At 34.6% G+C, this 72,089-nt stretch overlaps 1 protein-coding gene across 1 annotated transcript; it reads left to right on the top strand.

Moving 5' to 3' along the window:
* Positions 1-33,182: 33,182 nt before the first annotated feature.
* Positions 33,183-34,920, top strand: LOC149146017 (uncharacterized). The gene is made up of 3 exons (XM_089452628.1): positions 33,183-33,545; positions 33,969-34,361; positions 34,831-34,920. Exons 1-3 carry the CDS (start codon positions 33,183-33,185, stop codon positions 34,918-34,920), a joined length of 846 nt encoding a protein of 281 aa, XP_089308754.1.
* Positions 34,921-72,089: the final 37,169 nt, after the last annotated feature.

Genomic DNA, 72,089 nt, shown 5'->3' with positions numbered 1-72,089 from the left:
AGTATTCATCTTCTGAAAGATACTTTTCCATACTTTTGATAACTTCAAAAGATTTCTCATCCTCTGCAAAATCCTCCTTTGTTAGTGACCAATCATTAGATGTCCTTTCTCCCAAGGTTAAATCCTTTGCATAGGTTTCTTCCTTCTTAACATCTTTCCGTAGATGTCCTTCCTTTTTACTGACTATTTGAACAGCTTCCATGGTTATTTCCACTGTGCCTATCATCATGGTGAACTGATGATCCTTTACTATGTTTTTAGCTAACATAGTCTCTTCTTCAAGTTTGACTTTAATCTCTTGTTGTTTACCTTCTCCAAGAGCTATCCTTGTCTCACCATCTACATTAATATTCTCTTGCATTTGTTTTGCATCAACAAACAAACTATCATTCTTAAAAACATAAGACCCTGCGGTCCCACTTGATGTTTCAGCGATCATATCTCCTTGTTGTTCCAAGTTCTCTTTATGACTCATAAATTCTTTGATGGTCTCCTCTTCAATATCCTCAAGCCCTTCACTTGGTTGCTCAATATCTTTCCCCAACTGTATATGAGACCTATCTATCTCATCTTCTTCTAGAATAGAATTTATATTCTGCTTTTCTTCTTCCTCGTTTATGACAATATCAACAAATTGTCCTTATTTACATGTTTCACCTGCAAATATACACAAATTGTCAGATTTAAAACCATGTAACCTTTTGGCCTCACTTGAAGTTTCAATCTTCAAGTTTTCATTTCCTCCCAGAACTTCACCCTATTCTATTTCACAAATAGAAACTTCCATTTCCATTTCCAATTCAACTTCTCTGAGTTTTTCCATCAGTGACCTTACTTTCCTCTGTTGTAGCCTTCTGTGCAACTTATGCCACTTCATTGGCTTCGTCCTCAAGACCCAACCTTTTCTTTGGCTCTCCTCAAGTATTCTCCTTAATGCATTGAGTTGTTCTTTTAACTATGCAATTTCCTTGTCAATTTTCCCTTGATTCATCCTCTTTCCATTTTCCTTGGCATCCTCTTTCTTCATCTTTCTTCTACTGTGGTCTTCCTCAGAACCTCTGCTATGACTATCAGTAGCCATCTTCTTCTTCTTTATCTTCATAATCTCCTTACTCACTTACTATGAGATGCATTAAAGCCTTTGCAACAGCAAGTCCTCCTTTTTACAACTTACCTCACCAAGCTTTCCTCTCTACTTGGTCTTTTGGCAAGCACTTGGTTCTCTATCTTTGGAACCTCCTTTAAGCACTTCTTTTTGCTCCTTCTAAGCTTCAACTCATCTTCACTTCTCAATAACACAATTGTCCTCTTGTATTTGAATCAAAATGAAATACTTGGTTCTAACCACCTCTTCTTACACTTAGAATGTCTTACCATCTTCCTTCATTACCTTCGCAATTCTACCTGCATCCTTTGTGAAATTTCCTTTTATGATCTGCAACAATACCTTTACATCAACAAGTCTCCTTCTTGCTACATATGCCTTACTAAGCTTCTCTCCTCTGAGCTCAATCTCTTAGCATTTCTCTCTGGTTCTTTCCTCTGGAACCAATTAAGCACTCCTTGCTCTAGATGTTGCAACCTTCTCACCTTCTTTTGTTATTATCTATGCATCAATGTATAAACACACATTCTCCAATCAAACCAAAACAGAACATATCACCTCACCTTCAAGATATCTGCATGATCTTGTTCCACCATTCCACATTTACCTTGAATGGATTGTCCTATATTTCTTACAACTGCAAGTTCTGCTACACATCACCTCTGTGTGCCTACTTTTTGTCAGATTAGAATCTGATCCTTCCTTGCCTGCATAAACATCTTAAAACATAACTTTGTTCTCAATTCTTTCACATAGAATCTATTTGTTCTGTTTTAACACCAATTGTTCTAATTACAATTCTGCTCTGATAGGAAAATTACGCAGGGTTACCCACACTTACACCAACTATATTCATGTCAAATGCATAAATCCTGTCTATCCTAGGAATTTTAACTCTCTAAGGAGTCAAATCCTCAATTCTTAATGAACAGTTTAAGGCCCCTTCATTAACTTCATTATGTGGAAACATGTTATTTGACTACACATAGTCTTACCCTTCATTAACCTTTAAGCAAAACTTAATTCAACCTTATTAACCTTGATTAATCCTTAAGCCTCGCATAATAACCATACCCACTCTTAACTTTGGTTAATGCGGACTTAACCCATAAACCTACAACTGCGCATTATTTCTATTATACCCCTTTTTAATAGAAATACACATAAACTTACCTTTCTACCAATCGACGCTTTGCAGAGTTACCGAGGCCTACCTTTATCACGTTCACTTTCAACTGTAGATTTCAACCCCATGATCTATCTGTTGATATCTATTCTCGATCAATCAAACTTGCGTGACAATCCTCCGTCCTTGATCTACACTCAATGGATCCAACGATCCACGACGATTTTAGGTGAGTCATAAGCACTGATAATAACCACACGATATAGCGGTTTTCTCTCTCCACCGTCGTGCTATGTGTCAATTGCTTAATGGAATCGGGTGACTCCCTCCTATTACCACTTACCACTTATTCTCAACCCGAAAAACCATTTTCGCTTATAAAACCCACCATTCTCTTTGACTAACGCCCGAGCTATTTAGCGCCCGATGACCATAGATATTCTATCATCGATGGCTGCGATGGATTCTCCCAGTTCTTAAATTATTCTCCGTCGTTCATTTCTTGATTCCCTTCTACGCGATTTAATCATGATCCTTCATTACCTTCGTCCTTGTCCGTTGATATCCAAGATCCAATGGTTCCTGTGAATCGATGACTTGCCTCTTCATTTGTTCCTTTACTTTGACATTACTTCTTTTCTTCAGTGTTTACTTTGTGGTTTTTGGTTTCTTCAATGGTTCCCATCCTTCCACTTCCTCTGCTAAACTCACTCCTAAGCTTGATCTCTACGAATTCTCACATCGTAGTCTCTCCAGAGCTTCACTCTGATCCTTCAACTAGATTCAAATACCCACTATGATTCCTCTGAATCATTCTCCTCCTCTTTGTATTTCTACAGAACTCTGCCTGCAACTTCTGTTACAGAATACACAACTTACACGTAATTCAATTATTAAATACTCGTTTCACACACTTACATAGTTATGGAATAAACCTCTATATATATATATATATATATATATATATATATATATATATATATATATATATATATATATATATATATATATATATATATATATATATAAGTATAAACAATTGATTACATATCGAGACTCTTTGTCTCTCAAGCCTGACGTTCAGTATCAGTTGCCTCCTCTTCCTACACTCTACCCATAGGCTTACATTTATACCACAAAGGTTTTGTTAAACTAATTCTGGTTCAAATCCTTAATCTATTGAACTAACTCCTAAATGTCCTCTATGTCCACCTCTAACTCTAGTTAATCTCTAAGAACTCGCCCTAGTTCCTCGAATCATGAAACTACCTTAAGAGTTATAATTGACTTGTAACTCTCTTATCATTATTAACCACTCATGTTCTCCTTCATTCGAGAGCATTTACAAACATCCTCACAACATCTAATTAATTCCTATCCTACTCACTCAAAAGTCTAAATATTACATTAATTCAGCACTTAGGAATCCAGCTTCCTTAAAACACATGACCCCCCTATGTGTACTAAAATACAATGATTTTCTCTTGGTTGAATGCTCCTGAATCACGCAGTTAATACCATCATGGTCAAAACTATAGGTCAACTGATGGGAGTCATAGATTCATCATATGAATCTTGATTAAGGTAATATTTGTGCAATTGAAAATACCTTAATGTATAAAATAGTGTTGGAGAGACAAGACCTTTGATTTAAAATTTTCACGCCCAAAAATTATTGTCTAATGCCCAAAATATAGAAGAAAAGTTTTAGTGCCTTAAATGATTATAATATAACTTCCTTGTAAAATAGACATTATAGTTAGTAGCTCGAAATATTCCACACAGAAGGTAACAAAATTTTTAATAATTTGTAAAGTAATTCATTTCAAACCAAAAACCTTGCTAAACATCATGGAAAATTTTAGGGGCTAATGTTCGCCCAGTGGGCTAATTTTCCATGATTTTTCCACAAAAAAGATTCGCCAATTTCCAATTTTATAAAAGACGATTCGCCCAAATTTTAGAATATAAAATTATTTAACCTTAAAAATCGCCAACATTATATAGAGACTATATATAAAATAATTATAAATTTGAATAATTTTACAAATATATCAATAAACATTTATAATTTGCATATTAGGGATTAGTGAGATTCGCCAATGTTTTAAACTTCAAAAAAATTTTCCATCCTTAAAATTTTCCTTGCTAAACATAAATACATAACCTATTTTTAGGGCTAAGTCTACATAGCTCTGAAAAATTGCCATTATAAATATTGCGTCATTGCATATAACATTAACCCATTTTGAATTAAAAACCGATTAACACATCAAATTTTCATCTATTTATATAACAAGTCTATTTAACCCTGAACACTTGCAATCATAAATATTAAACCAATGCATATAATTGTGACTCATTTTGGTTTTTATTCATGATGTGGGAGTTGAGGGAGTAGGGGGAGAGTGATGAACCCTAGTCATTTGGCCCCCCTAGCTTGTGCCTCAGTGCACTTCCTTTGATGGGGTTTTCTCTGTTATGCACCTCCACAAACAACTCTTTGGTTCAAGCTCTATTTTGGCATGGTTGGATGTTTGTGGTGTTCATTTCGTGCATGTTGTGGTTCCCCAGGTTCTACTCTTTGCCCGGGATAAGTCCCCTCTTATTTCTCTAGGTTGTGTCATTTCTCTCTTCTTACTACCGCTATCTTTGCCTTTGTTTCGAATTGCCTATGTGGCCAATTTCATAAGAGGATGTCACGGTTTTCTTGTGGCAATTTTTTAGCCTAATTTTATTGTTAATGGTTCTAGCCTATTTTTTATGGAACGCTAGTTTGTTTTGTTTGGTATTGCGAGTTATCTTTGGTTCTTGTTGTAGGTCTTTCGCCATCTTTTTTGTTGGGGATTGACGGACACCTTTTTCCTTTCTCAATTCCCTCTTTCGTGGAGGTTATGCTGGCCGATCTTGCACCATTTATCTTAAAATTTTTGATGTTGGGGTTTATTGACCTGTTATTGAAATGTTTGGATGCCCGTGGTTGGTATTTTTATCCTACTCCTTTTGGGGCTTCTTCGGTGGGTCTATGTGACTCATCTGTTGTTTTTAAAACTTCTATGGCCTAGGTGATAGGCCTAAAATTTGTACATTTTATAAGGCCCACTTGGTCTTTTGTAGTTGCTTAAAACATTTATTTAACTCCTTTACTTGCACATTATTCATTTAATTCATAATATTAATGTGCCCTTAAGAATTTTATTTATCCTTGCTTATAATGTGCCTAATATTATTATTTTCAGAGAATATTGAGTCAACTCTAAAAAATTAGCAGAATAAGATAATCTAGGGACTTGTTCCCTCCCAATGAATGAATGGAATATTATGAAGATATTAAGCACATTTTGGAGCGCCATTGACTGAGAAAATGTAAATGGCATGTTCCCCATGAAATAGGATCTTGAGCTTGGCTGGCTTAAAGAGGACCTATCCTCCTTGGAATTTTGAATTCAATCAGGGAACTAGATCCATAATTTTAGGGAATTGGAGGGAAATAGTCCCCATATTCAAGGAGGCTTCCCATCACGTCTTTATGAATAAATAAAGTGACCTAGAATCACAATAGGGGGGTGAAATTAGTGGAGAATATATTAGGAGTAGAAGGATAATTTGTCTACTATTTTGTTATGTACTATTTTGACAATGAATGAAAGCCAACTTATTTTCACTCTGATCCATATTTAGAGGGTTGAGTCCTCTTGGGTTAGGGCCCAAACCTGAGGCTCTAGTATCTTCCTTTTGTGCATTTTATTCATGCATCATCTTTCTTATATCTATCTAGAATTATTTCCTTTCCTTTATAACATAATTCACCTATAAGAAAGGTGTTTTTGTAGGTTTGTTAGTCACCTCTCTTGTGAGAAGTTTGGTTGTAGATATTGTGCTTTCAACCCAAAACTATAGATAATTTATTTTTTCGAATAGTTATATTTTGAATTAGTTTCCTTCTTCCTCTATGTTTTCTGCAAACAAATGATTTGTTTGGTAGTATTTCCAAGAATCAAAAGAAAACCATATCTTATGTGTAGGTTAGGGTATGGGTTTGCAGGGTTGAAAATCATCATTTACACTTGCGATACGATCACCAAAACTTCCCTTCTTTCTCCAACAACCTCTTCAAGCATATCGTTTACAAAGATCACTTTCCATATTTGTTAGAGGTTACCATGTGCATCACTCCTTGTGGATGGTGGGATCCTGAGGAAAATTGGGGTTGGGAAGGGCTTCATACACTCTTCCCCTACTTTATCCTTCCACATATATCCTTCAAGCCACCTTCTAAGCCCACATATGTCTCATGGATATGATCCTATAGAAAAATAGGACAATATCATAGCAGTTTGTCCCGATCATGTAGCACTACGAAAAAATCCTTCAATTGCATTCCTATTTTCCTCACAACACTCATTAATACCCTAGGCACTCCATAATGATCACAGTACCATAAAAATGAATAGAATTGATTCATATACCTTGTAGAAACATTGCTTTGGTTAATAAACTAGATAGATAGTCATTCCTAGCAATCCTGTAGCAAAACATTAGCAATTTTCGATTATTTTTTAGCGCATGTTAATAGGGCTCTTTTGAGTTGATTCCACTTGTATTTAGTCATAAAATAATTATACTTAATAAAACAAATTATCCCATAGAATTTCATTTGATCAAGTTATGCTTTTTATAACTTAACTAGCTCACTAGTTCTAGAATTTCTGGTTTTTAGAGTAGTAGTTTTGTGCTATTTTTTAGCACATGTTAACAAGGGTATTTTTCAGTTATTCCACTTGGAATGTTGTCCTAGAAAATCCTGATTAATAATAAAAAAATTCCCATATCATTTTCATTTGATTTTCTTGGGCATTCAATAAGTTATCTCTAGGATTAGTAGTTTTGTAGTAGCTTGTTTTCAAGATCTTCCTTGCCCAAATTCACTCCAAATTCATCGAAGGAGTAGATTTATGGCCTCTGAATTCTCTAAGAACACTTTGGTTGAGTTTAGAATTGGTTACAATTCCATTTAGTTCTTACATTACTTTCTTCTTGAGTTGATTGCTGCAATTAATCTAGATTTCCTTTCCACAATTTACTTTATGAAAAGTGTGATTTCCTTCTTTAAAGCATAATATAGGGCTCCCTTAATGCCATTTCATTTCCAGAAAGATAGATTAGATTTTCTTAGTTTTCATTATGCTTTAAATTTTTGCAAATATAATATATTTCTTTTCTGCCATTTATTTTCCAGCAAAAGTATAATATGTTTGATTATTGTTATTTACCTTTTGCAACTTAGGATTTGTGACTTACCTAGACATTTTCTCTTTCGAAGTTGTTTCATTGTGTTCTTTTGGTTGAATCAAAGGGATTCAGACTAGGAAGAGGAATGTGTCCATTGCACATACAATGTTGACCCCTCTTAAGTTTGTAAGAACCCAGATTTGATAATTTAAGATAGTAGCCTTGGGACTTGGAGCATTCTTATTGTAACACTCAGGCACATCACTAGGGTTTTCAGTTTTGGTATGAATGTAGTGCATTAATCCTTTCCTTCGTGGGTGAAAGTTTCCTAAAATGTGTTTGCACATATACAAAATGTAATTTTCTTCTTCAAATATTCATAATTGTTACCCATTTAGGAAATATATATAAAATTGCATCGAGAGACACTCTATAGCCTAGTATGGAGTACATGCCAAGCATAAATATTTAACATGAAAATGTTTAAAATTTAACATTTAAAAAATTTAATAGGGTTGATTTGTTGGTGTAATTGTTTAACATCTAACATTAACATTTAACATTTATATGTAGACTAAATTTAAAAACCATTCAAACTATAACAAAAAGTTAAAGTTAAAGTCAATTAGTTGTATTTTGATTATGTTATTAACTTTTGAATACATTTTGCTACCATACAATGCGCCAATACCATGATTTATCAATACCACATGCCCAAAAACTATAACTTATTTCAGAACCAAAATATTCTATAACAATATGACATGACTCTTAACCATGGGTATTCATCCCTAGTTTACCATGGACATTATTAAGATGTAAATAGACTTTCTTACAATACCATGGGTCAATATTATGGCTTATCAATACCACTTACCCAAAAAACATAAATTATTTTACAATAAATGTTTTTTTATAGATATTTTATTTTAATTTGATATATATATATATATATATATATATATATATATATATATATATATATATATATATATATATATATATATATATATATATATATATCCAAAAGGAAAAATGTTATCATTGCTTTTGAGATATATCTAAACCCTCTATCCTCGCTATTACTAAAACAATTCCCATATAATTAAATCAAGGTTTCAATAAAATTAAAAATGACAATACTTTTATATATAAATATGTGAAAGATATATAATATGAATATTAATAAGAATCAACATAGATCCATCTTAACTAAGGATCCAAGCATTGAGGGAAAAAAATTTGACTAACAATAATATTGGAAAAATAGTGCATGATTTTTTAAGTTGTTTATTATTGTATTTTCGTTAACATGTTTGATCCATAATATAGGTTTAATCTTTTACAACTAATTGCGTTTTTTTTAGTTGAGATACTTTCTTAGACAAAATATCATGGAATCAAATTTAAGAGAGAGAGAGGGTAGGGAGAGTGAGTGGGGTGGAGAGACATATGGAGGGAGATAGTGACAAAGTTGGAGGGAAAAGAAGGAGATGTAAACAAAGGGTGAGTGATGTAGGGGGAGAGAGAGGGAGGAAAGAGAAAAGACAGAGAGATTGAGGTGGAGAAAGAAAGGAATTGATATGGGAGAGATGGTTAGAGAGTGGGGGAGAGATGAGGGGGGAGAGAGAAAAATAGAGGGGAGAGACAAGAATAGTAGGGGGAGATAGAGATAAGGAGACAGAGAGATGGAGGGCACAGAGAGAAGGGAGGAGGGAGGAAGATAGTGACATAGTTAGAGAGAGAGAGAGAGAGAGAGAGAGAGAGAGGAGGGGGTATGAGTCAGAGGAAGGTGTGAGTGAATGAAAAAGAGAAGAAGGAAGAGAGAGAGGACTCAATAGAGAGAAGGAGAGAGAGAGAGAAGGAGAGGGAGAGAGATAGAGTTGGAGGGGGAGAGAAAAGGATGAAAGAAGAAAGAAATAGGGGGAGAAAGGTGGAGAGAGAGAGTGATGGAATGATAAGGGATAGGTGGAGAGAGAGTGAGGAAGAGAGGAGAATAGGAGGGAAGAGGGAGAGGAGAGGGAGAGAAGGGGAAGTGAGAGAGAGGGAGAGAGATAGATAAATATGCAGAGAGATTGTGTATGTTTTCGGGGTGATATAGAGAGAGGGAATAAGAAAGAGACACATAGATACAAATACGGATATCATATAGTATTATATAACCAACCTTGATCCATCTTAACCTCGGATCTATCGAGCATCGGGAGTGATAAAATATTTCAAGGTGCAAACATTTCGTAAATTTTTTCACTCAAATAAGAGGTTTGCACCTCTAGAGATTTCATGCCTCTCGGTGCTTGATAGATTCAGGATTAACATCGATGGATGTTGGTTGTATAGCAATTAAATTTTACCTAATTTTATGACAAGTCTATATAATATTTAAAAGATAAGTTTATAAATATTTCATTATTATCTATATTAAATTTGTATTATTTAATTACTATTAATTTTTTTAATTTTTTTTTTTTAATTTTCCATAAAATTAATTAAAAATATTCATAGCTTTATGAAGATTATATATAAATATTTTTATTTATATAAGAACTAGTCCAACTATCACAAAAATTGCCTGAAATCATATTCCATTCTTTTTTTAGTACCTAACCATAGCAAGGGGAGGATACTTTTCTTGATTGAGAATGAAAATAAATCTTTTTCTATGTCATGCTATGTCCTTCAAGGTCCACAAGACCCACCAAAATATAGGTTTAGTGGTGGAAATAGCTATTTAATCTCTTATAATACACATGCTAAGAATAATAACTATTAAATTATTCTTCATTATCTTCATATTTACTTAAATTATAATATTAATCTCCGATACGGGTGTCATTCCCTGAGACATGTTCGACGCATGGAAATTGAAGGGCCATATACGCGAGATGGTGAGGAGGAAAAATAATTTTACTTCCCATTACGTAAGGAGCAAGGTGAAAGGTTTGTGAGGCACATGAGATTTCATTTGTCCTTTGCGAGAAGGTTTGTTGGTTAGGTAAGGCTATTAATAGTGAATATTGGGGCTATTGTAGGTTATATTGGGCTAGTAATGTGGATGCTAGTAGACTTTGGTCTGAGCGGTTGTAGTTTCGATAGGTTCTTGTACCCTTTGGTAGCCTTGGAGTGGTGGCGAAAATGACATCGTAACGTACTCCACTGTGAATGGACAACAAAGCATTCAAGTTTGAGTACCTATGCCCAGTTCATCGCCTTTGTCAGTGGGTTGTGGGTAATTTTCATGGTAAGTTGGCTAGACTTGGTTTCCATTCTTACGGTGCTTGGTGAATATTTCTTTGAGTATTCTCTACGGTTGGGTTCATTCCTAGGTCTTTTGTCTACAACGACGTTTTCAGTTATCCTCCTCTCTCAAGTTCTTTCCTCATCTTCTGAAATCCATGCATGTTGGGGTATAATATCTTAGGTTTGAGAGAGGAAAACTTCTAGAAGTAGAGGTAGCGGGACATTGGGTTCGATTTCTTTGAGCATGGCCAGAAGCCTTGCTGAAACTTTGTTCCATTGGGTAGCTATGATTTGGTCTCTCAGGTCATCGAGGGGTATGGTGATATTTTCTCCATATTTTAATTAGTTCTAGTTAGGCTCTCAGAGCACTCCACTCTGGGCTGAAGTTAGTCCACTCGGGACTCTTCTTCCAGGTGTTTCCCCTGACAATGAACAAGAATATTCATTGGTTTGGCTGACACAGAATTTATTTGTGACCAAGGTTATCTCCCTTTTCACTGGTGTGTTATGGCTTATATTTTTGAGCAGGAGGCTCCTGCTAGTTGATTTGTGTATGGTGTTAGACTTACTTTGCCCATGATTTGTGGGGATGTTCTGAAGAGCACAATAGGTCTCGCCTTAGGGGTGTCTTCCGTGACATTCACCATGTGACCTATACCATGATGTTCTCACTACCACCCCCTACGAATGACTTACTTGTCCAATTGAAGTGGCTCAGGCAATGATTTTTAGGTGGCACTAGGGGATAAGGTTGTTGCAACATCCAAGCAGGGAGGGCGTGTCGCTAGTGGTGGAAATAGGGCATCGTCTAGTGCTCAATGTGGCATAGGAGGTGTGGCTCCATGTAGGGTGGACGTATAGTTCCCAATGGTAGGAATGGGAATGTGGATCATGCTCATGGAGCAGGTGTGTAGGGTGAGAGTAGCAGGTAGGGGGATGTAGTTCTTCCAAGGTGTAGAGTTGTTGGCCAACAAAACTGCTCTGCTCCTCAACGTGATTTTCTTCAATCATTTCTAGATTATCCGGAAGCATATGATACAACTGGAAAGGAAGATCAAGAGTATGTCATGGCCATGTTAAACTAGCTGCACTACTTTCAATTCCATATCAAAGAAAGGATTGGTGTGGTTTTGCGAGGGAAAAAATTGTTAGCAGAGAAGATCAAGAAGCTAGAAACGTGGCTTGCTCACTTTTAGCAACATGTTAGTTGTTCATACTGCCCCCCTTCCCCTCCAGGGATAGGGCCGGAGAATCCAATGTCCATCACTTCAGATGATGGAGTATGGTCATGGGTGTCCTTCTAGTTTTTTTTTCTTTTGGTGTTTTTGGCATGTCTATCTTTGGACTTCTAGTCAGGTTCTCCTACTACTTTTTGTAATATGGTGATCATTTTCGTCAAAAAACCTAGTCAAGGTGAGAGCACTTGCATTTTGATAACTAAGTTTTATTTTTTGTATTAATGAATAGATACTCGACTTAGAAAAAAAATTATAATATTAAAAGAAGTGAACCAAATTTAGAGAATATGAGCGTATCGCACACTCTTTTCATAAAACATCATATATTTTTTATTTGATCACAAGCATGGAACATCCCTTTAAATTTTAATATAATATTTTCATCAAGTTTTAGGTTTCATTATGTGTTTAGAATTTTTCATTAGATTACTTGAATAGTAAAAATAATTTATTTTAAATTGAATCTATCATTTTGTATTTAGAATTTATCATTAGATTGGGAAATATTATTGTTTTTTAATTGAATCTATTGTATATTAAGTTTTTTATATACATCATTCAAAATTAAATGATAACAAATAAACTTACATAATTTGATCTCTATCAATATTTAATAAATTTTCCTTTAAAATTAGTTTACACGTTATTATTGGATATGGTAAAATTAAATATATATTTTTACTTTTACACCAATAGTTGTGTGTTTTGGAATGGGGATTTCATAATTTGTATTTGATTATCAATAATTATTATGTGGATGGTAGATATTTAACCTCCACCAAATATACTACAATTTTCTTAGTAGTACTAGCAATTAGAGGTTGAAATTTATGTTAAAAGTAATTATGCCCTCTCTACCCTTTTAATTAAATTGATTAATTAAAAAAAAAATCATATGAATATGTATCACATGAACATGAGTTATTGTTTTTTCACTTGAGTAAGCCATGGTATTGTGACAACTCCTATTTACATGTGTTATCGGGAAATATAGTGTCCACTCGAAGCTACTAGTCCCACTAAGACTGGTAGCTATCTTTGAAACGAACAAACTAAGACTAATTTCAATTTCCATTATGAGAAGTAGATAAGAGGGGAACAAAAGACACCAACCTCAGTATTGTGCTTGGTTCATTGCCTGGTTCCTCTCCTTTCTAACAGATCCTTGCCGCTTTTCCTTCGCCTATCCAGCTTCAAAGAGCACCTGTGGAATCAAAGCAACATAATATTATCAAAGAACAAAGATCTACAATCATAAACAATATAGGACTAGATATATATTGACCACACAAATGCATATATCATCAAACATACAAGAATGTGGAGGAAAAATTGAATAGCTTTATTAATATCAAGAACAACGAAGAGGATTACAACCAATTGTTCTGACCCAGTGTCATCCTCCCAGCATGAAAGCCATTTTTCACCTCATGAAAAGCTTAGATCACCCAAAACTATGATATTCCACCAAGAAACCAACAGCACTTCCTTACAAGATACAAATTCCAGCCTTTGGATCTCTGGGATGAGGGATCCATATATAGATGATTGCAGGGGGGTGATTCAGCTTCTAGGATTTTTATTAGTGTCCTCTCTTTGATATTTCTTGATTCCACTTGGAGATTAATGATCTCTTACTCATCCCTGGGTGAATTCAGAGAGGAAAGTGTCATAGGAGAAGTTTCTGGAAGATTCCATGACAGTCCACCTTGAAAACTGTCTCTGCCATTTGTCTACTCTCACCCATCACACCCTTCAGAAGGGCTTTCGAGTATGCATTGCACCCTTTACACTGGGCAGGTGAGATGCATCGCACCATCTGTAGTGGGAAGTCTGTATGGTCAAGTTTAGACCAGTTCTAAGTAGTTTTCTGTGGAGAACTTCTGGGAGATGATGTAATCAACCAACCTTGTTCTTTTAGGGTGTGAGGCAACACTTTTAGGGGCTTAGGAACCCTTGATTTATGGACATGTATGATTGGGGTTGCAGTGCCCAAAAATGTCTATAACAGTTACCCCCTAAATCATGAGGTCGTTAATCTTTTGATGTTGGGTGAAATGCTTTATGATGAGTATCCAAAGTTTTTTCAAGTTGGAAGGTGACCTGTAATAAGATATAATACAATACATTATCTTCATAATATTTTTCATGATCTAGCTAAGGCAGGCATTCCCATTCTCAACTTTATAAATTCATTTCCATGTACATAAGACAGACAACCGTCTGTATGGTAGACTGATGATTCTGATAGAGCCGTCATCCTTTGATTCAGATGATCATCTGTGCAACAATGATGTACATTTGATGTCTTTATTTTCCTAAGTATATTGCAGCCCAGATGGATGAAACTAGATTCAGGGTCTTCAAACTCGTCCAATCTTCACTCGGACTACAAGTTGATCCATGTGAAAGATGTTCTGGAGTCGAACATGGAGAGACATTGCCTAATTACCAGCCAATGATGTAAGTTGTTAACAAGCGCGAGAGGAATCACCGATAATGATGATGACCCTCAAGGTACTACAGTATAATTCACCTAGTGTGAAAAAGGGACTTGGCATTGAACACCACGCAAAATATTTCGGTTGAAGGCCATTGATGTAAACTTATCGCCGAAAGTGGCAAACTTTCCATTGAGGCATGCAGGCTTCAAAATATTAAAAGGGTTGTTCCTAAGTCGGCTTCTTGGATAATGAGCTGATGTCGAAAAGAATTGACCCGTCGTAGGAAGGCCTTAATGAATCCCACATCTACCACATGGAATGGATAAATTATTTTTTGAGGTGAAAATGATGTGATGATACAGGGTTTAGGGTGGCGGTCATGAAAGAATGGAGCGTGAATGTATTGCAACGGATGAGACACAGGTGAATTATTTGAGCGACTTCTCTTGAACATACCGGCGACTCTGACATAGATTGGTAGTGTTAACCCCAAATATGGATGGTGTGATGGACCAATGGTGATATGACCGGTGAACAGAATAACCCAACCCGACTCGGATGTGGAGTGAAAGTGTCATGTTCAAGAGATACTTGCTACCAATAAAGTTTCTTCAATTTTTCCCCAGTCATTGCTGACCAGTACCTCTTTATTTTTATCAAGCCTGAGGAGGATAACATATGCTTGTTCTATAATCTACCCTTTGGGAAAACCCGTTTCTATGTTTTAACGAGCCTACTGACAGTGAAACTTGTTCTTGTCTGTATGGACAAGTTTGTCGCTATTTGGTTTTAACTAGTTTAATGATAAAGATAACTCAGTCCTTCTCAATTTTAGAGAGCCTGAAAGGGACGTAAAGGAAACTCCAATAATCCTTTTTCGTCATATAATCCCTTAAGTCTGAAAAAGTATAAAATAATACGGAAGGGATAAATTTTCAGTAATTTTAATGAGCCAAACAAAACAAGCGCTCGATATTTTTGTGTAATAATCCCTCAGGTACAAAAAAATTAAAATCTAGAGGAGGTATAGCACTTCCGGTAGCTTTAACGAGCTGGAGAGGCCAATTTCTTAGCAATATTTTCATATTTTACAAGTCAGATGAAAAGAGCTTAAAGGAGACTCGTCTTTTGAGGAACGAGTGGTAATTTCAGCTAGCAGCTAATTCCAACTAAGGTTTGGAATTTTCCAATCATGGTAGTGTCACAAGGATGGCTAACATGATCACTCTTCACAGATGTTCGTCAAAAGGGGTAAGCAATTAAATGGAGGTGAATGATCAGCTAAAACAGAGTGGAGGTGATGGTAAGAACACGACCAGGGCTCAAAAAGATGATGATAATGCATTTACAATGGTTATTTACCAGAAATTGGTTCATTTTTTAATGAGCTTAAACTCTGGGGGAGCGTTTGGTCATTGCTAAGTTTTAATTTTTAATGAGCTTGAACTTTGCAAAAAAAATTGCTTGTGATAATGGTCATTGGCTACTTGATTTTACCACTAACTATTTTGTTCTTTCAATGGTTGTACTGCCTATTTAGTTGCTTCATCAAACCGATTAGAAATGAATTATATGTTTGAAAAATGAGTTAAAACACTAATATTTTACTCGAATTACAAGAAAATTAATTTAAAAGTGGTTTTTACCCCCCATTTACCATTTCATTTGAACTTTGGTTTGTTGGAGCTCTAGAGGTGCTTCTGCCCCTTGATTTTCACCAACTGATTCCGAGAGATTCTATGCATGATTCTCGGCACCTACTAGACTAGGTAGGAGCTAAACCTGAGCTCTTCAGTTGCATTCCTTCCTTTTTGAATTTTGAGCATGTTTCCCTATTTTTTTGAGCCCCTGGGGTTTGAAAAATTCACCCTGACTCCATCGCACCCTTTCTATATTGAAAGGTGCGATGCATACTAGTTTGGCCATTGGCCAGTCAATATGCATCTCACCTAGTACACTGCTGGGGTGCAATGGGTGCGAGAAGGGAAACTTTTGCACTGTTTTCTCATGGAATTTTGTTTATTTATTGCCAAATCAGGATCCTGACTCTTCTCTTGCTTGTTTTGCAGACGTTCATCGGAGAAAAATGGTTGTTACATGGCGAGAACGCGAGCATGAAGAATAGGACATGGTTTATTTACATGATCTGGTTACGGTAACTACACTGTGGAACTGTGGCCTGTTCAAGTTTTTCCGCATCTCTAGCATAAGGCAAAAAATCAACTTGTTGCAATATCTTCTCGATGCATGGGATCCTACCGACCAGGTGTTTTAGATGAGAGGCAAATCTATCCCCTTGACTGTCGTGGACATCTATTTTTTGACTGGTTTATTGAGGTATGGTGCCCCTCTTTCATTATCAGGTTCCACCCGTGGGGGCGAATCCATGAGAGATTATATTCGTCAATATTGTAGACAGGGATCTCAGTTGAGTAGGGACGGAAAGATCAACATCTGAGATGTCACTGACCGGTCCTTGAGGACCATTCTATTTAGTTTTTCTAGACTGGCTAGTAGTGCGGCTCTTCACATGGCTAACAGGTCCTATATGTAGTACGCCTTGGAATGCCTTGAACGAAACGTGTTCAACTGGTGTGACGTATTACTCCCTATGATGAAAGATCAACTGACCAAGGTAAAAAGTGGAAAATCCAAGAACTTTGGCTATGGTTCTATTTTGACCGCTTTCACCTTGGAAAGGATCCCACTAATGCAGCCGTAGTACATTTCACTTGGCTTACCTCCACCAACTGAGCTACGGATGTAGAGATGGGTCGACCTTATGGCCCGACATGTTGGTCAGTCCCAGGTTTCCTTTTCTGATACCCTCTTCGAGTGGTTCAACTGTCTGGAGATGGTTTTTTCTGAGTACCCATATGCTGGTATGGATTTCCGGGGTGACCTAGATTTGGTGCTGCCAGCTGGTGAGCAGTGGGGTGCTATCGGTAAATTCTCTGACCATATCTTTGTTTATTGTTTTTTATAATGTTCTCGTGCTTTCTTCTATCAAGACTAATCAAAACTCATGTGTTGATGCATATATTGGACCAGTTCGGCCAGCAATACGTCTGAGAGCACAGGCTTCCATTCCAGCAGGAAAGGCTATGGGGAGGGCTATCCTTCACGACCTTGATGTGGCCAAGACTCTTTCAGCGTTGCAGGATCAGGTCGAGGGCCTCACTCTTGGCATTCCAGATGTGAGGACCGATGAGCTACCTCTGAGGTTGCAGCGACATACTACTGGCGTGCCGAGTCGATGGACTAGGCTTTTACGCATGATTGCATAGGCGGTGACTTGTTATCACTAGCATCATTAGACTAGGGTTCCCCCCAGCATTTTGAGTTTTGGGTCATTTGACCGATTTTGTCTTCATTACAGAACATTATGTATAAACCATAAACAATTATATATATATTTTTGATTTTTGGAGCTTTATTTTGGTTGAGTTATGTGAACTTGATGAAAATATTCATGAAATTCTTCTTTCATGAATGCTGCAAATGTCTATCTAACACATAATTTTCCAATGAGTGTATCAATGTGTTTAAGTTTCTCGAAATATGCTGATATTGAATAGAATCAAACTGCCTTTCCAAAATCTTGACCCTTAGGAACATGCGATAGATAGCTAGATTATGTAGGGAGTAGATACTACTGAGTTGTAGGATGACGAGTTGTGAGTCTAGCCTGACAACGAGTCGGCGTATGCCATGCGTAATGGCATCAGAGAGGAGCTCTATCAATGCACTGTATTCATCAATATTGTTCGTTGACCGACCAATACACACCCCTCGGAAGCTCACTAACTCGCCGCTTGGATCGAAGATGGCCCAGGTCGCAGAGGATAGGTTCCACGAACTATGACTCGTTCCATTAGCATATCCAAAAAATGATTCCAATAGGTCTGAAATATACAACAAACGTAAAAGCGGATCACTTAACCAAAACAATTACCCTTAGCAAAAACAAAAATGTAACAAAAGAATAGGAGTTACTATCTTGAGTCAAGCATAGTAACGCTTAAGGTATAATGCATTGCAGGGTTGTGCTAGTGGAATCCCATCATAATCCACTAACTTGTAGGTTCCTTTTGCTAACACACACTTAGCAATATAGGGGCCCATCCATAAAGACTTGAATTTGCTTGCTCCCAATTTATCGGACTCCTGTTCGTAATGTAAGACTAGGTCACCTTCTGAGAAGACACACGGTTTGACATTCTTGTCGAACTACACCTTGACTTGTTTCTTATGGGCTTTGTTAGCCAAAGCGGCATCACGAACGGTTTCATCCAATTGGATTAGTTCCAAGAAATGAGCCTCCTCTTCTGATGTTTCAGGAAGAAGGTTGACCGCGAGTTTGAGGGACGAGATTTCACATTGAACTAGTAAGATTGCTTCCAGGCCATACACCAGTTGAAAGGGTGTAAACCTGCTTGCATTCCTTGCCGATGTCCGGCATGCCCACAAGGCTGAGTACAGGATCATGTGCCAACTCCTTTTATGGACTCCAATCATCCTTTGCAGCATCCACTTCAGGACCTTGTTGATTGCCTCAACTTTTCCATTGGGTTGTGGATAATATGGAGTAGAGTTGTCGTGGGACAACCCTAATTTGGCAGCCAATTCAACCATCACATGTTTGCAAAAATGCGGTCCATCGTCTATGACTATGGCCTGTGGAACACCTAATCTGGAGACTACATGATTGAGAAAGAAGACGGCAGACGTTTTGCCGCTGTTATTTAATGTAGGCATAACCTCGGCCCATTTGGTAAAATAGTCTACTGCGACTATGATATAACCATGCCCCCCGGCCGAGGTGGGGTTACATGTCATGAAATATATGCCCCATTTGGTAAATGGCCCAACATCAACTACTGGTTGCAGAGGTGCAGGTGGTATTCTGGTTTTTCGATCAAAGATTTGACATGCATGGCAACTTCTAACTGCCGTCATGCAATCTTCGAACATTGTTGGCCAGAAGTATCCTGCTCGTAAAATCTTTTGCACCGTAGCGTAACCAGATTGATGCCCCCCACACATGCCTAAATGTGTGAGGTACCTCCTCAGAACTATATCGACACGACGATGGTAAAGTGTATCACTAACGATCATGTAGTTTTTTTCTTGGTATCGAATGCGTCGTTGTTCCGAGCGGGAGGTATTAGACCTATATGTTTGGGTTTTGTAGATAGATGATTATGTCTCCATACCATGGATTGCTTGAATATATTAGAAACAAAGATTCGTCCATGATCACTTCTTCTGATGTTACATCGTTGGACGACGATGGGAGATCGCATAGTAACTCCGCGAAAACCAGGGATTTCTTCGATTTGGATTTTATAAATTCTAGATCAAACTCTTGTAGAATTGCTATCCATTTTGAATATTTTCCCCCCAGCAACTGTCGCAACAATATATAAGTCACGGGGTTGCAATCTGACAAAATGGTAGTTTTGCGAAAGAGGACATAGTGTCAAAATATCTGTATTGCTTGAATAGCTGTGACAGCTAGCTTTTCAATGTAGGAGTACTTGCTTTCTGTATCATTTAAGTTTATACTCAAATAATATATAGGATGTTCAATTCCATTGTCTTCTTGAACTAAAACCATTGCGATGGTCGTATCCGCTACAGCCAGATATAGGTTAAAGTTTTTTTGATAATGAGGAGCGTACATTAATGATGCTTTTATTAGGGATTCCTTTAAAGCATCAAAGAAAGCATGCGTGACTTGATCCCAAATGAAGGTTACTTCTTTTTTCAATAGATGAGTATAACCTTTAGCAAGTTTGGCTTAATTTGGAATGAACCTCCTCAGAAAGTTTGCTTTTCGATGGAGTTTTTGAATCTGAAGAAGATTTGAAGGTGGAGGCAAATCAATGATTTCTTGAACCTTACATGGGTCGAGACGAATCCCATCCTTCGAGACCAAAAAGCCAAGTAAATGACCAGAACCGACACAGAACACACATTTGTGTGGATTGAGTTGTATCTTATAGTGTCGACAGCGTAGAAATATCACTCTCAAATGCTGCGAATGATCGGTCCACTTTCACGAATGAGCTAGAAGATCATCGAGATATGGTTGAATGATGTTTTTGATGTCATGGAAGGCATAATTTATTGCCCTCTGAAATGTTGCCCCTGCGTTCTTTAAACCAAAGGGTAGCTTGCGATATGTAAATGTGCCCCATGGAAAAATAAATGCAGTCTTTGACTGGTCTTGTGGGTGGATATTTATTTGATTATACCCGGAAAATCCATCCATAAATGAAAACATTTCACATCCGGTGCATTCATCAATTATCTGGTCAATGAAGGGTGTAGGGTAGTTGTCTTTCGGACAAGCTTGGATTACTTCCCTATAATCGATGCACACTCTAATCGTTCCTTGTTTTTCATTATAGGAACAGTATTCGATACCCAATCGATTAGAGGAACCGTGTAAATAGAACTAGTATGGAGAAGTTTTTCAACTTCTACCTTGATGGCAGCGGTTTTCTTGGGGTGCACCTGCCATAGCCGTTGTTGTACAGATTTGACATCTGGATACATCTTAATTTCGTGTTCAACTATGCTCGATTCAATGCTTGGAATTTCATCATACGAACAAGCAAAGACATCTACGAACTCATGAAAAAGAGCATGATATATTTCCAATTCTGAAGGAGAACAAGATTTGCTGACATGAATATTCTCTACAACATCTGTTTTGGTTGAGATATTTATGGCGATAGTCTCTTCAATATTGGACAAGTTTTTCTTGGAATCCACCGTGTTTACAGTATTTGATAGAAAATGAAAAACTCAGGGATGATGAGGGTCACTAGGAGTATCTTCTTTGTAATCCAGAAGATGGGAACGATGGTGGTAATCTTCCCATGGTGCCCCGTCAATCATCATTGAATGAACAATTCCTTCGTCTGTATAATGTACTTGCGACCAAGGATATGAAGGGGTAACATATTCCTTAGACCTATCTATCCAAACACTTGATGAGCATTGATTTGGGTTTGCCTCCCATGCCAAAAACATTGATTGCTACAAGATTTCTATTGGGCTTGGAGGCAATACCTGCAGATGATCCATGTTAATATCGCTTTCAGAGATATTTTGAACAAAAGATATCATATTGCAGATTCCCACCGTTGCCACTTCCACCAGATTGATTGCAAGTGGTAGGGAAAAATTCCCCATTAATATAGGGTCTTTTAGTAGGCCTACTTCGATATTTTGAAGAAAATGAGGGCTTTCGTGGATCATCGGAATGCTTCCCGTAACTTGTGAACTGTTGGGGAGAAATATTTGTTGGTTGATGATTGTAATTCCTCCTTGAAAGGGAAATGCAATCTTCCTGAAGTAGGTCGACACAACGGCTACCATAGCATATATCCAGGGCCCTCCCAATAGGATGTTGTAATCTAGGTTTCCGTCAATTACTTCAACATCTACTTCTACTGCTTTTCCCCCTGGTTCGACTTGCAAGTTACTTAAAATCCCATATGGGGTGTATGTTTGTCCATCAAATGCTTTTAATGTTGTCGAGGATCGCGACAAGGGTGGAGATCCTAAAGTTTTCCAACAATTCATCGACATAATACATGTAGATATCCCCTCATCAATAATTGTTCGATGAATAGTTTTATTGAGGGCTTTCACTTGAATAAGGAAAGCTAGTTGAGCTGGTAACTGAGGGTCATATCCTTTGTGGTTAAAGGACAGAAGATTGGAATCTGTTGGGTCAATCCCACCTATCGCTGATAATAAAGCCTGCTTTTGAGAGGGGCAATTTTGTAGTACCTCAAGCGTCGACATAGCGGATGTCGATTGGGATAGATCCTCCACTATATTATAATGACGTGCTGCTCTGGCACGAGGCTTAAATGTCGATTTGTGTACTACTCCCTTTGGCGGCTTTATCGTTAGTTCAGGAATGATGGGTGGCACAACTTCGGTCGAAGTCGTTGTCGAATTACTAGGTTGATCATTGGCCTTGTTATCCGATAGCTGTGGATTCCTGTAATCTTTATTCCTTAATGATATCAAATCATCCTTTTTCTGCTTTGAAACCGACAACATTAGCACATGGGACGTGGAAGCATTGTCACTAGCAACGATATTTGTTCCTGGATTTGGAAACAGATCAGTCAATATCGCCGAGGTTTTTGAAATCTTGAAGAATTTTCTAAGCTCAGCTTTATATGGACACTCTCTTGTCCAATGATCCTCATCGCATATAAGGCATGGACAATCTGGTTTCCTATCTCCAGAAGGGTTTGTAGAAGATTTTTCAGGGGACGAATCCTCCTTTTTCTTCTTCTTCCCTTTCTTTTTCTTCTTGCCTCTTGGTTTCTTGGTTTATTTGCCTTTGTCAATCGATACGACATTTACTTCCGAGGCGAGAAGTTCTTCATTTTCATTTTGACCTGAAACTGTACGGGCCTTCTTCGACTTAGTCTTTACGATTTTCATGCTGGTCGTTCCTATCACGCCGTCCCCGGCATGAGAGTCTTTGTTTGATTTAGGAGAGGGAGGAACGGAAAATTCTGGTCTAGGAGCATCAGGGATTTTATCGTAGAGCGTGACAGACTGAGTATAAATCAAATCTAAATATTGCGCACGGGCAATGACTTGCTATTCAGTGACGACTCTTCCTTTTGCCACATCTTTTGTAATAGAAGGTAACAATGACTTGATAAACCATTTAGCCAACAGCTGATCAAGAACATATGTTTTTACCATTCTACAATGACGTCGCCACTCATGAATATGATCAGATATGTGAGTGGCAGTCGTTTTGTTGAAATTGGTAAGAAGCTTTGTCCCTGTTTCGTACCTTATGGGTAACTGAAAATGGGTTAAAAAGGTTGTGGCTAGGGTACTGAAGTTATCAAAAGAAGCTATAAACAATTTGATATACCATTTTGTTGTCGAACCAGTTCACGTTCGCTGAAAAAGGCGAAGCCCAATCGAATCATCATTTAGAGTGTTAGATGAACACCACAGATGAAAGGTCATCACATGATTCGACGGGTCTTCACCCAAATTTCCATTAAATTTAGGAATATCTGATAGAATTTTATGAGGAATTGTTGGCCACGAAGGGGTGTAAGCGATTGGATCATTTGTTAGCCAATTTAGATCAGGTAACTCTAAAGTTGCCACGAAGGGCAACTGTTGATTCAGGTTCGGTGAAGCATACCTAGGATAAGATGGGATTGCCTGAGCAGTGGGTCTTTGCATGCCAGCATAGTGCATTTGATGCTGATAACTTTGGCAAGGTTGATGGGCATAACCATTATGAAATGGTTGATGTTGACCATTTTGAATATACGGCTGCCCATTACTTGCAAAGACTTGGTGCTCAGATCCTTGGTAGACTTGTTGGAATTGTGGTTGTTGATATTGCACCAGCCATGGTTATGAGACCATGTGCTGTTGTCCAATACTGGCTCTTTGACCAAGATGAGGGGTAATGGTACCCGTTTGAGACTGGGTCACTCCGGTTAAGGAGCCACTAATCGATGATTATGGTGGCGTTGTAAGGACAAGGGGCTATTGGATTGCAACCCTGAGAGACTTGAGGTTGGCATACAACAGGTAACGCTTGTACTTGCGAAACCATCACAATAGCTGGTGTAGTGGGGATATTTGACATAGGCAAACTTTTTTGCATTGAGTATACAACTCTTGGTTGTTGAGGTATTATTGGAATCCAACCAATGGATGTAATTCTAGCATAACCTGAATTTTGTTGCGAACTCCTGTATGTTTGACCTCCCAAAGGAGACAATGAAAGGGCATATTTCCCCCCATACAGCGATAATATAGTGCTTAAGGGAATGATTTGCCTTTGAGGACCAGACTGCCCAAATTGGCACTGTGAGGGATCAATTTGCTGAGACTGAACATAAGAGATTCCAGATATTATTCTGAATGAACAAATGGGAAGAGACCATACCATTGAAACAACCCCTGGATGGATTCCATCCAGCGATTGAGAGCTAGTTGTGATAGATGGTATGCTGACGAACATTGTCGGAGTGGCAGTAGGAAGTTCTGCCACTGTTGTGCCAAATGACATAGTCCTAGATGTCAACGGTTCTTCAGACATATCTAGTCTATCCAAAAGATTTCCTACCGAGTCTACAAGAACTTCCGATAATGGTAGACTAATTTTTGATGAAGAAGGATATAGAGTGATCCCAACTCTAAAATGTGATGGAGTACTAGATGGTGGATCCTCCACAATCTCTTCTATAGAAATCAAACCAGGTGGAAGAGGTAGACCATCAGGTCCATAAAATATGTATGGTGCAGAAGAAGGTATAGATTCTGCAGCGACAGATGTTTGGGGAATAACACCTTCCGAATCAGCTGTAGATGGAGCCGGTTCAGGTATACTAGGATCAGTTCTACTATCCTCTAGTGGTTGCAAAACTTCTTCTGTAAAGGTAGGGGTACCAGAAATGTTTGGAGTAACTGGAGTCTCCGAGGGTGTTAGAACACTTGTTCCAACCAGACTAGGGGACTTTGAACCGATTGAATGAGTTCGCTTTGTCCGAAATAGTTTTGATTATGGAGACAAAGACAGTTGACTCGTAAGTCTCCGCGAACGACGGGGCTTTAATTGACTTTCCTCCACGATTGCGGATTACTCAATCAACTAAAAATAAAAGGGGAAAATGTTTCTGAATTAAACGAATTTTAGATGCTTTGACACAACTTGTTTTTCCAATTTTTAAGAGTCGAGAAAAAACAAAAGATGACTATAGTCACCTTCGATTTTTAATGAGCCTGAAGTGACAAGTGCTCAGATGGACTGTTTCCTTTAAGGATTCAAAAAAGGAATGAAAGAGAATATTCTGGAAATCTAGACAGAGGGATTATTAAAACCAATCGCAAAACTACAGAATAATTTTTACTATACGGCAGTCAATCTTCCCGAATGATGTGTTCAATGCATTGCGATTGATAGGACGGTAGACATGGCTTCTTATGGATAAAGAATATAGCCTATTGTGGTCTCCAAATATATACTCGACGGTACGTGGGAGCACAAGTCCATACTGGCACTTGTCGTCTCAAAGAGGAGGAATCATCCAACCAACAGTGAAAGCGAGAGTTACCAGGCTTTAGGACACATAGAATACGTCTTTAGCTTAGACTTCTAGATGTGGTGCGTTAGGTTCCAAATCGTTTTTATGTTCATTGAATTTATTTTACAGTTGATCTTTCTTAAGAAATTTTCCTTTCAGTTTCACCGCGTGATGTAGATATACAATTCCTAAAATGCAATCTAAGATGATAAACAATCGTTTAATCTTCTTTTTGCAATGAAAATCCTAGCTACGAAAGAAAGATAGATGATATTCTTTCAACATAGAGCAGAGAGAACACACTATATGCCCCATCCTAAATCAAACCAACAAGTAGTCTACATGAAAATGTACATGCATGTATTTGTTTTCAGCTTTCTTAATGTGTGAATGACAAGAAGAATGCCAAGTACAAATCTGAATTATGTTTTCAAAGCGACAGTACTAACAAATTTCTCTTCAAAAATGAAAGAAAGATAATGACGACACTTTTCTATTTTGAATTGAAAATTACTTTCGACACTTGAAAAACTACTAATTCAAATCAAATACAAGAGCAACTGTATAATCAACCATCAAGAACAATGGAATTTTTTTCTTTGACTAAAAACGACACTTGCGACACTTTCAAATCGAAAGATGATAGTTTGATTATGCTACTTCTTTATAAAAGAGAACTGAAAATAGCGCACAATACATAAAAAAATTCATAGTTCTTTGCACAATGGAGGTGGAATGATGGAAAGGAAGGGAGTTTCCACAGTGGTATACTGATCACAGACAACAAAACTCCTGAATAAAGCTGAAGAGAGTGAACACAGAAACCAAAATCTGAGAGTAGAAGAGGTCTTGTCTGATCAGCGCACCTGCAACATAGGGAAGGTGTGATGCATCGCACCTACTGCACACGGGATGTGCGATGCATCTAGATTCCCAAGAGGAGAAGGTGCGATGGGCCAGGGAGGAGACTTCAACTCGGTTTCATGTCACAGTTTGTAGCCCAGTTCAGGGATTTAGGTCGAGCAAGTGATTTTCAATAAATATAAATCATAGGGGTTGATCTAATGAGGTTACTAGAGCCACCACTAGGGCAATTAGAAGGTTTGCAAAATCGATTGTTTAGTTTATAAACAAAACCTAGAGATAGACTGAAGCAACATTGATCTACTTTGTACTTGCATAGTGAATGCACTTCGAAGGCTAGCTGGCTTGACTTCAGGCTCTGTCTGTAAGTTTATAAAACAAACAAATATAGACAAGCAAACAATCTATTTTCCCCCCTGTGGAGTTTCCATTTTGTTATCGGGAAATCTAGTGTCCACTCGGAGCTGCTAGTCCCACTAAGATTGGTAGCTATCTTAGAAACAAACAAACTAAAACTACTTTAGCTTTCCTTTATGAGAAGTATATAAGAGGGGAACAAAAGACACCAACCTCAATCTTGTGCTTGGTTCCTTGCCTGCTTCCTCTCCTTTCTAACAGATCCTTGCCGCTTTGCCTTCGTCTACCCAGCTTCCAAGAGCACCTATGGAATCAAAGTAGCATAATACTATCGAAGAACAGGGATCTACAATCATAAACAATATAGGACCAGATATATATTGACCACACAAATGCATATATCATCAAGCATACAAGAATTTGGAGGAAAACTTCAATAGCTTTATTAATATCAAGAACAACAAAGAGGACTACAACCAATTGTTTTGACCCAACATCATCCTCCCAGTACGAAAGCCCTTCTTCACCTCATGAAAGGCTTAGATCACCCAACACTATGATATTCCACCAAGAAGCCAATAGCACTTCCTTACAAGGTACAAAATTCTAGCCTCTGGATCTTTGGAATGAGGGATCCATATATAAATGATTGCAGGGGGGTGAGTCAGCTTCTGGGATTTTGATTAGTGTCCTCTCTCTGATAGTTCTTGATTCCACATGGAGATTGATGATCTCTTACTCATCCCTGGGCAAATTCAGAGAGGCACGTGTCAGAGGAGAAGTTTCTGGAAGATTCCATGACGATCCACCTTGCAAACTGTCTATGCCATTTTTCTACTCTTGCCCATCGCACCCTACAGAAGGGATTTCCAGTATGCATCGCACCCTTTACACTGGATAGGTGAGATGAATCACACCCTCTACACTGGGCAGTGTGTATGGTCCAATTTTGACCAGTTCTGAGCAGTTTTCTGTAGAGAACTTCTGGGAGATGATGTAATCAATCGACCTTATTCTTTTAGGGTGTGAAGCAACACTTTTAGGGGCTTAAGAGCCCTTGGTTTATGGACATGTATGATTGGGTTTGCAGTGCCCAAAAATGTTTATAACAACAGGTTTAGAATCTCCATGATAAAGTTGGGGACAAACTTTATGATAAAAAATAGTGTTACCTATTTTTTTACATGTATATATGATTAACTCATATATTAGTTATTTTTATAATAATAATAATAGTAGTTTAATTTTTTAATTTTAGGGTTACAACATGGGTCATATTCTATGTACAATCGGTGTAATCTTACATATTTCGGCCCCATGCAACTGCAATGTGAGGAGGGATGTTGAGGTTTAAGGCCCAGGGGGTTGTTGAGTTGTTCAAGGAGATATTCATAATTGGGGGGAAGAGGTAGATTAGCAACCATTCTCCTAGAAGAATTGAATTTCCTCCCCTATTCAATTATATGGATGAATTCCTTCAGAAGATCACATTTCTATTGGAACAACTTGCTTGAGATTGGCATGATGGAAAGAACAAGGTCATAGGATTCATTAATGATGTTCAATAGACGAAATGGAATCTGATGGATAGGACAAGATCTCTTTGTCTCATAAATTAAAATAATAATCTTACTTAGTGGGCATACCCATAAAATACATTTGCAACATGTCCTCGAGGATTTGATTGGTCCTTTCTATTTGACCATTAGTCTGGGGATGATAAGTTATGATAAGGTTCAATTTTGTACCCATGTCATTAAATAAAACTTTCCAAGACTTAGAAGTATTTTACATCACAGTCTAAAATTAGAGTCTTAGGCATACCAAGTAATCTAAATCTCTACCTCATGAATATCTTTGTTATATTAATGGATTTAAAGGTAGACTTTACAAGTATGAAATGTCCTACCTTACTAATTTTATCCACTACAACCATTAGAGAGTCATGTTGTTTTCTAGTTTTTTGAAAACCATTGATAAAATCCATGGATGTCACCTCCCATTTCCACTCTAGGATGGGTAAAGGTTGTAATAATCTAGCTATATTTTGATGCAAAGCTTTAACGTGCTAACATCTAAACATGTTTCTACATAATTTATTATTTCTAACTTTAGATTAGGCCAATAGACCTCCTTTCTTAACATGGTTATTACTTTTTGATACCCAAAGTGTTGAGATGTAGGATTTTTGTGTAATTCATTAAGGATAAAAAGAAATATGTTTTGATCATTGGGTATATAAATTTTGTCTCTACACATCAACAAACCCTCTTAATTAATTTATAAATAATTTCCTTCCTTATATTGAGGATCTAATTTTAAAATTTTTTCCTTGATTTTAACATATTTCTTATCAAAATTTGCAATTATCCTCACTTTTTCAATCAAATCTATTTTCCAACTACTTGCAGAAGCAACAAAAATACAATTTAGTTTCCTACTAAGAGTATTTGCTATTTTATTTTATTTTCCCTTGCTGTGTTTTATTTGAAAATCATACTCACTAAGGAATGCAAACCATTAGGCATGCCTAACATTTAAGTTTTAGGCTTGGTTAGTCAAAGAGATATTATTAGTTTTCACATGAAATCTCCTCCCAATAAGGTAGTCCCTCCATATTTTCAAGGCATGATTAGTAGCTACCAACTCAAGATCATGTGTTGCATAATTTTTGTCATGGTATTTAAGTTTGTGAGATTTATAACTTACCACATGATATTCTTGCATTAGTTTTTGAGATTGATAGCTTACCACATGATATTCTTGCATTTGTTTTCGAGATTTATAGCTTACCACATGATGTTCTTGCATTAGTTTTCGAGATTTATAGCTTACCACATGATCACACTCACTTGATTTTGTTTTAAAAAGCTTAGGGTGTCAGCTACCAACAAAAATGCACCCAAGTTGATGATTTTACAATGAGTAGATGACGAGTTCAAACGAATTCATATGAATTTTAAAGAACTCAACCCCCTATAATTCCGATTTAATGATTCAAGGCTTGGGTGTTGGGTTCAACCAAGAATGTGCCCGATACAACTCAATTTCAACTTAATAAGATAAAATACAAAAAATTATGATTTGAAAGTTACAATACAATTCAATTTTGATTTGATTTGACTCTTACAAAAAATGGTTGCAAGTGCATTGTTCAAAGATTAATGTTGAATTGAAGCAAATGTTGTTGATGTAGTTGATTGTTAATGTAGACTTGTTTTGGAATGTTGATCATGACTTAATCTTTTCTTTACATCTTCTTCATTGTAAATACTTGAACATATATATTTTGCTTATTTATCTTTACTTATAACTACTTAATTACAAATGCTTAAACTCCTTGAATGTATTATTATATAAATATATTATGGAAAAAGTTACACCTATATTTTTTTAAATTACATTTATATTATAATTTTTGGTATTTAAAATATTTTTTTGATTCTTCTAAGAAAAATTTAAAAAATTCATAACCTAAATCGTTTTATTCATAAATTCATAACGTAAATGCTATTATTCATAAGCGATTAATCCAACCCAATACCCCAAAAATAGTTGGACTCGTATTTAAAGCACAATCCACAACACTGAGTGATCTTACGGTTTTCATTTTCCATTTTTCAAATGGTGCCAATTTTGCCAATAAGGAGATAGTTTTCTTGATTGAGAGGAAAACCTAAGCTTTTCTACATGATGATATTACGTTCTCCATGGTCCTCAACGCTACCACAATACAAACATGTACATGTATTATGCGTGTACACAGGAACTACGGGTTTACTTGAGGGAAATAATCTCCTTTAATACACATGCTAAAAAAATAATAAATACAAATATAATATTTTTATTATTGCAATATGTAAATATCCATAACGTTAAAATTATGCAGTGAACCAAATTTGGAAGTATAAGAAATCATGCTGTACTCTTTTGATAAAATATCATAAATATTAAAGTTTATAACATACCTAGAACATCTCTTTAAAGTTTTAATATAATTGTTTCATTAAACTTAATCTTAGGTTTCATTATTATTAATTTTTATTTTTTAATATTTTATTTGTGACCATACCAGAACAAACGCATTCCAAAAATAAATTAACGTTTAATTTTTTATAACTTAATATTTAAATTAATTTATGTATTATTATTAATATATGATAAAAAGGTTGGTAAATATAAATAAGTATTATTTTTAACAAAATTCAAAACACTTTATTATATTTTTAAGGTAAAATTAAAATAAACATAAAACTTAACTAAATATAATAATAATAATAATAATAATAATTATTATTATTATTATTATTATTATTATTATGATTATGAGAATTAATAAATAATTTAAGCATATATATTTTAAAAACATATATCAAGTTTTTTAACTACATTTTTTATAAGGACTCTTAATTTGTAAATAGGCTTTGTAGCTTATCAATACCACATGCCGGAAAATCTATAACTTATTTCATATTATATTTTTCTAGTTAATAAATTTAATTATAAGGGGATAAATGCATAATTACATTGAATATAAATAGTATCATTTGATTTTTGTACTATATAAAAAAATATTCTAGAATATTCTCTTGAGATTAAATCTCTGCCGTCCACCCAATAATTATTGATAATTAAACTAAAATTTTGGAAATCCAAATCCAAAGGAGACATGCCTATTAACATAATTAATATTGCTTATATATGATTCCAATCAAATATAAATACAATTTTACTTTAAATTCATTTTTATTATATAATTATCTTGAGATGTATGAGAGAGATGTGTAATTGTTAAGTGTTCAACCTTGGCTTCACACTTTTTTAAAACCAAATTAAAAAATTATCTATATGAACAAACAATGCTAGCTATAGTAAAAAACATAAATGAATATACATGTTTTGCTATTTTTAGCTAAAAGTATTATAAAACAATAATAACTCATTCTCATTGTGCTCTTTGACAATTATTGATATTATAACTCAGTATGAACGAAACGTGGTAAAAATATTTTACTTTCACTAGGAGCCATAAATGTTAATGTGAAGTAATATAATTTTATATAGACTTTAATAGAAACAATGTAATTAAAACTAAAAGATCTCTTATATTTCACATTTGTTGAGAAAGATATATAGTTTCTTCACATTGTAAAATTATTTCAATATAAAACTTAAATAAACTATTTAAATATGTATATTAACTATTTTATCCTTTTATTATTGTCTCCTTATAAATGTATATAGAAAAAGAGAAAAAGAAATATTTTAATGTTGACTATAATAAAATATTTCATTTTTCTTGTATCTTTGGGCAAAATCTCCTTTATACTACACTATCTTCTTTGTATCTTTGAACAAAATAATTACTTCAATCTCACAAATCCCTTCACTTAATAAATGGTCAATGTTACAAAACCTCTCACTTATAATAAAATATAGCATACATCTTGAAGTGATAACATGTCCTTTCTCCTCTCCTATATAATGTCATGTTTTAGATGTGATGTATAACATGTCCCATCTTTTAAATAATGTTATATACTATTAAAAATCTAGAATTAATAATGCCATGTACTATTAAGTTGTAAGTCTTCTTTTCTTCTTCTTATTTTTGCACTTTAAAATAATTTTTCACCTTAAATAAATTGATCTCTTCCTTACTAGATCCTTAATTAAAATTGATCTATACATATACCATAAACTGAGATTTTCTTTTTATGACAATATCTTCTTTATACCATTGGACAAAATAATTACTTCAATCTCATAAATCCCACCACTTAATAAATGGTAAATGTTATATAAATTCTCACTTATAATATAATATAGAACACATTGTGAGGAAATAACATGTCCTTTCTCCTCTCCTATATAATGTCGAACAAGATCTCCTTTGTATAAAAATATCTTCTTTGTATCTTTAGATAAAATAATTACTTCAATCTCACAAATCCTCATAAAATAATTACTTCAATTGAATAATTGACCGGAGAATCCACAGTTTTGTCATTTTTGAACCAACGTTTCAAATCCCAAGTGGGATCCATCATCAGGATGAGAGAATGATGATGACAGAAGAGCAGCGGAGAAGTAATAAATAGTGATGAGAAAGAAACATTTAGGAATAACAAACCTGTCGGCTCAATTATAAATTTTTATCATTTTTATTTATTTTAATTAATTTTAATTTTTTATTTATTTTAAATTTTTAATAATATTAAAATGTTTTAAAATTTTTAATTTTTTAATTTTTTTATTTTTTTATTTTTTTTTTTTGATAATTAATATTAATCTTAATAAGAAATTAAATTCTATTTTGATTTGATAATTAATATTAATCTTAATAAGAAATTAATTTCAAAATAATTTAATTAAATTATTAATAATATTAATGATACTAATTAATTATATTATTAATATATTAATAATATAAGCACTCCGGTTAGGAATCATAATAATGGAGCCAAAATGGGCAATAGAAAACAGAATGAAAAATCAAAAAGAAAAGTAGTTAACCTGTCCTCTTTGGAATTGGATCCTGTTGTCACTAATATTCTCAGCAAAGGATTAGGGTTTGCAGTGACACCTAAAAACCTTCCCCTTGAAAAGATGATTTGTAGCATAGAGGAAGGGATCAGCAACCTTACTGTGGAGGATAAGGAAGCACTGAGGCAAGAATGCTCTCTAATCATGAGGAAAACCAAAATCCCCAAAAGCAACCTCAGCAAAGAAGAACAAAAAGCCTTCAATTCCTTGCGAAGCAATGACAAGGTAGTAGTTCTTAAAGCTGACAAAGGAGGAGCTACGGTCATTCTGGACAAAGAAGATTATGTTTGTAAGATGAATGATCACCTAAATTGTGGCAGTTATAAGAAGCTAAGCAGCAATCCCATCCCCAAAATCGTGAAGGATGTAAAAAAGATTATCTCTAGTTCAAACCTTGACGAAAAGTTAAAAAAGAAGTTGACCCCCTCCTGTGAAACTGTTCCCAGAATCTATGGATTACCCAAAATCCATAAGGAAGGGGTCCCCCTTAGACCAATAGTTAATACTATTGGTTCCCCAACCTATGAGCTTGCGAAATATGTTGCAAAAATTCTCAAGCCCCTTGTTGGAAACACTGATTCCTTCATCAAGGACTCCCAAGACTTTGTGAACCTTATTAAGAATGAAAAATTGGAACATGATGATATCCTTGTAAGCTTCGACGTGGTATCCTTATTCACTAAGATCCCTCTTGATGAAGCCATTCAGGTTATAAAAGAAGTTGCTGATCCGGGGACTGCAAAGCTGGCTGAGATCTGCCTAAGGTCGACTGTGTTCACCTTCCAAGGAGTATTTTATGAACAGACATCCGGTGTGGCGATGGGGTCCCCCCTTTCGCCAATAGTGGCCAACCTTTACATGGAATACTTTGAGAAGAAGGCCCTGAATTCATATCCTTTGAAACCATCCTGGTGGAAACGATTTGTCGATGACACCAATATAAAATGGACTCATGGTAAAACAGAGCTCGAAAAGTTTTTTACTCACTTAAATTCGATCTCTCCAGATATAAAGTTTACAATGGAACTTGAAGAAAACAAGAGCATTCCGTTTTTAGACGTCCTAATCATCAGAAAAGAAGATGGCTCTTTGGGCCACAAGGTTTTCAGGAAATCAACCCACACAGAGAGTTACCTCCATGCCGATTCCCACCATCACCCTGCGCAAAAGATTGGTGTTCTAAACACGCTGGCCATCAGAGCCCTTCGAATTTCTGACTCAGAGCACCTAGAGGAAGAGAAGAAGCACCTAATCCTAACTTTTAAAAGTATAGGCTACAAGGAGCAGGAAATTAATAAGGCCATAGTGAAAGCTGAAAGGAAGTTGTTGTCCCATGAGCCTAAAGCTCAAGACCAGCCTAACTGTGGTATTGTCTTTCTTCCGTATATCCATGGGGTTACGGACAAAATCGCCAAAGTCCTAAAAAAGAAAAGCATTATCACTCATTTCTCTGCCCCAGGTACTATCAGACAAAGTTTGAGGTCCGTTAAAGATGATATCGACAAGCAGCAGCTTAAAGGAGTTTATAAAATAGAGTGTTCCTGCGGAAAATGCTACATTGGTGAAACAGGTCGCTCCCTCCAGACAAGACTCAAAGAACATGGCACGGATATTAAGAACGAAAGATCTCGTACTTCAGCCCTGGCAGAGCACTCCTTAAAGACAAAACACCATATCTGTCTCGAAAGCGCATCAATTATTGCTAGGGAAGAGCAACATCAGAGATGAAAGATCAGAGAAGCGCTTGAGATCATCAAACATCCTCATAATCTGAATAGAGATAATGGCGTGGAGATTAGTGGGAGCTGGCTTCCCTTGATCAAGGAAATAAAAAGCGCAAGCACTTCCCCTGGTAATAGGTAAAGGCCTCTAGCAGGTAAGTTATCCCTCTCCTTTCTTGTGTCTTTAATCTTTGTTTTCATTTAGATCTAGGTATAGGACTTTGGTAATATTCTAGAATATTCTAACCCTAGATATTATTTTCCTTTTGGCATTAATATTCCCTAGGTTAAAAATTTATTTCTTTTTAGAATTCTTTTTACCTAGGTATAACATTAATCTCACTCTAGAATTAATAATATTATATATTAAAACAAATCAATATGAATAATAATTTTATTAATAAGAATTATTACTAATAATATTATAATTAATAAATAATATAATTAATATAAATAAATAAATAATTAATATTAATTAATATATTAATAATCCTAATATAATTGATAATATATTAATAATAATTTAATTAATATATTGAGGAATTATTTTATAATTATAAATAATAATATAATTAATTAATAATAAAAATTAATATAATCATTATAATTAATATTATTAATAATATTAACTAATATATTAATAATAATATAATTTAATATAATTAATATTAAGAATAACAATATATTATATAATTAAAATAATTAACATTAATAATAATATTATATTAATATTATTAATATTATTAATAATATTATTAATTTCCCCTAGGTTTATTTCAATTTCTTATTAGAATTACTTCTTCCCCAGATATAAAATTAATTTAATTTCATAATAAAATTAATATTATATACTTAAACAAATTAAAAATAAAAATAAATAGATTTAATATTAATAATATAAGTAGTATGATTAGTTTTATAATTAATAATATGATTAATATAATTAAATATTAATTAAGTAATATATTAACAATAATAATATATTATTAATATAATTAATAATAATTAGTATTAATAATATATTAATAATATTTAATTAATATATTTAGGATTAATAATATATTCAATAACCATAAATAATTAATATAATATAATTAATTAATAACAATGATTAATATTATTAATACAATTATTATTAATTAGTTAATATAATAATATTAATATTAATATAATCAATTTAATTAATATTAATAATATATTAATAATATAATTAATTTCTTATTAAGATTAATATTAATTATCAAATCAAAATAGAATTTAATTTCTTATTAAGATTAATATTAATTATCAAAAAAAAAAAAAATAATTAAAAATTAAAAAAAATAAAAAAATTTAAAACATTTTAATATTATTAAAAATTTAAAATAAATAAAAAATTAAAATTAATTAAAATAAATAAAAATGATAAAAATTAATAATTGAGCCGACAGGTTTGTTATTCCTAAATGTTTCTTTCTCATCACTATTTATTACTTCTCCGCTGCTCTTCTGTCATCGTCATTCTCTCATCCTGATGATGGATCCCACTTGGGATTTGAAACGTTGGTTCAAAAATGACAAAACTGTGGATTCTCCGGTCAATTATTCAAAAGATTCAAGCCACAGATCTCTGAAATCCAATTACTTCAATCTCACAAATCCTCACTTAATAAATGGTAAATGTTACATAACCTCTCATTTATAATATAATATAGCATACATTGTAATGTGATAAGATGTCCTTTCTCCTCTCCTATATAATGTCATGTTGTAACGTTATAACTAGGAGGTGGTAACATGATCGATATTTTAATTAATGTCATGTACTATTAAAAATATAGAATTATGGGTGTTTAAAAAAAAACAACCATGTTGGATCGTATTGTCTTTTGGTGACCCACATTTTTGTTTTTCTATCTCCTTTATATTGATTTAAAAGACACAGGGTTTGTCAATATTATTCGTCAAGTATTTTAACCGAAGAACCCAAAAATGATAAGTGACTATGTTTCTTACCTCAATTATAGCAGGGAATTGCTTACACCACTAATTTTACTTTACCCATAATGTAAAAGTATGTAATTCGCATACCTTAAGCAACTTATGCATACAACAGTAGTTTCCTTAATGTATGTTTTCATGTTATAACTCGGTTCTCCTTTATAGTCTTTTCGTTACTGTCTATTTCTGTCATATCCTTGTAGTTATATCTCGGCGCTCCTTAACAGTATTTTCCTTACAGACTGTTTTCGTCTGGTCCTCCTGGTTATATTTCGGCTCTTCATAATACATTGAGTATTGAATAAGTTAGTGACTCTCTGGGTGATATATTCAAGCCAATGGGTGCTTAGCACGAGTGGGGGCTAAGACGGCGGTTTGCTATTTCATTCATTGGGGTTTAAGTTTGGGGAGATGTGAATATTTATGGTAAGGTTGGAGGGATAGGCGAGGAGTTGGAGTTTGGGATATTGATTTTAATAAAAGTAGTTTTTGTAACTTTAGTTCTATGGTTTTCAGAGATTTAAAGACAAATTGAACTATAAATTCTTGATATATATAATTTAAAAACTATTACATATATCTAAAAAAATTATTAATTCCCTATAAAATAATTTCATCTGAAAAATAACTTAATAACCCTTTCTTTCGTTCATATAATAATAAAATAATACTGGCATTCAATGTGACGCGGATGGGTCCTTGTCAACATGGGGTCAATTCATGTACAATGGATAAATGCCAATTGTCCTCAAAATATGTATTTTCCACAAAATTGTGTTGTGAGTTTGGAAATTGGACTTTGATATAAGGTTACTGTGGTTTTAGTCTTCAATTGTCATGTGGTTTTAGTCTTCAATTGTCATCGTAGCGTTCGGTTTAAGAAAATCGAATAAAGGTTCAAGTAATAAAGGAAAAAAAAAGTAGAAGGGTTATTTTCAATTTTGATAGAAATTTTGAAATAGCGTATAGTTGGTTTTAGGTAATGTGGCTAAAGAAATATGTTTGGCGGTGTTTGGTGGTGTTGGGAGATTTTTAATTTATTATTTATCATTTTGTTTATAAATTTTCATATAAAGATGGCAAGTGGTTAAGCATTAATTATGAAATCATGAATGTAAAACTAGCCTTATTTATTATTAATTTTTTTCATATATTAAAAATGATTAATTTTGTAAATAAAAATGTAAACATGAAAACAAAAATCCTAATAATAAATGTAAACATGGAAACAAGGATCTTAATGATAAAAAGTTTGTTATGTAACCTAAATTTTTGTGTATCTCCATATCTTTTCACAATATAGACCTCGAATCAATTTTGAGAATAAAAACCTATTCAAGATTACTAGTTAGCTTCAAAGGTAAACTCCTTTACAAATCATTTTAGTTAATATGGTTTTTATTATAAAATTATGCCTTTCTTCTCATTAAAAACCTTTATATAATTATCAATAAATTATCTTACCTGAAATGAATTTTTTCATACGAAAATGATCAATTCATATCCATAAATAATAACGAGTAATGATTATATTCACTATAAACCATTAAAAATTAAATTATACTAAATTTTATTATTATTTAAAAAAAATCTAAATTTTATTTTAAAATAATCAAAATTTTAATTAAAAAAAACTTATTTATAAAATATTTACAACAATATTTTTTTTTAAATACATAAGAAAATAAAAAGGTATTACAATATAAGCTCTTTTTCATAAAACTATTCAATATTTTTTAAATTCAATAAACACTATTTAAAACTTATTGGATTTGATTTTGTTAATCATATTTTCTTTTAAACAAATTCATATATATATTTTAAAATACATAAGGGAAAGAAAATTATTATAATATATGTTTTTTTTATAAAACTTTTCAATATTTTTTAAATTCAATAAATATTATTTAAAATTTATTGGATTTTATTTTTTTAATTATAATTTCTTTCAAACAAATTTATTTTTTTAGACAATGTAAGTAATTATTTTTAAGAGGATGGTCCGCATGGGGTAGCTCAAGTGGCAATGGCCGTGGAAATGAAGTCTCACCGAACCGGAGATCTTGGGTTCGATTCTTGTGCTACCCTCCCTGGAAATGGGGTGAATAACAGACATGTAAAAAACTCGAAAATGAGAAGGTCCCACCTAAGCTTACAAAAAAAAATGATTATTAAGAGGATGCATTTTTTTAAGAGGTTACCGGCTCAAAACGAGAGGAGTGGACTATGTATGTCTTCGTAGACTTTGATGTGCGGAGGTGGGTCCCTTGTGGCACAAACAAGGGGGTCTCATAAACCAATTTGGTGTCTAGCTTTGTCGTGACCTTAAATTTGGATAATAATAATAATAATAAGAATAATGTAAGTTTTTTTATAAAAACTTTAACATAAAACATTTTAATATCTCTCAAATTTAAGAGACACTTTAAATAAAATTTTAAAAGCTCGTTGTCCTTTTTTTCTAACCGCTTGATAGTAATTATATAGTGTTTATTAATTATTAAGTATTAATATTATATGTATAGATTTTAAATTCCCATATCGGGGTGCGAAAGAGTTGGTGGCTCAGCTTGGGATCGAGGTAAGGATTAATGAGTTTAGATTTGGGACGTGTCAGCGGCCCTCCCTAAGCCCACACAAACTGCATGCAATCAAAGACTGGCAGGGTAGTATCCTCACGATAGTTCAAGACTTGAGTGGCGGCAAGGTAAGGTTCCACGTGGTGAGCCTGGTTATATGCATCCCAACGATAGTAAGGTATGTCATTTTGCATTCCGGAAATGCGAGTAGTATAGCTTACCTATCTAAGGTGTTGGTAAAGAGGGCGCGAGTGACTGCAAATGATAATTGCAGCGAGGATCTCATGATAGGCATCTTGTCTGCCTAAACTGCCTCTCCCTCTAGCTCCTGCATAGTGGGTCTTACCTTCGATGTTGAGATGAGTGGTCTCGAAGTTTGTGGGTGGTCCTGCAAATGACAACACTAGCATGGTTAAGGTTGCGTCGAGGACTGAATCAACTGGGCATGGAGGCCATGGTAGGAGGATACCAAGAGGAAAAGGGAAGAAACCACAGCCATCGACGAGCAACCGAACACGGGAAGAAGGTAGGAAATTTGATGCAAAAAATCTGCAAAACACTCTACATGCTTAAAGTGTCAGGACCTCAACACGGATAAAGAAAATAATCATGACTTGGGAGAATGAATTGAATTCCAAGGATGAGAGAGGGGTCCAAGCCAAGGAATGGATGGACATGATTCCTTTCCTTCGTCATACCAGAGGTTAGCTTACCATTTTCAAGTAGTCAGTGCACCTTTATTGGATCATGAAATGCCTCATGGCGAGAGAAACCACGACCATGCTTATACAGTTGGAACTCTAAAGCCAAAAATGAACCTTGCTACCATCCATGAGGAAATTCACATAGTGAAGATACAATTGACCATTAGAATATCCGCCTAGGGTGCTTGGATAAGCAATTGCAGAGGTTGGCTCAAATTGAGATGCTACGGTCAAGTGCTAAAGACCCCACTCTAGTAGAGTCAACTCATGACTAAATGTTGGAATGCTTTCATATGCTAATTTTTGGTTTTCTTGTTAAACATGTCAAGTAGCATTTACATTTTAAGTCTTTTCTTTAAGTGGTCTACACAGTATAAGGCCTATAAAGCCTGACTTGACACATCAAAACTTTTTATGTTTTGGATGGCATACAAAGTAGTCCGGTGGCTAACATACCTGGTTTCCTTTGGGCAAGTTGAGGCTACCAAGCATATCTCATGGATGTAACTTGTCGGTTTTCTGAATGAATCAATAGAAAGGTATTTCCTAGTTTACATATAGAATTTAAATTAATTAATTGAAATTTAAAATGTTGAGAGAAATTAATTTATTAAAGTGTAAATTATTTTTTTAAAACTTAATATATTGATTCTTTAGGATTGATTGATTTTTTCACCTTTGTCCCGAGGATAAACCACATTAGTTGGTTGGAAACCAAATCCTAATGATATGATTAATCTAAAAGACATTCTAATTTGCAATATGTATCACAAAAGTCTAAGATCTAATATTTATGTAAGATTAAAATGAGTATAACTTAATTTCTATTAAGTTATTATAATGTTCTTCTAATATTGAACCATTAAAATGTGTTTTAGTTTTTTTTTTTTAATATAACTATGTAATAAGTAAATTATAATGTTGTGATATTTTAATTTTGAATTTGTGCTTGCTTCTTTTAGTTCCTTAAATATTTTATTTTTTAGGTTTCTATCTCTAAACTTAAATTTCATGATTCCAAGAAATAAATCTTGAAAATGTATTTTCTTCCTCACAACAGTAATTGAAAATTTTCATTTATTTTCTTTTGTTTGATTAATTGTTCATATTAAAAACATTAATATGAAAATGATATTTATGGATATTCTAATATTATTAGCCCCCGATAGCGCATAACCTAGAAATAGACCTTAAAAGAGTTAAAGTATGTATTGTAAACATAAGATAAGTATTGGAAGGGATATGGTCGTTCAATCATTTTCCTAATTGCACTGCAAAGAACAAAATAATTTTTAACATTGAAAGTAACCCAATGAGAGTTTGTGCTTAATGTAGATCTAAGATACATAGTAGGAAGTGTTGAAGTATTCATAGAGGTGTCTATATATCTATATATAGATATATGTGTGTGTATGTGTGTGTCATTTCTCTAGAATCACTTCAACTATCACCGAGATTTGTCCCAAGGTCTTATTCCTTTTCAAATATGGAGAAACAAACTCGGCTATTATGTGTGCATATAAGTTACTATTGCCCTTATTATAATTTTTTTTACTGAGCCATATTTATTTTTATTTTTATTTTTTAAGGAACACTATATAACAATAATGTGACAACAGCTCTCATGCACTAGATTATAAATCTACTCTCAACGTAATAAAATGAAATGAGAATGCAAGAAAACATCACTAGAATAGCGATAAAATAGTAAGCACTACAATGCCCACACATTGAAAACAATCCATATCATAAGAATTCCAACATGGAAAACTTGCAAGAAGGTTAAGGATATGTCTCTTTTCTAATGGAATATGAAATGTAAATACAAAGAAAGATAGACTCACTATGGAGCTGTCATCCACACTTTTCTCTATGTGGATTCTATAGGTTTTATACTTCCTCTATGTTGCTCACAATACACACTACTTTACTATACTCAACCATTTAATAGAAAACAAGTACAAGAATAAAAGCATCCCTTCTTTTCCTAGCAACCCAATACTTAACAAGTCTTGATAGTTGTAGTTTCGTAGGGTCAGTGTTTGGGTTTTGGTAATGCTTCAAGATTCTATCATGAATAGGATTTTTTTATCTAGAATCCTCCTAAAAGTTTAGAAATGACTAGCTTCATATGTGAAAATAATGATATGTCACACCACACCCACTTAATACTATGATGCTCAAAACTATAGTTCAACTTCTCGGAGGCATATATTCCTCATATGAATTCCGATTAAGTAAATATTTGTGTAATTAGAAATACCTTTATGTACAAAATAGTGTTGGACAGACAAGAACTTTGATTTAGAATTTTTGCCCTAGAAAAGACAGTCTAATTCTCAAAATGCAGTTGAAAAGTTATAGTACCTCAAATAACTATAATAGAACTTACTTGCAAAATGGACTCTACAATTATTGGTTCCAAATATTCCACGCAGACGTGTAACAAAATTGTTAATAATTTGTCTTGTAATTCATTTCAAGCCAAAAGCCTTGATAAACATCAAGATTTAACCTATTTTTAGGACTAAGTCTATGTAGATCTTAAAAATTTCCATTATAAATATTGCATCATTTCATACAATAATAGCCCATTTTGAATTAAAAAACCTAGAAAAACATCAAAATTTCATCTATTTTTGTAAGGACTTTGGACACCACATATCTCCACAATGGTATGATATTGTCCACTTTGGGCCTGAGCCCTCATGGATTTTCTTTTGGACTTACCCCAAAAGGTCTCATACCAATGGAGATATTTGTCCATCCTTATATATCCACGATCCTCGCCACCTCTAGTCAATGTGGGACTTTGGTCGTATACCCAACAATCCTCCCCTCGAACAAAGGACCATCGAGCCTCCCCTCAAACGATTATCCATCTATCCACTCTATACCAACCAGGATTCTCTGCTCCAATACGTTGGAAGCACACGCCTTACATGGAGCACCACCTACCTCGAGAGCTTGCTCTATCCCAGGTCAACTCCTCTTCACTGTGTTGGGACCAGGACACGTCCATGAAGCATCCGGAGCACACCGTCTGTTTAACCGAGCTCATCCACGAGCTTATCGGGGCTCACCATCTTTGTTCGACATTCCGAGGATTCATCCACTTGGGTAACTTCGAATTTGGCTCTGATACCACTTGTAAGGACTTTGGACACTACATATCTCCACAATTCCACTTTGGGCCTAAGCCGTCATGGATTTGCTTTTGGACTTACCCCAAAAGGCCTCATGCCAATGGAGATATTTGTCCATCCTTATATATCCATGATCCTCCCCACCTATAGTCAATGTGGGACTTTGGTCGTATACCCAAAAATATCTCCTTTTCCTTTCCTTGGCTGATACACTTCAATTTGGATTTTCTTTTCTACATATGGTTCCCTGCCATGGGGACAACAGTTAACGTTTCCCTGTCTTTTTCATTGGGATGGAAATCTTTCATTTTTCCGTTTTTCTGCATAAGAAAATGGCAATTATTAGTTGCTTTGCATTACATACAAATCCTTAGATTTTTCCATAATTTCTTATTATCTACCTAGTTCATGATGCAAAGGGATTATGAGTTTTAAAGAAAGGATGACAAAATAATCAATAGAAACATACCTTCTTCAGTACTCCACACAAACCAATTATCTACAAATTTCCACTCTCCCTAGGAGGATTGTGGGATTAATTCTGTCCAAAACTTTGCCACCTGAGATACCCCTTGAGGCGTTACAAATTCTCAGATGAGCCGAATCTCCCCCATTATATCCAATAATGACATATTCTGCCAAGAATCCTCACTAAATATAATAGAGGCATCATCTAGGATCTCCTAAAAACTGTGGTCTTGGATTATATTCTAGTTTTTTTTAACCGAATTCCAAAATCGGGAGCCCAAGGGATATTTTGATGCCCAATTTTTTTCTTCTTGGGAGTGGTCGAGACTATACTTCCTATCCCAAATTAGTTTCCATATTTCATACCCTCCCCATAACCAATGCCACCAAATATTTCCTCCCATCACATTGGTAAGAATCTCTAGATCTCGAAAGCCTAGTCCCCCACCCTACTTCTATAGACAAAGATTGTCCCATGAAACCAATGCTCATTTTTTGGAAACATGGCCCCCCTGCCACAAAAATTTGAGAGAAGGAGAAACAATCTCTTTGTAAACTCCTATAGGATTCGGTAGTACTGATAACTGGTACACCGAAATTTCCTGCAAGATGGCTTTCAACAATGGCGTCCTCCCCGCAATGTTCAATATTTTGCATTCTACCTTCTGCCAACATCCATCCTTAGGGGATGAGAAACCAAGGGAAATCTTAGGTATTTATTTGGTAAAGAAGCAACTCAAAATTCTAGAGTACGGGCCAAATTCTATTGGATCTTCTTTGGAATCTTGAAGAATACATAGTATATTTATCCTTGTTGATGAGCATACTTGATGCACCTTGGAAATCAGGGATAAGTGTCCAATACTTTGATCTCTTGTATATTTGGTTCATCAAAGAGCATAGTATCATCCATAAATTTTTCATGTGACACAAGAAAATCCTAACCAAGACTTTGAATACCTCTCAAATGACCTGCTTGAACAATTGCTTTAAAGTATAATCCTAGTATGTCGGCAGTAATGATGAATAGAAAAGGAGAAAGTAGATCACCTTGTTATATATCTCGAGAAGACCTAAATATACTCATGGGAGAACCATTAAACAATATAGAAAACAAAAGAGTGGAAAAAAGGGATCTCCAGTAGATATATGAGGACAAGAATCTGAAGGCCTCTAGCATTCTCATGTGAAAGCCCCAATTCATGTATTCGTAATCCATGCATAGATCCAATTTTATTAGCATCCCCACCTTCGTACTCTTCTTTAGCACATAGAAAACTTCGTGAGTGGTCATGATGCCATCCAATATTTGTCTACCCACCTCAAATATGATTTTATTTGGGCTAATGATGTTTTTCGGAAGGGGTTTCAATGTTCTTACAATGGTCAATGAGATGATATTATAGACCACATTGCACAGTGAAATGTGTCTAAGGCTGCTTGGATCATTGTAAGTATTATTTTATGTAATAAATGTAAGGAGGGTTACATTCAGACCAAACCATACATGTTGCAACCACCTAGACTCCTCCATGACTACTCAACCAAGGCATGGATATCCTCACGAAAAAATTCTAGCAATTTTACAATAAATCGATTGTGAAGTTGTCCGGACTAGGAGATTTGTTACTGGGAATATTCTTCACCACTTCCTCCACCTCCTTGTAATAAATTTCTCTCGTGAGTGCCTCATTATTTTCTGGGGTGAAAAACGATGGAATGAAACTGGTCACATGGTTAGCAGCTTCAAAGCAATCTTGATCCCCTTCATATAGAAAATACGAATAGAAGGTCACTAGCTTAGCTTCCATAGCATTATGGTCCACTAAGAAACTCCCATGCCTACAAGTTAGAGAAAATATTAAGTTATTGTGCTGATGCTTGATTACAGAATAATCAAATAAATTTTTATTACATTCCCGTTGCCTTAACCACTACATGCATGAATTTTTCCTCCATAGCACTTCCTCTTATTTACATCGCTCGTCCAAATCATAGATAATCCACCCTTCCTCCTTGGATAACGACTTAGATCTACCCTCCACAATGATTCTACTTTATATCTCCTCCATACGTGCCTCCATCATCTGTTTCTATATCGGTATATTTCTAAATTCTTCGTTGCTACAATAATTTTTTTGATCTTTAGATACTTTAGCTTTCATTAGAATTTTTGCATTAGATTTTCACCGTGCACCACAATGTCATGTGACCATTTTTCCAATGTTTCCACTAAATCCTGATTATGGAGCCAAAAGATCTCAAAATGGAAAGTCTTATTCATAGGTGCCATCTTCAGGTCTATTCCTAGCCTCATTGGTGAGTGTTCAGATCCTAAAATGGAAATGATCATTTCTTCAATGAACATATCATGGACTAGGGGGTCTTTAGAAAGAAAGAACTAGGGCAGGAAGCAAGCCACCTGGTGTTGAACCCCGATCCTCGTGTTCTAGGTGTGAATTCCATTCCACGTTTCCACTCTGAGTAACCATAAATCCTGAATGATCTCTTCGAAGGACACGCCACTGGATCTAACCTCCTAATCCCCCATCCCACTATTCTGCTCCAATTTTGAATCATATTGAAGTCTCGATCGATTATCCAACATTCATCTGATAGTTAGCATCTTACCTGCCTCAAACCTGATAGGAATTTTTCTTTATAACTAAGAACTAAAGGACCATAGAATGTTGAGAAACTCACCCTTCCCCCAAATCCTAAAAAATGAAAGTGACGAGAGAGGATATTAGGTGTTGAAACCCCATCTTGGAAGACAATCATCTTGGGATCTCGTACCACTGTTATGTCTCCTAATGTACCTCTTTCATCATTCACCATTACCTCAGTACCACGCTAGCATTTACCCATCAAATCACCAAGCTTCTCTCATGAGACTTTTGTTTCCAACATGAGCACTATGTCTAGTTTCTCCAATTGTATCTTTAACCTCAAATATCATTGTTTCAATTTTCTATTTAATACTTGAATATTCCATGAGACTATTCCTATTGAGGAATTATGGAGGTGCAATGGTAATATTTTTTGATTTGGTTCATTTGATCAGAGTTCAATATGTATTCGCCAACTTCTTTAAGAGAATTCTTAAAAGATTTTCATTCCATTTTCCCTTATCGAATACAATGAGCAAATTTTGTGAAGAGCTTTGGGAAGCTTGGCCTTTCTCCGAGATGGTTGAATTCAAATATCCTTCATCGTTTTCATAGCTTTGAAGCCATTGTCTAAAGAAATGGAGAAAATGTTGAAGTTCATTGACAAGGATTCCATGTACATTTTCCCAAGGCCAAGTACTGATGAATTCCAAGATATTATTCTCATCCAGTCTCAGTTTATTCTACTTATCTTTAGCTTCTAGGATCTTACTAGTATGAACCAAAACTTCTTTTAGCTCATGATCCTCCCATTGTTCCTCTAATTTATTTCATTTAGGTTTTACCTTCTCTAACTCATTGTTGTGTGACTCTTCCATTTCCATTATCTGAATAGCTTTTGACTCATTCTAGATCTCTACTTCCCCCTACTTTTCTAATTGATCCAAGAATGCAACTTGATTTTCACCAAGATCCTTCGTCTTCTGAACATGGGGTTTGCTCAGTGTGGGTTGAGTTGATTCATTGTGAGTGGATTTATTCCTGTTCATTTGTATTATCTGAAAGCCTTCTGAATCCCCCAACTCCTTGCTCTTTTGGGCTTAAGCTAATGTGAGAATGAAACCCCTAAATAAGTGCCTATACTCATGGCATCCCGACACTTGAATGACACATATTCAAAGTCAAGTGGTTGAGTCCATACCGAATCATGATATTCCAGTTCTACAGATTCCAAAATGGGTTTTGAGATATTCATATAGATAGAAACACGAGCATATGGAGCATGTATTTCCTCTTGGTAATCTCTGAAATATTCATGAAATCATCGATCACATTGCCTATTCCTTCTAATATATTTGACTCCCAAAGGTCCTTCATTAGGGAGAAGAGTCTAACCCAAATCAAAACTACTAGAAACTATTGCTTCTCTAGATTGTAACATTCTTTCTAAAATCACATAAAAATACCTACATTATTCATAAATACGAGCCATTCTCAAAAATCCTCTTCTGATCCTTGTAAATGTGTTAGAAAAGCTGCACATATGAATATAGCTAGTAAAGGTTGAACACACAGCTTTGCAGAGAAAAAACACTAAAAGAATTGAAAGAACAAAAAAAGAATGATTAATTCAGAAAATAGGTTACAATGCTCATGATATAGAATTACTGGGTGAAGATCCCAAGGTAATGTGCCATGGTGGTGATCAATGAGAGGAATCAACACCTACAGCAAGTACTGAAGAGAACTAGCCAGTTGCAGAGTGAAACGAGGAGAAAATCGGGGAGTAAATCATGTAAAATAACTAGTCAGTTATGGAGTGAAAGGAGGAGAAAATCAGGGAGTAAATCATGCAGAAGAACTAGCTAGTTGCAGACTGAAAGGAAGAGAAAATCAAGAGTAAATCATGTAGAAAGGATCTTGCATGTAGTCCCATGCTTTAACTAAGTGTCTGCATGTGCCTGTAATGAAGGCCCTAGGTGTGTAGTACCTCCAACACCCCCCTTGAACGCCACTATGGGGAAAAATAGAAAATGGGCCCTAGAAACTAAAGCCAAAGGTCACCTAAAATATAGTGAAACTTGTACTAAAATTGAGGAAAGAGGGAAAACCTCGTGGGAACCAAAATCCCCCCCCCCCAAAAAAAAAAAATATAATGTAATCAAAAGATAAGAGGAAGAAAAGACAATTGCTAAGAAATTGTGTCCTTAACTCCAAGACGATCGCGAAAATAGTGAAACTTCTGCTCAGTGAATGTCTTGATGAAGATGTCTGCAATCTATTTTGCTGAAGGACAAAACTGTAAATCAATGACCCAATCATGTACTAAGTCTCTGATGTAGTGGATATGGATCTCTATGTGATTCGTCTGCTGCCGTTGTACTGGGTCCCTGCCAAATTTGACACTGCGCTGGTTATCACACCAACTGACAGTGGGTTGGTGGTATTGGATGCCCAACTCAGTGAGGAAGTGTTGTAGCCACAAAGCCTAAACGGTGATGTTGACTATTCCTCTATACTCGGCCTCAGCTGAAGAGAGAGCAATAGCAGCCCGCTTCTTGCTCGACCAACTGATAGGGCCAGACCTAGACTAAGTGAATATCTATAGGTGGACATGCGTTCAATGTTGTCACCCGCTGAATTAGAATCTATGAAGCCAAGGAGATTCAATGCAGCGCCTGCTACATAGTGAATCCTGAAGGTCATGCTACCCTGCACATAACAGAGGATGCGCTTGGTAGCATTGCAGTGTACCTCATGCAGCTCCTACATGTATCTGGAAACTGCCCCTACTGCATATGAGAGATCTGGTCTAGAGTGGGTGAGGTACACTAAGCTCCCCACTAGCTGTTGGTAGGGATTACTATCAACTAATAGAGTGTCACCTCCATCCTCAAGGTGAACCCCAGACAGAAAAGGAGTCAGTGCTGGCTTGTAGTCACTCATGTGAAATCCCTCGAGGAGATCCTGTGCATACTTAGCCTGAGAGAGTTTGATGCCTGTGGCATCCTGGCTGATCTCAAGACCAAGAAAGAGGTGTAATGGACCCATGTTTGTCATCAAGAACCTATCATGCAAGAACCTCTTGACTGTAGCAATGGCTGAAGCTGAGCTGCCGGTGATTAGGAGATCATCCACATACAAAACTAATATAAGAAGAGAATCATGTGTCCTGAGCATGTAAACATTTGGATCAGACTTACATCTTTCGAAATTTTTGATAAGAGAAAAGAATCCATCTTCGCATCCCAAGATGAATCATGAATGAAACCATGTGGCTGCTCCATGTAGATCTCCTCAGATAGGTCTTCGTGAAGAAAGGCATTCTTCACATCCATCTGATGTACTTCCCACCCTAGGGCAGCCACAATGGCAAGTGCAAGGCATATGGAATCCATCTTTGCTACTTGAGAAAAGGTCTCATCATAATCAATGCCATGCACTTGTTGGAAGCCTTTGGCTACTAGCCCGGCTTTTTGTCTGGTGATTTTCCCATCTGCAACACTCTTGGTCCTATAGAGCCACTTGCATCAGACAACTTTCCTTCCTGAAGGAAGGGGGACCCGATCCTAGGTCTGGTTTTCAAGGAGGGAGTTATAATCCTACTCCATGGAGGACTCCGAAGAGGGATGCCCAACAACCTTAGTATAAGACTGCAAATCAAAAGACTAAACCAAATGATAATGTCGAGATGGCGCTGGTTTAGTGGCAGTGAGGGCAAGAGGAGGCTCAATAAACTTTGAGCTAGTCCTCCATGGATCAAAATTATCCCCACAAGACCATTTCTAGAAGTTAGGTGGTCTTGTGCATATATCTCACTTAAGCTCCTTGTTCTCTGATTTATGACAGGGGAAGTTGATTCACTGCTGGAAGCCTGATTTGGGCTTGGATGTGGATCATCATATGCATGCACTGGATTTGTATCTGAAGATTGTCTCTGCATCTGCATGGTCTACCTCGACATCTACATGTTGTTTATCTGCATCTGAGTGTACTAATTCATCATCTCGGACATGAGGTAGATAAAAGGTGTCAGCATGTGGCAATTGAGGTGCATGCGAGAGACTTTCCTCAAATTTGAAACTTCACTCAATGATGAGCCTGTCCGTAGAGGAAATCAGGTGTCGATATCCCTTCACATCATCAGGGTTTCCAACAAAGATGCACTCAATGCTCTGTGGATCAAGAGCTTTCCTCTTTTCAGAGGGGATTGTGGCGGATGATCGGGAGCCGAAAACACAGAAGTGGGTGACCTCTGGTTTAGTGCCTGTCCAAGCCTCAAATGGGGTTTGATCCTTGACATACCTATGAGGAGATCTATTTTGGATGTAGTTAGCATAATTAAGTGCTTCAGCTCATAGCTTATGAGGTAGTGACTTAGCATGTAGCATACAGGAAGCCATCTCTTTAAGAGATCGGTTCTTTCTCTTAGCAACTCCATTTTGTTGCGGAGTGTATGGAACTGTGTGCTGCAACTGTATGCTGGACTGAAGGCAAAGGTTCGTAGTGCCGTGTTAACATATCCCCCGCTATTTTCTGTACGGAGGGCTTTGATCTTTCTCTCTAACTGTGTGTCAACTAGTTCTTTGAAATCTTCAAAGTGCGCAAAAACTTCAGATTTGGCCCTGAGAAGATACACCTAAGTTACCGTGAGAAACCATCAATAAATGTAAGCACATACCTTGATTTGTTGATGGAAGGATGAGGAAAATGCCCAATGAGATCACTATGGATCAGATCTAGAGGAGAGGATGCTCTATGAGTCTTACCGGTGTCAACATTTTCGCTAGGATGTTTTCTAAGGACACACCCTTCACAAACTCCTTTGGAGAAATTAATATTTGGCAAGCCTTCCACCATCTCATGCTTGCTTAGTTGCTGTATATACCTATAATTTAAGTGACCAAACCTCTCGTGCCAAAGCCCACTACTATCATCAGCATGTGTAAGCAATAAGTAGGAATTAGATTCAACAAATTCAAAAAATGTATACAGTCTAGCTCCATTGTTTACCTCACCGGTTGCAATTTTGGAGCTGCTATGTAGGTCATATATGTTCACTACATCAGGAGTGAATTCCACACTCTTTCCAGTGCTGGAATGAGTGATTTGATAAACTGAAGGTAGGTTTACCGAAATTTTTGGAACATGAAGCACATCTTCGAAGCTTCCATGTAAAAGTTCCACTCTACCCTTTCTGGTGACCTCAATAGGTGAGTCATCTCCCATGAGGATGGGAGGTCCTTTGCATGCATCCAAAGAGGAATAGAGTTCCTTTTCAGCAACCATATGATGTGATGCACCATAATCTATAATCCATGCATCAGGGGAAGAGTTAATTGCAACTAAAGCGTGAAAATTGTTACCTTTCCCGTGTGGTGGATCCTCAGTTTTCTTCTTGGCACCCCGAGGGAAGTGGTCCCCAAGGTCATGCTTCTGAAGGATTTCTTCCATTTCGCCAATTTGTTTCTTCATGCAGGAGGATTCCAAATGGAATCCTCAGTGACAATAGGTGCATTTGTCTCCTTTCATTCCTTTCTCATTTTTGGAGTTGGAGGAGTCATTAAAGGGCTTGGTGTTCCCTTCCTTCTTTGGATGAGAATGTGCTTTTCCCTTGTCTTTTTGCTACTGATTTTTCTGATTTGAATCAGATCTCTGATTTTTATTATGGCTGCCATCATGCATAGCAATTGCATGCACTTTTGGAGGTTTGATTTTCCCCATGCCAATGAGTTTATCTTGCTCAAAAGTGAGGGACTCCATGAACTCTTTGCGAGAAGGCATAGTGTAGGACTTCCCTATTGCGAGCCTTACTAAATCAAATGTAACATAAAGACGGAGTATTCTAGTTTGAGCTTTGACATAATAGAGAGAACTTGGCGACTCTACTCCTTGGATTTTTCAATTCCACAACCCTTGAGTTGCAGCAATAGATCATTATATTTGGTGAAGAGATCTTGAATTCTATCATAGTTCCGTGGATCCAATGGGAGTAGCTCCACTTCGAGCATATGTCCTTTGATCTCATCCTGTTTCCCGTATAGTTCTTCAACCTTTTTCCAAATCTCATTGGGAGTATTGTAGGCAGATAGATGAAACTGTAACTTTGGGGAGATGGAGATGGATATGGATCCGTGGGCCTGATCCATGAAGTTGAGGTACTTGGATATCTCTATGGCTGAAGTGGGTTCCACTTCTGCAGCAATAGTAATCATGTACAACCCTTTCTGATGAAGGTATCGAGCCATTTGGTCCTTCCATTCGTGATAGTTGTACGGTGTTAGGATCGATGCTTTGGGAAACTCCATTTTTCTGTCGATCTTCGATCTCCAAGCTGTAATACCTGCAAAATAAAGTATTGGTGTGCCTTTTATGTAGCAACCTGTGGGCTTCAATACCATGTAAATGTGTTAGAAAAACCGCACAGATGAATCTAACTAATAAAGGTTGAACATACAGCTTTGCAGAGAGAAAACAATAAAGAATCGAAAGAACAAAAAAAAATGATTAATTCAGAAAATAGGTTACAATGCTAATGATATATCATTATTGGGTGGAGATCCCAAGGTAAGGTGCCATAGTGGTGATCAATGAGAGGACTCAACACCTACAACAAGTTTTGAAGAGAACTAGCCAGCTGTGGAGTGAAAGGAGGAGAAAATCAGGGAGTAAATCATGCAGAAGAACTAGCCAGTTGCAGAGTAAAAGGAGGAGCAAATCAGGGAGTAAATCATGCAGAAGAACTAGCTAGTTGCAGAGTGAAAGGAGGAGCAAATCAGGCAGTAAATCATGCAAAACGGATCTGCATGTAGTCCCATGCTCTATTTAAGTGTCTTCATGTGCCAATAATGAAGGTCCTAGGTGTGTAGTACCTCCAACAATCCTCCATATCTGTAAAGATAACCATGAAACAACCCTTGGTTCTGAGGAGCATTTCGACCAATCCCTTTGGATTCCATTTTAACTAGATTCACTTCACAATGTCCAGTTCTTCTGGCCAAATACCAATGAACTTATAAATCAGGGCATTATCCTTCATGAACTGTCCAATTTCTCAAAGTGATTATTAGGAATCACAAGACTGAGATTCGAAGCTGATTTTGGCAGGCATCTACCTTTCATTTTTGCTTGCCATTGAGTTCCCAGGACTAGGTTCTCCTCCAGCGCCTTGCTGCCAGAGGATAAAATTGCAATACCCTCCGTCAACTTCTAGGAACCCAGCACAATTTTTTGGTAGGATGGGGTCTCGCCACTCCTTGCGAGGCCACTGATTAGGCTACTCAAAATTCGAGATCTAAAGGAGACTTTCACCAACACATGAGGGTGTGTGCGTCAACTACACACTGTAACATGCAGAAAAGTTACAGGAAAGTTACAGGATTCGACCAAAACCTAGCAAAACTATTTCATTGTATCACTTATTCATTATGATAATTCATATTAATTAAACTCGAGTTTTATAAAAACAAATAGAAATAATAAACTTAATATTATAATCAATCAAAAAATGATTTTTCATATGATATAGATATAGAGACTGTTAACTCATTTGGTTGAGTCCTTGATATTATACACCTTTGCTATCAAAAAGTCTTGAATTAAATTCTCGGAAATTTTTGAAAATCTACATTACAATTGCCAAGTTTCAAGATTTTGGGGTGTTGAATGTGCTGAATCTATTTCTGCTAGGAAAAAATAATTTAAACATTCTCACATTTAAATTTCTTAATTTGTTTTTACCCAAACGAAAAATTCATCATCCAAACTAAATTGGGAACTCATTAAACAACGCCTTTATTACCGGGAACCCATTAGCCAACTGGGATAGGAAGAGATCTATGCATGTGTTGACAAGATCTTCATAATAATCTTGACCCTTTCTGTCACTAAGTGAGTGGATCCGGATCCACTTGCCAAATCCTTCTTCCACTATTTAGCAACATTCATTTGTCATAGAATCTGAAATTAACTATATACGCCGACAATTTAATAAAACCAAAAATAAAACAATGAAGTGGATTCCACCGGCGTCGGCAGCGCGGCGGTTTACGTTCATTTTCTACGTATGTTAATCATCCTGACATTTTAAATTTTAAATAAGTAAATGACTGTCTCTTTCACTCCGTTTAATAATAATATTAACATTTACAGTCCTCCACACATTAAATAAATAGGCCCGAGACTATCTCTTTCACTGCATATACTATTAACATTTATTGTCAGTGGAATCAATCGTCATTTGCTTACGGTCAACATAATCTGTAACGGCCACCACTAGACGAATCAGTACAAATTTCAACATGATAGTGACGTCCGGAATGACAGAAAAAATTCACATATAATGGGCGCAAAATCAAAGATGACGTCACGAATTGACGGAATATTCTGTAGGCAGATAGAAAGGAAACCTTGATATTCCAACCTACACGTCAAGGATGCCAGTAGATGACCTGAATAAAAATATGACGGAGATTCCGGAATGGATAACTTTTTTTTCTAACCCAAGTTTAGCGACTGTTTCGTCAGCCGTAGTCTAAGGTGGCCACGTCTAAAATAATGGAAATTTTGGAAGGGTTTTGAAAGAAATTTTTAGATATATTTGGGATTTTGAGTATTCAAATGTTTTTCATGTTGTTGAATCCATTTTCACTATAAGAAATAATTCTAACATTTATAGGAATGTATTTCATAATAATTTTTTGTTGTTGTAGAAATCGGTGATATGTAAAAGTTTTCATGAATTTGAATAGATTATGGTGAAGGCATATTTATTTTGAAATAAAGTTCAAAAAACTTTAATTTAATTATCAACGAACTTAGATATATTTTAATTTTGAATCTACCCAGCGTTAAGAGGGATGAAATCTTTTTTTATTCTAAACCAGATGTACACACGTCAAAAGATTTAAACAAATATGAAAGAAATTAATTTAATTTAATTTCTCTTATTGTGATTTTAATTTCATAAATTTAAATTTAAAAATTTTATAAAATTGAAATTTGATTGTACCTAAATATCATATTACAAAAAAATTACATATTTTTAGAAAAACTGATTTACATTACTAGCTAACACAAAGACCATCTCGGTTAAAGTTAGAGATAAAGGCATTTTGATTCCTGGAAGACCAAATAACATTCCAAATTCTTTAAATGGGGAGCAGAGTTCTGTCAAGCTTTTCCCCGGTCGGAATAAGGGTAAGGGTTCTTCCGTGAGAGAGTTATCTTCCGCAGGTTGATAAGTTCTTCCGCAGGTTCTTCCGCAGAGTTCTGTTGAGCTCCGGCTCAAATATATTTCCGGATCTGGGTGGTATGCAGTCGAGCTCCGGCTCAAATCTGAGGATTATGACAGTGGGATCGTAGGGGAGAACCGGCAACACTACTTTGGATCAAATGTCCACGATTATGAAAGCAATGTGCCCAGCGGCATGCTTTTTCCTCTCTTATCAAAGCTAGGATTAAAAAGCTTACTGAGACTCTGTGGCTAGGTTCTAGATCTAATCTTTTGCTGCTAGATCTAGATCTAGATCTAATATTCTGCCTTATTTCTCTGCGGCTGGGTTCTAGATCTAATCTTTTGTTTCATAGATGAACCACCTATTCAATCTTCTGCGGTTAGATCTAGATCTAATATTCTGCCTTATTTCTCTGCCACTAGGTTCTACGGGCAAGTAAAATATGGCTCCCAGCTTCGCGAAAATAGCTGATGGCTCAGTTTCATCTGCTTCTGGAGAGAAAACTCCTGCCCATATCGTTAGTGAAGCCCCAGCTCTGACTGTCCAGGTGGTCCAGGCCTCACTCGATAAGGCTTTAAAGTTTTCCAACAGCTCCCTAATCTGCCGATTCAATGGTTTGTGGCCGTGGCTAACAACTCTCCACAATTGGATCTCGGAGGTATGGAACCCTGTCATTTCTGATGAAATTAATATCTACCCCTGTGTTAAGGGCTTTTTTATAGTAGATTTTGAAAATCCTGAAAGTAGACAATGTACTCGAGATTCTGGCCCTTGGTTTTGGGAAAACTCAGGCCTATTCATGAAGCCATGGAACCCATCATTCGATCCCTCAATAGCAGTCATAACTTCAACACCAGTTTGGGTGAGATTGCCAAGCCTACCTTTGCATCTCTGGAATCTCTCCTCGCTGAAGGCCATTGGAAATGCAATTGGGAAATTTTACTGCGGGTACCCAGAAACAGAGGAATATGCTAGAACCACCTATGCATGCATCTGTGTGGAAATGGACTTCAGAGCCGAATTCCCAGCTGAAATAAACCTAACAAGTAAAGACTATGTGTGGAAGGAGAAACTTGATTATGAAAGTGTCCTCTTCAGATGTTGATCTTGCTTTGAGACAGGCCATCTAGCCAAAAATTGCCCAAAAGTCTCCCAGAAAAATTCTGCTAGAAAAAACCACCATAGAACTACATGGTGGGAAGGGACACAAAAAGAACACTATATTGTCATCAAAGAAGAATACTATAGAGAAAACTCTGAATCATAAGAAATTGGGCAAGAAAGAAACAACTCTCCAGACAAGGAGGGAGAAAGCCCCGCCCAACAACAAAAAGGTGAACTCAACGACCCCTCAAAAATCAACAGTTATGAGGATTCGAATACCACATAAAATAAAGCTTTATTTAACAGCAAAGCAGATTTCCTAAACCAAACTTATTCTCTGACTATCTTCAAAAGGATGAACACAATAGATCAAGAAGCTAAGACACCAATGTCCCAAGAACCATAAGAGATGAAGGAGATGCAAGATAAAGGAAGTTGGGAGACCATAGAGAAGAAAAAGACAACCACAACACCAATCTCGCCAAGAAAGACGAGGAGCCAGACAATTAAAAACTAAGAAAATTATAGGTCCGATAGACCAATTTGGTCTCAGTGGACGTTAACTACTATCATCATCATCATCATCATATTTGAGTGTAAAAGACAATTGTTGAATATTGAAACCACATCTAATGTATGTTTGTAATTAGATGGTAAGGTTGATCGTTCAATATTCATAAAACTTTCATATATCATTTGTGAATTTATATAGTTTATGAGAATATGTCATACTACATACCAAATTCTTTAAATGGGGAGCATATTTGAGTGTGAAAGGCAATTATTGAATATTGCAACCACATCTAATCTATGTATGTAATTAGATGGTAAGGTTGATTGTTCAATATTCATAAAACTTTCAAACATCATTTGTGAATTTAGATAGTTTATGAGAACATGTCATACTTACTTTAGTTCCATTTTTTATATCTAAATTTTTATAGATATTAATTTATGTCAATTGTGAAATTTTTGTAATTAGATGGTGAGGTTGATCGTTCAATATTCATAAAACTTTCATATATCATTTGTAAATCTAGATAGTTTGTGAGAACATGTCATACTTACTTCAGTTCCATTTTTTATATCTGAAATTTTATAAATATGAATTTATGTCAATTGTGAAATTTCTTATACCGATTTTATGAATTTTGTTGATGCCAAAAATAAATATTTTTGTATATTTTTATAAATTTATAAATTTATGTTTATCTCATTTTCAATAACTTCAAATATATATATATATATATATATATATATATATATATATATATATAACTTTTAAATTTTTAAATTTTATGTTTTTAATCTAACCATACATTTCTGTTTGAAAAATAATTTTTAAAAAAATATTAAAATCAAAATGAATTTTACATTATCATTTTATATATCATGAACCACCTCTCTTAAACATAAAAGTTTTTTTTTCTAAATATTAACATAGAATTTATTTATTTTTTCTAATTTTTTTTAATTATAGAGAAGTTAAATTAAAGTTAATTTTATAGTTAGTAAATAAAAAATATATATTTTTAATATAATATTATACTCAAACTTATGCAAAAAGTAATTACTTCAACGACAACTTTTCCAAAAGGATTTCCATTTATTCTTATGCTATGAATTTTATTCTTCATTCTTTAGTTGCAACATCAAACCACATACTTTCTCTTGGGAGATAGTATCCTCACAATACTTAGTTTCAAGAGATGATATGGAAAACATACTTTCTTTCAAAGAGGAGTTGATATGGAAAGCTCTATTTCTCCACGACCTATCCCACCATGATGGACTACTTCAACTAAGAGATCTCAAGCATAATTAATGAAAAGGAACCCTCAACGTCATAATCCTTTTTCGATCATAGTTTTTTTTTTTTCTCTAAATTGATAATTCAATTGAGAGTTTTTTGAACTTAGATTTTTTTGAATTTATCAGTGTTATAAAAGTATTAAATTGATTAGATTAGAGAAGAATATTATAGGAAAAATTATGGGTTAAAAATACCATGGAAAAAATCATTGGTTGTCAAAACATGGCAAAAAAAATCATGAAAAGTAAATTGACTAATTTATCTTAATTTTATTTTATTTTTTAATTTAATTTATTGTTATTTTTATGTAATTTGACCATGTCAAAAACATTTAATTGGACAAGGCATGACATTACAACATCTCTTCAATATTAGGGTGGAGATGGTAGGGATTTAACTTCCATGGAATATTTTAGAATATTTTTAATACCATACAGAAATCAAATATTGAGATTTATCACTAGTTGTCAAAACTTGGAACAAAAAAAACATGAAATTTAAATTGACTAATTTATCTTAGTTTCATTTAATTTATTGTTATTTTTATGTAATTTGACCATGTCAAAAATATTTAATAGGACAAGGCTTGACATTACAACATCTCTTCATTATTAGGGTGGAGATGGTAGGAATTTAACTTCCATGGAATATATTAGAATATTTTTAATACCATACACAAATCAAATATTGAGATTTATCTTCAAAGTAGTTATGTTATTTTTTTATAATTAAATTGAATAATTAAGAAATATAATATATGAATAGGTGTCATAAGAAATGAGTTATGGTTTTTCTACCGGTTGTATTAATAAACCATGGCATTGGCCCATGGTATTGTAAGAAACTCCATCTACAAATTAAAAGTCTCCATACTAAAATGGAGCTAAATTTCTATGATTAAAAATATTGTTCCATGTTTTTTTAACTGAATATATGTTTAACTTATATTAATTCTTTTAAAAATAAATAATAATGATTTAAAATAAATTTATAATTGAGTTAGTTTTTATGATTTTTTTAATTTAAAAAAAATATTATGAAGTGTTTCGATGCTAATTATGGATTCATGCCTATTTAATTGCCCTAGTGTATGAACTAAACATATATATATATATATATGTTTAAACAAACTTGTAACAAGATTTTTAACCACAGAGCTTGATCCCTACTTTATCATGGAGATTTTTAACTTTTAAATAGACTTTGCTCCAATACCATATGTCAACACTATGATTTACTAATATCACATATAAAAAAACATAATGCATGTTTATATGACATGTTTTCAATTAATTAATTTAATCAGAAGTGCATAGATAAATCTCAACCTTTAATTTGTGACTATTATCAATAATAATTTAAAATATTTTATGAAAATTAAATTCTACCCCCACTTAATATTAAATTGAGATTTTAATAGTTTTATTCCAAAATTAACTAATTTATAATTATGTAAATTTGAGTTAATTTAGAAATGAATAATTTTATAATAAAATTTAGTAGTTATAAATTGATAATATAATGTTTTAATGCTTATAATTTGATAATATATAACGTTAGACATTGTTTTACTTTGCATGTCTTTTGGTTACGGTAAAACTCTATGTTTGTTTTAATTTTAAATTAGATTTTTATTACGAAAAGTAAGAAAACATTTTATGCACATCATTAGAATTTTGTATGTCTTTTTACTATAAATATCACATTATCGACGAGACGTTTGAGCCATCATATTTTTATTACTTTTTGTCGTAGGAAAATTATTTGTTTATTAAGAGTTTAGTTTATAATGTATCATAAAATTAAAATTATAATAGAATTTTTTAATATTTTTTTAAATAAATCTGTGATAAAATAATTACAACATTAACTTATCTTGCTAACATGGAATGAGTTAATTAAACATGATAATTTTTGGACACATATCTCTTTTGTTAAGAACAATAAATTTTGTATAAGATAATGTGGGCAATTTGTACTATGGATGTTGTGGAAACATTTATTATTATTATTTATACTTATAGAAACAAGGTTACGTGGTCGCATTATGGGACGTGGTTGCAAGAAATGCAAGATTGCCCATTGGAAAAGCTGTGAAAGGAGTAATGAACGCAAAGATAATTCAGATGTTGTAGCTGTCAAATGAGTAGACTGCCATCAAATCTAACAATGACTAATTGAACTATTTTTTTGGATCTTTAATCACTAGATTCTATTTTGGTGAGATAACTTTGATGACATTTAGAGAAGGTTATTTGATATAATGATATAATATTATGTATGTATGTATATGTTTTTTCGCTATAGATTTAGTACTGTTTACTTGGTTATTGTGTGCTTATGATAATATTTGTGGTTGTTTGTATAAGATATTTTGGCTAAACATATATTATCAATGTTTTCTTTTTTTGTGTCCTATTTTTAAAATAGGCATATAACATGGATGGTGATCAATGATTGAGACATAGATCCATGGATGATCATGGATATGTGGAATATATGGTTAATTGTGATTTATGGATGGTAGATGATTTGTATGATTATATATGTTTAATCTTGTATTAAGAAAGATGTGACAGGGTACTTGGATTTTCCAACAAGGATGCTTGAGTTACAATGACTGCGGAATTCATTTCTCCAAAACAAAAATGGATGTGAACATCATGCACTATCCTTGGTAAAATGTGAATAAGTTAATTATCAAATTCATTTGCTTCCTTTGATCTATGAGATTGTGATGTGTGCACGTCTTGGAACAAGACCTTACCAACAAACAATTAGATGGGTATAAGCTCACAATCAATAGCTTAAGATGAAGTGCATAATTTCAAAGTAGAGTAGATGACAAGCCATGGAAATTAGGGTGCAGAGTCCTAAATCCATGAAACATAAAGACATGGAGTCTTGAATCTATAATAAAAGGATTAAGGCGCGGATTCCTAAATCCATAAAAGATAAATACGTGAAATCTTGGATCTATAATAAAAGGATTGTGATGTAGAGTCTTAAATATTTAAAATGTCAAGATGTGGAATCTTGGATCCTTGGAGTAGATCAGGGCACACATCCCCCAATCTACTAAGGCATGAAAATGCATGCAATAGGGATGTGGAATCCCAATTCTCCGTAAGATAAATACCACTCATGGGCACCTCAAGGATGAATTTCCTTAATAAAATATCATTTTTGACAATTTTGGAGTGACTTTATAAAAATAGAAAGTCATGTCTAGCATCTCATGTATGACTTCCCAAAAATAGTAAATCACTTTGCATAAATTGATAATCAAGCATAGTTGAAGGAGAACCACTTAACCTATCGTTAATTAATCCTAATGATTCAATCTCCACTTAATCCTCAATATTGTTAATATTATTATTATCTTTTATGAGAATATGATATTATTATTAAGAGGGAATTAGATGGCATCTTCGTCTCCTCAATCAATTCACACCTCTCTCCTTGATGATTCTCATGGCTCAACGTAACTCTCTCTCTTTTAACAATAGATTACACTCTTTTTTATTCATTCATCAAAGAATGGCATATTCCTCTTACACTCATTAAAGACATGTTATAAAGGATTCTTGTTATGCCTTCCTTAATGCACATGTTACACCATCCTTAACTAATGTATGCTTATCTCTACTTAATGGCATGAGTTACACTCCTCTAAATGGAATACAAGGCATACATATTACTCCTTTAAGAGAAAAATTGGTTGCTCCTCATATATATGTGTATCATGTCCTCTCATCTTGACAGTGATTCCAAGATTGGGAAATATTTGAGGAAGATTGTAAGGGAGAGATCTAGAGAGTAGTCAAATGTTGTCGAAATGAATATGAAATTCTTACTAAAGTATTATGTAGTTCTAGCTAGTGCAGTTGAACATAAGTGGTATTGAGAGGAAGTGAAAATTATCTTCATTGGTTGTCTTGTATATATCTCTACTACTATATTTTGGGTACTTCTTGCGAACTTTTATATCTTGGGGGTTCTAGGGGGAGAGGTTCTTCCTGGATATGGTTGGGTGGAAAACCAGACGGTTCATAATGTGTTGGTAAGAAGATTGGAACTGGATCCTACTCTCATCTAGGACATTGGATCTGGGCATACTCTCATCTTTTGAGTTGCATATATACATTTACAAGTATATTCATAAACATTCTTGAAATTTTAGTTTTTTATTAGTTTAAAGTGTTGTCAAAATTTCAATTTATGGGAAATTGCTACTTGTGAATGTTTATGTTATGAGCTAAACAATAATGAATGGAATTTATAGTTGAGAATGTACATGTAGGGGATTAAAACAAGAATGTGTTGCCAAAGTAAACGTACATGTAGGGGATTAAAACAAGAATGTGTTGCCAAACTTTTCAAGTTCGATTTATAATGAATATTTGTCCATTGCAGGTCATATCTATTATCCAAATTCAATATTCTATGTTTGATAACATTGTTTTTGCTTACTATGAATTGGGTTGTTAGATGAAATTAGATGTATATAAAATGATGCACACTAAATGTTTGAAGAAATGCAATATTTCTAGTTCACTTTCTGTAAGTTTTTTTTTTACAATGTTGTTGCAACCTAATTGCTAGAAGTTTTCAATGACTGAAGCATTCAGGTTACCATGAGTTTGATGAAAATATCATATGAGCATAAATTTGAATTTTCTTTCTCCATGTATAGTTGTGGATGAATTTTTCATACTTAGTGTTTCAAAATAGTTGTAAATGAGATAGTACAAATCCTTTCTTTTGTTTTTCTAATGAATCACGTCCCTGGGCATTTATACTACAATTCAGCTCAACATCAGGGGGCATCCGTACCTTTAGAGCCTATAACCCCCCACTTGATTCCAAAAAATATATGTTTCAAAACCAAAATTGTAAATCTTGCAATTTTTCTGATTGTTGTTGTCAATTATGTGCACCTGTTGTCAATTTTTTGACTAAAGACTAAGATTATTTAGTCCATGTTTTAATATGGCAATGTTTGAAGTTTCAGTTTCTGAAATTTATGAGTGAAATAGGTTAGTGAAGAATCTCAAATTCATTGTTGTCAAGTGTTTGACAAAATGCCTCAATGATTGTAGATTACATGCTTGCAAAGTGTTTGACAAAATGCCTCAATGACTGTAGATTGAATTCTTGTAAAGTATTTGTCAAAAGGCCTCAATGGCTATAGATTGCATGCTTTCAATGTTTTTGTGAAAATGCCTCAATGGTTGTAGCTTTTATGCACATAAATCCTCAGATTAAATGTATTAATGATTGTATCTTTTATGTAATAGAAATTTCAATAGATATAGATTCCTACATTTTCAAATTCTTATATGAATGTGAAAATGAATTTAATAATGTCACTGAAGTGTAAATAGACAAAATTTCAATAGGAGAGTTGTAGCTTTTATCATATAAATCTATCATGAAAAAATGGGGTGTTGTTGGAAACAATTTTACAGTGACCAAATATGTATGATTTAATTACTTGTACAAGTGAACATAATAAGCTTGGTTGAGTCACATATATTCATGGGTGTAATCTTATGCTTCAATGACTGTAGAAAAAAACTATATGTACCTAATTTATGCAGGTCCATTGTTTTACTTGGTACTTCTTTAAGAATAATATGCTTCTGAATTCGTAATAGTAGTTTCCGTTGTTGCAACATTCATTATACAATTCTCATGATGGAGGATTTCCTTAATAATTGGGATTGATACTTTTTAATTGATGAATTTAGAAATGTTTTTGGGTCAATATATTTTGTGATTACATTTCATAAACATATCATATTTATTAGATTTACTTATTAAGAGAGGCATATTCTCCCCTCTGTTACCCTGTTATAAGTAGGTTAATTCTCATACACTTATATGTGATATTTGTAATAAAATCATGATACTTTTGTGGTCATGATATCAACAGTCAATAAGTCGAGCTTCTTTAGCATAATCTACAAAAATCAATTAGGTTGATATATCTTAATGTTCGCACATGGCATTATGGTAGAATTTATTCGTAGACATACTTACATCTCATGTCTAAGTATGAAAAGAGTGCATGCTATCATCTTTTAAACTAAGGAGGAAACGTGTTATGGAATTGGTTTTAAGGGAAAGTTATCTCCGACTTCTTATGTAATATCCTTATATTGAAATAGATGAACAAACCTAATTACATGATAACTAAGTTAGTAATGTTACAAAAAACAATAAAAAAAATTGAGTGTAGTGGTCAATGTGGCCTCTACTTCTCTATATTATTAATGGTTAGTAAGGTGGGACCTTACATATGGTATTCAAGCAAGCTAGAACACTAGGGCTTAATGGATAAACATGGTTGCTGGTAGGTTGATCATGTAGGAATGTTGATTTTGCGTAGATGTTGAATTGTTGTGTATGTTGACTTGCGAGAATATTGTTTGCATAAGGAATATTACTATTATTATGCCATTTACAAACTCAAGAAAGAAAAAAGAATAATTTCTTATATTCCTTAATATTTATGTTGAGACAAATTACTGGAAATATGTTAAAGGTCTGTAACAAGTGTGAGGTTGAGATTCATTTAACGTGATGATTGTGTACATCATGTTAATTTTGACTCTTTTCTTATCTAAACTAATGGAAACTTAACAAAAGTTTCCTTGAAGGATGTCACTTTTAACTATAAATGAAGATTCACGAGTAATGTATGTATATTAATTTGGTGTGTTAAAATATGATTTGGGAATATATTATTAACGATTTAGAATGAAATTTCTATGATTTATTCAACATTATTTTGTGTAGTTTGGATTGACATTATGCATCAAATAACTTGAAATTACTCAAATACTGGGTTGTGGTTTTCCCTTCTTAGTAAACAAGAGGCTTAAATGACTTTTGCATGAATGGTTGTGGAAGACATTTGAAGAAACACTTGAAGGTTATTTTTTCCTTAAGTTATGTATGGGTGTGGAATCCATACTAGCATATATCTATGAGATAATTTATGAGTGTGGAATCCATACTATCATATATCTATGAGGTAAGGTATGGGTGTAGAATCCATACTAACATATATCTATGAGCTAAGTAATTTTTCTGGCTGGAATGAACTAATTATTTTGATAAAATCTAATAGACATGATTAAGGGGGATTTATTAAGTGTAACTAAAGTTAAATGTATAGAGGTTCATAAAATGAATTTTCTTGAGATTTAAATCCATTATTTTCTTTTTTATCAGAAATGAAGATACTAAGATTAGTATAGTGGGACCAATAGGTGGTTTAGAATGTTTGGAATAAGCCATTTTGATATATGGAGTCAACGATGAAATAGGTATCTATCCTCTAGTCTTGTAATTCAATTGTATATGTTGGATTTAAGTAGAATTAAATTGATTTTGAAATTCTTGAAACGTAGAAAAATATTATTGTGATAAGTTGACAAAATGCCTTTTCTATTGGCTTAAGACAAATTAGGTCTAGGAAAGCCATAATAGTCTCCTTAATAATTTTATCAATTGCATATTGGTTAAATTCTATTTAAACTAAATTGATTAGAAAAATTATGATGATTGAACTCATGAACTCCTCTAAACTATTGTTATTTGGACGATGTAATGAAAATTCATATTGTTTATGAACTTGATGAAGTTATTTCTTAAAATTTGATTAACTTGTAAATTGTTAAGAGAATAACATGTTTAGGATATAAACGTGCTTTGTGGTGAGAAATTTATTTTATTTGAACTTAAAAGAAAAAGGTATGTGAATAATGAAAAGCTTATTTGAGTTCCTGTTTTACAAGAGTATGTGTTTGTGACAATTTATACGGGAGGAATTAAAGCAGAGTGAGATCACATTTTGATGCATTTGAATTGTTGCATTTTTTAGAAACCTGAGATGATGGTATTGCATGTGGAATGGAAGAGATTATTGGATTTAGTAATTTTTTCTTGGATGTATAGGTGTATGAGTAGTTATTAGTCCTACAAAAGGTTGTAATCCTTTTAGAGGGTTGTAATTCCCCTTAAGCAAAAGGGGAGGGGGAAGGGGGTGAGGGGGAGAGGGCAGCTTAGCTTTAGAATAGAAATTCCCTTGTGATAGTATAAATCTTATTTAGATTCAACAAGGTTATTCATATTTTGTGAAATGTATGGTTTTCATTACTTTTTATTTGTGTATGTATTAATAGTAAGGAATAACACCTAAAACCAAATGAAAAGATTAAATTACTGAATAGAAATCATGAGTGATTTTATAGTTGGAAAACAAATTGACCTACAGTTGTGAATGTAGATTTAATAATATAGATATCGTATTTTCATAATTATGGCAGTTGTTCTTGATTACAAGTCACTTCCAAAAAGATATCATTAATTTGTTTTTGGAATGAATATCTTCTAATAGAGTCATTCATAATTGATTCTCAAGTAAGAGAATTGAATAATAATTAAGATTATGAGAACTAAAAGAATGGTATATAATACAAAAGTGGGTCAATGAGGACTGCATGGAACCTTAGCTTGTTAGTTAAAAAAAAAAATTGTGTCTTGAACCTTAAATTGTGAATTTTTCCTAAAGAGTAAACATTTAGTAAAAATTTTAGGTAGATCCTAAAGATTTTGATTGCAAGGGTGTCTTATGGAATGAAAAGGTGAAAACTTGGATTGAGAAGACATAAATCAAGTGGGATGTAAGAGTGGGTTATATATATGACATGTTTTGTTGCGTAGTTGCAATGACAATTATATGTGGATGATTTGATGCTTCTTATATGCAAACTTGATTGTGAGATGGGATGGACAATAATTGTTTTTTATAAAATTAATGTGGGATTTGTTTGTGAGTTGGAAAGCTAAATTTCTCTATAGAAACCTAAGAGAATGACACCAAAAATATTATTGAATTCTTAATTCATTCTATAGGGAAAAGACAATCATTTGTAACGTGAGATCATTGTCATATCATTTACAAAAAAATAACATCTAGATATAAAATGCTTGATTAGATGATTATTTTGATATAGTATGTATTGTGGTGTATGTCAAAATCCATCTAGTATGGTGTGACTATACATGGTACTTGATTAAAAATGGCATGTTTTGGTTTTCATGGAGTTGCTTCCAATTTAGCAAAAATTCAACTATAAATTGGCATGAAGAAAAATATATAAAATACATATACATACGGTTAACACCTTATTCATAGGAGAATAAAAAAGAACTAAGTATCTTATGAATGTAGGAAAACTTCGGGCCAAGTTTAGCCCAAGAGGGGAGTATGTAGTGTCCCTTATTGGTGAGATAGCTTTGATGACATTTGGAGATGGTTGTTTTGATGAAATTATATAATATTATGCATGTTAGACTTATGTATATGCGCGTATGTTATAGACCTAGTTTAGGTTACTTGGTTGTTGTGTGATTATGCTAATATTAACAGCTGTGTGTATAAGACTGATTTTGGTTAAGTACATATTATAAATGTTTTCTCTTTTGGTGTCCCTCTTTTGAAATAGGTTTATAACATGGATGGTGACCCATGATTGAGACACATAGATCCATGGATGATGCATGATTTGTATGATTATATATGCTCAATATTGTACTAACAAGGATGTGGTAGGCGACATTGTCATTTCCAACAAGGATGATTGAGTTATAAATGACTATGGAATTCATTTCTCCGAAACCAAAATGACTGTGGAAGTCATGCACTATCCTTGGTAAAATGTGAATAAGTTAATTATGAAATTCATATAATTCCATTGATCTATGAGATTGTGTAGTGCACAGGTCTTGGAACAAGACCATACCAATGAACTATCATATGGGTATGGGTGCACACTCATTACCTTAAGGTCAAGAATAGAGTTTCAAATCAGAGTACATGAGAAGCCATGGAAATTAGGGTGTGGAGTCCTAAATCCATGAAAGATAAACACGTGGAGTCTTCGATCTATAATAAAAATATTGGGGGTGGAGTCTTAAATCCATGAAACATAAGGATGTGGAGTCTTAGATCTATAATAAAAGGATTGGGATGCAATGTCCTAAATATTTTAAAGATCAAGGTGTGCAATCTTGGATCCTTGAAGTAGATCAGTGTGTGGATTCCTCAATCTACTGAAGCACAAAAATGCATGCAATCAAGATGCAAAATTCTTTTTTCTAGAAGAAAAATACCACTCATGGGAATCTTAGGGATGAATTTCCTTAATAAAATATCATTTCTCACAATTCTGAAGTGACTTTATAAAAATAGAAAGTGATGTCTAGCATCTCAAGTATGACTTTCCAAAACTATTAAATCACCTTGCATAAATTGGTTATCAAGCATAGTTGAAGGAAAAACACTTAACTTATCATTAATCAATCATAATAGTTCAACCTCAACTTAATCCTCAAATTTTTAATACTATTATTACTATTATTATTATCTTTTATGAGACTATGATATTATTATTAAAATGGAATTATACGTCAGCTTCATATCCTCAATCACGTCACACCTCTCTCCCTGATGATTATCATGGCTCTATGCAACTCTCTTTATTTTAATAATACATTACACTCTCTTTTATGCATTCATCAAATAATGAAGTAATCCTCTTACACTCATTAAAGACATGTCATGAAATATTCCTCTTACGCTTTCCTTAATGCATATGTTACACTCTCCTTAACTAAGCCAAGAATATCTCTCTATAATGGCATGAGTTACACTCCTCTAAATGGAATACAAGGCATGAATACTACTCATCCTTTATGACAAAAACTTGTTTCTCCTCATATATATATATATATATATATATATATATATATATATATATATATATATATATATATATATATATATATATATATATATATATATATATATATATATCTATATATGTCTCATGTCCTCTCATCTTAGGAGTGTGCATTGTGATGCCAATAATGAGAGAGTCATGAAGAAGATTGTGAGAGGGAGAGATATGGAGAGTAGCCAAATTTTATCGAAATGGATATAAAATTATTACTAAAATTGTAAGTAGATCTAGCTAGTGGAGTTGAACATGAGTGGTATTTAGAGGAAGTGAAAAGTGCCTTCCTTAGTTTCCTTATATATCTCTCTGCTGCTATATTTTGGTTACAGCTTGTGAGCTTTTGTAGCTTGGGGGTTCCATGGGGAGAAGTTCTTCCTAAATATGATTGGGTGGAAAACCAAATGGTTCACAATAAGTTGGTAAGTAGATTGGAGCTGGAGCATATTATCATCTTGGACATTGGAGTTGGGCATACTCTCATCTTTGGAGTTGTATATATACTCTCATATTATTTTTTGTTCCTTCTAACCACTATTCAAGCTGTATCACTGTGTGAAATTTTATAGCAGCCCTCTGCTTTGATATTAATATTATTCAAAAGGTTAGCCATTAGAGTGTTACATTTTTCTCATTCATTAGTCCTCCAAATTAAAACAAAACCCCAAAACAATTGTCTTAGATAATCTGGCTTCATAGTTGACCATTGTCAACTTAGAGGTACAACATCAATCTGGCACCGTTGTCGGGGATTCAAATTCCATTAAGTTTTCCTGGGGCAATGATATTCATTCTATTCCTTTAAGGTGATTAAAAGTATAGAAAGGTTAAAATCCTTCACCTGGCGACTCCACTAGCCAAAACTGGCACCTTTTAAGCACACCAGATCTCATTCAGAATCTGACTTAGTTAATCCTCTGTCAGATCCTAAAAAACTTCTGAGAAAAGCCAGTTCTAAAAGGAGACATCAACCATCTTCTTCTTCCTCTTTAGCCTTGCAATCTAAAGATTTAGTATCATTTGATCCTTTTAGTAATATTCCATCCGATCCTAATTTGACACAAATACCTCCTAGGGTTTCTAAACTATTAGATAGGGGAGTTGACTTAGATTCATCTTTCCTCATTCATTCTTTTGAAACACATCAAGAACCCCCACTACTACTAGGATCACCTAAAAAATGAGTCTGACTTGGGTGTTCATTTACCTGAATACAAACCCACAGATTTCATATCCACTACCACTTATTCATTTCCTTCCACTTCTGAATGTTCTGAAGCTTCTACTTCTGAACAACCTGAAGAGACCATCTCCATATATGCAAATCCACTCTTTGAAGAAAAAGATGTTATTCATTCACAGGTCCAAAAGTTAGTTCTTAAGACTCCTTTAATGTTATTTATGAGAGCCCCTCCTTCTTCACCTCCACATAGTCGCACACCCCCTCAATCACCTTCTTCTTTCTCCTCTTCATCTACCTCTTCTTCATCATTTTCTTATTCTTCATCGATATAAAAACCTCATGCACCACCTTCTATTATGGCATTCCCACCTATTATACAGGCTAGATATGTAGCTTCAGTCTTACCTGCTAACCTCGATGGATTCCCAGCTGGGTACCTGAAATACCTTCCCAGGTACAATGGAGAAATTGGTCCTATAGCTGAAGACCATCATCAAGCTTTTAATATAGACTTTGCAAACAACATGAATATTGAACAAGAAAATGTTTATATGAGATTTCTTGTACAGTCACTTGAGGGAAATGTAAGAATCTAGTTCAGGCAATTACCTGTAAATTTTATCAGAAATTGGGTAGAGCTTATAAACATATTTAGAAATCAGTAGTTGTCTTTGGTCCTAGCTCAGATATGATAGATGAAATAGTGCCTCCTTTCTATGTAACTATTAAGACAAATGATTCCATGCTATATAATTGTATGCTTGATTCTGGAGCATCAAATAACCTCATGCCAGAAACTATCATGGACCATTTGAAACTTGATATAACTAGATCCTATCATGACTTGTACACCTTTGATTCTAAAAGGGTGCCCTACTTAGGATTGATTAAGGATTTAGTAGTCACCCTTGCCCAAATTCCAGAGAAAAGTGTAATTCCTGATATAGTTGTCACATATATCCCTCCCAGATTTGAAATGCTCCTTTCTAGGTCTTGCGATGTCAAATTAGGGGGAACTCTTCAAATGGATATGTATTATGCCACTATTCCAGTTTATGGGGGAAGAACAACTAAGATTATATAGAAAGGTAAGATTTGTGCACACTGTTTGCAAAAGAGACCAACCAAGGAACCATCACATCTATGCAATTGACCAGGATTTTGGTTGCTTTAAACTCTCTTCAAACCAAATACATGAAACTCAAGTTAAAATAGAAGATGTAATTGAAAGTCTTGTACCAAATCAAACTGATGTACGGAAACTATTTTTTGATGGTTCTTCTACAAAAGATGGAGCAGGAGCCGAGGTAGTTTTAATTTCACCAGAAGAAATAAAATATCACCCAATCATGCAAACTTGACTTTGAAGTTACAAATAATTTGGATGAATATGAAGCTTTCCTTTAAGGCCTGCAATTATCCAAAAGCTTAAAGGTTCAAAACTTAAGTGTTTTTACTGATTCAAAACTTATTGT

This window comes from Pinus tabuliformis, chromosome X (genome assembly GCF_031772625.1).
Source record: "Pinus tabuliformis cultivar Carrire ecotype Pingquan chromosome X, CPIR1, whole genome shotgun sequence".
NCBI lineage: Eukaryota > Viridiplantae > Streptophyta > Pinopsida > Pinales > Pinaceae > Pinus > Pinus tabuliformis.
The sequence above is the reverse complement of the archived record's forward strand: the minus strand, read 5'-3'. Positions and strand labels throughout refer to the sequence as shown.

Excerpts from the sequence above, each read along its gene's own strand:
- LOC149146017 (XM_089452628.1), top strand. The coding sequence starts at position 33,183 with ATGGGCAATAGAAAACAGAATGAAAAATCAAAAAGAAAAGTAGTTAAC. Across the intron at positions 33,546-33,968 it reads TTCTGGACAAAGAAGATTAT|GTTATAAAAGAAGTTGCTGA; the intron begins GTTTGTAAGATG and ends GAAGCCATTCAG. Across the intron at positions 34,362-34,830 it reads ATGGCTCTTTGGGCCACAAG|GTCGCTCCCTCCAGACAAGA; the intron begins GTTTTCAGGAAA and ends TTGGTGAAACAG.